The following is a 72089-nucleotide window of genomic DNA, read 5'->3' on the forward strand; positions in this document are numbered from 1 at the left end:
CAACTTTCTACGCTCATGCAAAATTGGAGAGGCGAAGCGGCGGAAAGCAACAGAGCATCACCAGGGACACTGATTTATCAATTAACGGAATCGCCAAGTGTCAAAAATCAATAAGTTAATTGGGGAATAATCGTTTTGGTGGTGGGGCGGCGGCTCGTCATTTACGCAGAGCAAAAGTGTAGACTTTTCAATATAATTGTCTATACTCATTTTTTAAAGGGTACAGGTGTGTCTTAGTTGAGCGGCGATATCGTTTTACACTAGTATCGTACATAACTATGAAGCAGGTAACGTATCAAAAGCACGTCAAGTAAAGATATTTGAAGTGTTAGTTACCTGTAGAATATATATGCAGAATATATATGCAATTACATCTTATAAATAAAGAAAACGAGCAATATTTGTCTCTCACATCACTCTTTCTTGTTTTTTTACCCCTTTTATAAATGGTTTATTTCTTTGATATGTTCTGACGATGATTGATGTCTGACGAGAAAAGACCATTAAATATGTTATAAGCCTCTAACAGCTTGATACAGTTGCACCGTTTTTATAAATGATAAGAATGTCTGCAGTTTGCAAGACAATGAAACGTTTTGAAAAAAAAAATCAGTGACTTTCAGCATTGCATAGAGCCTTCGGTAAAATTGGCACAAATAACGTCTTGATATAATTTGTTATATGGTATTTAAACTCAAGGAAATCGTGTCATTTACGGTGCAATTTGCAAAAATTTTAAACAGTCTGGTACGGGACACCCCTCCCATACCCAACCTGTCACTGTCTCACGCCGCTCCAATACCAGATGCCTCGCGACGCGCCTGGATTATGAATAAAACTCCGAAATTCAATTTATTATAAAGTTGCAAGAATATTTCTACAGTTCTAAGGCCTAAAAAAAATTCTTTGTTTCCGGTAACATGCTAAAAAAATTAGGGTAGGTAGGTCGGAAAAACTTTTTTTTTTTGGATTTTTTTTTTTTATTAAGTGAGACTTTTCGGAAATTATTTTTGTGTCAAAAAATGAATACAAATAGGGGGGTTATGCCTCTAGAGCATCAGTAACTTGATTTATAACATCACTGACCATGTTTAAAGCATAAAAAGTGCAGTTTTGCAACTTTTTGTCAAAAAGTTGAAAAAAATGTTCTCCAAGGCCATAAAAACATTTAGGATCGGGCCAAAAATTTAGGGTAGGTCGGGATACCGGAAACAAACAATTTTTTTTTTTTTTACGCCTAATGAAAACCGTTAAGAAGTTGTAGTTACTACTGTACTAACCTTATTGGCTACATTTGCGACTTGCATGAACTTAACAAAAGTAGCAAGGGTTAGGGTTAGGGTTAGGGTTGGTCTGGCTGTTCTGGTTGCTCTGGGTAAATTCCCACACATAAATTACTTGCATGATTTGCGACTGGGGTTTCGTCGGATTAGTAATAAAAATCTGCTTTTTTTCAGACTTAATTATTTCATTCATATTGTATCAAACGATGTCTTATATATTGTTCTAAATTTTCTGAAAAAAATATAGATCTATTCAGTTCTCTTTGGTAGTTTTAAACATATTGCGAAAAGGCTGCTGGTAGCGTCAGAAAGTTGTTAAGTGTGTAGCAAAAGGCAGTTGGCACCTGACCCAATTTAAACTCGTATTTAATGCAGAAAAAAAAATTTTGCCAACACTACCAGTGTCAAGCCGATGTTTATGATGTTGCCGATTTGTAAGAAATGAAACTGAAACCTTGTTCGCTTTTTCTTATTTCAAATGTATGACAACGGTACACGAGTTTATTAGTCAGCAGTTTTGGCAACAATAACAACAATCGCTACTACAACAACAACAAGGGTCAAAAGTCTCTCACGATGAATCGGCAGTGTTGTTGTTTAGGGGCTTTATTTGTAGTTGGATTTATACTAATAGCTGCTGGAGTGGCTTTTATACCCGGATCGAAAAAGATCATTCACGATGAAATAAGCAAGGTAACAACAATATTACGAGTTTCTTGAGTAGTTGCTGGCTAAAAAAAGATCCGGATAAATTTACTTTTATTGGTCAGAGAGATGGCCTGTTTGCAAACGAACCAGCCTGGTCCATTCGACACAAAACGAGACATGTACACATAGGCCCAATGTACCATACTTGTTTTAAATATCAAATTGTGTTGAAAGACTTGTAAAAATAGGTTCTTGTAAACATATTTGCAATTTTGTTTTGGCGTGTATGCTTACTTCTGAGCATGTTCTTCATGCCCAGGCAAGATATATAAGCTGCTTTGACTAGATTTTTGCTGCAGAAGAGTATAATTATGGAACAGATTTAGAACTGTCAGTATTTTTTGCTGGAGTTATTTGCGGTAATTTTCAACTTCTGTACGCTATTTTGCTGTGTTTAATTAGTTCACCGCCATTTTTTTCAATTTTCTCAGCTGTATTATGATCATGTAACTAAAAGTAGCCATTTGGTGCTGGCAAAATCAGGGAGATTAAATAGTACAAATGGAGAAAAATGTTGCCATATTTTAGTTACAGGTGCAGGGGGTTGCATCTCAAATCAGCAGAGGTCAGTAGGTTTTCTTCCTCCTTTATCTCTCAGATTTTACAAATGGCCAAAATAAAGATTTTACAATAGTTACAATATTTTACTTTTAAGAATTTTGTAAAATCTATGGTGACACATAAGTGTACAAAATAACGTACCTGTTTGCAAAGCGATTCGCAGATTGTTGTAATTTAAAGTGTCAAATTCATTGAAATGTAGTTGCATTGCATAAGGTTCAGTAAACCACACAATGATTGTTATTCCTCTTCTAAAACAAAAGAAAATGTATCTCATGATTTATGATTCCTTAGGCCTATGTATACATGTCTTATTATGGGTCAATTGAACTAGCCTGGTTCAAATGAACCAGCCAGGTTAAAAAAAGTCATAAATTTGTCTGACCTGTTTATTACTGAGTACTGTAGTGCTTAATGTAAATTTAAATAAGTAGATGATACTTTTGACAAAGGTTACTGTGTTTGGAAATATTCTCATCCATCAGAGGTTAGTCAAAATCCCTTGCTCCATTTAAAGTATACATGGGTAGACAAGCTTACTGTCGCTGAGCAACTGCTTTTTAATTTCTGACATTTGCAGCCGCCGCAAATTTTACAGTTTGACCTGTCACAATCACAATATAAAACAAACTGTATGTGGATTAGTTTGGCTATTCTAAGTACATGGGTTGCCAATTCTTCAGGGAGTGTATGAGAAACCCTTGGTTTAAAAAACTATCCTAACACTGGTTTCAATACACAGCGCACTGCCGATGATACGATATTACAGAAACAAAACATTAATATATATTAAAAAATGTTCTGAGGCAATTTTATGCTTTAATGTCAACATTAACTCATTATCAGGGATGTAATCATTACAAATACATCAATTGTACATGTATCAGAAAATGTTCCCAACAAATTTCATTGGGGATTTCATTACAAATATGCAGAATAAGTTTGGACATGACGGGACAGCGACAGTCAAAAGCTATCATACTGCCCCGAAACGTCCTATTATTTGGACTGGTGTCTACATTGTAGCTAGCTGTTTATGTTGGTAGACAACTGATTCCAATCACAGATGGTCTGCAGAAAGAAAGAAAGAAAGAAAGCCTGTACTCATAGATGTCGTTAGTGGCTCTGATCTGGTATTGTTTGATTATCATATTGTTGTATCAGGTTTTGCAGTACTTTGACTAGGTTGTTCTGGATCTTGAATAGCATAGTGTGGAGACTATGTAGCAACAGTGCTGTAGAGACCCTCAGCCAAATAGCTCTACCATGTTACCATGATGATGGTGATACAGCCTTGGGTGCAATGTTTGTACTCTCTGTGTATCAACCTTGCAGCTGTCCTTTGAACTTGATCAAGAGTGTATGTCTCATTTGAAGTAGACAGGTCCAATACAGAGGAGGCATATTCAAGGGAGAGGCATACAATAAGTGTATGCTGCAGTTTTGACATGCTTTATATATGATAAGTACAACATTGGCCCAGTTCGTGGTGTAAGAAGCCCAGTGACCTGTTTCCCTTTGTGGCAGAGTTGGTAACATGCTCTTTCAATGGCAGGTTGTTGCTAACAGTAACAACAATATACTTTCTACCTTCTGCTGTCTGCAGTGTGTTCATGGAGACTATAGGATGTTTCTAGTCTTTGTTTCTTGTTCTTGGAAATGCATTGCACAGCAACACTTCTAAGGATGGAATTTCATTTTCCAATTTTTTTCCCTCTTTTTCTATGGCTGGTAGGTCCTTTTATAGGCGTACAGCATCCTTTTTGTTCCTAATATATCTATCTATTGAGCTTTGTTTACTGCTTAACTACCCTTTTGGGTATTATTAGCAGATGCGCATTCAGTGCAAGAAAGATTTTTACAAAAGTATTGACAATGAGATGTCAAACTGAGGAAGTGAGACTGAAAAAAAAAGTGTTAGATGTACAGACAGTGTAGTAAAATCAGGTTAAAAATGCACTTTGCTATAAATAATTGCATGTATGTTAGCAAACTGTCTGCTTGAAAGATTCAAACATAGCAGGAGAACAATTTCAGATGGGTGGTTATTCCATTATATGACCAGAGTACTTGGAAAAAATGAATACTTTAAAAAATTGGAAACTGTATGGATTTGTCTATAGGCCAGGGTGTGTGTGTGACGAGTTTGTCTCCTTGGTCTCTCAAAATATGCTGGGGCAGAAATAGCTACTAGTGAATGGACAATTTTGTAAAACATAATTTTGCATCAGTTCGTCTGTTCTCCAAAGATCTTAAACGGAGAGAATTTTGCATATCTGAGATTTTTAACTGAAAAATTGATTTGGTTCAAACATGGTCAGTAATATATTTATGGTACATAAACCTTTGTTTTTGACAGTCAAAACATAGTGTACTTGTTAGTTCATTAAATATCTACAACCCAGTCTACCCACTTATCTGTATAGGGAAAGCACACATTTATGGATTGCTGGGTCATGAGCTCAATCCCCAGGCGAGACATAAGTTCTCTGTGACAATTGATAAAAGACATTTCATCTGAAAGCATTCATTCTCCACCTCTGATTCATGTTGGAAAGTTGGCAGTTACTTGTGGAGAACAGGTTTGTACTCGTACGGAATCCCGCTATTACATAACCAAAATAGTGTTGAAAATTGGTGCTAAACCCAAAGTAAACAAATGTCAGCCCCTGTATCACCCTCATGCACTGTTGGTCATGAGTTCAATTGTTTATTGTCTAGGATCTTAATTGATGTTCTATTTTAGTCCATGTTTTAATTGTGCATTTCCTTTCAAGCTCAAGTGTCAAGTGCATTAAAAGGCTATTGGCTGTTTCATAAACATGCTTGAAGTCTGTATTATTTTTTGTCCTGGTACAGTACCTCAAACATGAAAGTGTTGTATGCGCAGCTATATTTACATACAGTTACAATACTTTAGCAATGATCATTGATGTGACAAATTGCTGTTAATGATACATTTTGAGCGGATTATTTTTCTTGATTTCATGGTTGCCTCAGCAAACCTCAAGAAAAATTTGAATGTAATTGATCTTAAAAGTTTAAGTTTCAAATTACATAAGTTTACCCTAATGAAAGTTGTAAGGTGCAACAATGATAAAGTATAAAGTGACTTAGTCATATTTTGATTGTTGTTGTAATTATAATTATTTACTATAATATTTAAAATTTATGTTAAATACTGACAAAATTGACAATAAAGAGAATTACATGTATTAGTGCATATCAAAATTGTCATAATTTCCTTCTTAGTTTTTGCCTTCATAGATGTAGCATGTAAAGCTATTGGTATTTTGGCAGGTTCAGCTATAAACTTAGGCAGTAGGACAATCAAAACATAGAAAAAAGTGCACACAGCCCTACAGAATATATGGAAATTAGCAATATCCTTCAATGATACCTAACAGTTAGTCCAGATTAGATGTTTAGGACAGCCTTGTGATTTTTTTTTTGGATGGTCGTTGTCCTCCACATGGTAGACGGATGGCAACTATGAAATATGAGAAACTTGAAATAAACCACCCAGATAAGTCGAGTACCTACCTAATAGCTATTTTGTTTGACCTTACTGGCAGACGAGAGTCAAGTCATGTGATGTCAAGTGATACGGTCAAACCTGTACTAATTAAACAGATAGATAAGATAGGGGGCCATTGATTATCATGATTTTCAGGCAGAGTTTTCATAATAAAAGTTCATATTGATCAGCTTTTAAAGTCTGAAATTTAGGGTAAATTTTCATATTTTTTTTGCTCTGTCAGTGTTAAAATGGCACAAAATGCAATGAAGCAGACAGTTTGACAGAGTTTATAATTATGTTTAAGTTTATTTTTGTACTGTACTTACTTACTTTCCAAAAACATTTTAGATATTCCATTTTTAAACTTGTCAAGGTTGATATTTAAATATTAGTCAGGACCATTGTCAGAGATTTAAATTTGCAATGCAACAGTTATCGGACCTTAAAACTAGATACATTATGCTAGATGTTAACCCTTATCATGCTGAACACGACTGATTTTACCTTTGCGACCAGTGTAGATCATGATCAGCCTGCAGCTCCATGCAGTGTGATCATGATCTGCACTGTTCACCATTCAGTCAGTATCTTTTTAGTAAGCACCTCTTAACAGCTGATCGTACTGTCCAAATTGAAAGACAGACAAGTTCATTACAGAAATTTAGCAGGGTAAAAGTTAAGACAGCTGGTGTCAGATAATATGTCAGCTCTACCTGGAAGCCACAGGTTTATATCCCCGAGGGGTCTCTCAGTTCCACATAATAACACACTATAGTTTTCTAGAAAGGTAGCTCTGGTTTAATTTAGTAACTTTAAACTTCATCACAATGAGACATTAAATGAATGAGTGTAAATTGAACTAAGTAACCAATAAAAATAAACTGGATAATTCATGAACTATACTTTTAAACTTAAATTACATAACAGTCAAACTAAATCTAAACTATATACTGTAAAATTGGTTTATTTAACTGCAATCTTTGTTCATAAGACATGATTACAAAATCATTGTTTTTGGACCGTTTTTGGGGCTTCTTCAAAAAGTGCCATTTTTCCACCTATTTTGACAAAAATTTCAACCCAAACTCTTGATAGATGTACATAATTATGTAAACTGTATCGTTAAAAACATAAGGCGATGTGCGATAACGTAATTTTCTTATCATTTATTAAAAATAATGTTTTTTTACGATGTTATTTTCTCATGCTTTAGTGGTTATGGCATTCACTTCCTAATGGGCTCTGCCACCATTCCCCAGAACTGAAAAACAAGAACACTGAAAATAAAATTTGCAAATAAATAAATTATTAGAATAAATGTCAAATATGTCTTTGGTATCTGAGAATTGAGTTTTACTGCAGTGACATTTGTCAGTTATTTATTATTATATTCATTATACATAATATAGTTTGGAATAAATATTATATATAATTATTCATCTACAGCTATGAAATCTTAAATTTTCGTGGGGAATAATTTTCATTGATTGTGCTTTGATCAGCCCATGAAATTAAATCAGAATGAGCATATAACTATACAAGCATGTAATTCCCTTTATTTTATCTTTGAAATTTGATTGCCACAAGTTCAAAGTCCCCACTATAAAAAACATATTTTTGGCAAAACAACAGAATTTTATCCCAACCAAAATAAATGATTTTACAGTTTTAATTTGTGCGCAAAAAACAACACAGTCATACACTGAGCTACTTTCTGATCCCGTAACAAATAAGATAAAATGTTTTATCAGTATATCAAAAAGTCCCACATAATGATATAACCTTAACACTTTGTAGTTTAACCTTCAAGGAGAAAAAATGATCTCAGCTGAAAATTAAATCTCTGTTATCATTTACTGCAGTCATAATCATTACAAAAAAAAATACTTGCCAACATTTCTGTACATACGAAATGTCTCCTGTCGGCGGTTTGATGAAATATTCGCTTATGTGGTTAGAAAATATGAAATGCCATATCTGTTGTATACACGCAACATGTTTTATATATTTGCAGCAAATAAATCTAAAGGAGAAATCAACTAAAGACAACTGGGTGAAAAATCCAACTCCGATAAAGTTCCAGATATGGGTGTGGAATCTCACAAACCCCGATGAAGTTAAAAAAGGGGGTAAACCATCGCTGGTTCAGAGTGGACCATACACATACACGTAAGAACTTCTTTGATCTCAATCAAAGCATACAACCATATTTTAAACACCCCAAGGGATGAATCATTTTGCAAAAGGGGGCATTTATTTAGGGGCCATATTACATGCATTACCAGAATAACACTGAAATTCATTTATGACATAGCTGAAACAGTACATTTGTAGGGGTGTGTTAGAGGGGGATAGGGGTGTAAATGATGGTCTGGGCATTTATATGGGAGGGGGCGGGGTGTAATAAAGCATACCAAATTATTTTACCTTCATTTTGATGAAAGCTTCAGCTTTATTTGCATCACGTGGTTGACCCGTTCCAGAGAAGTCAGTTCTGGCAGCGTATGAAGAAGTGCAGTTGTGCAGTCAGTGAGGATTAAATCCAGAACCTCTGGGTTTAGCTGCATATCTCACCTTCACTTTTAACATATATTGTGTAGATAATTTTTCCATGGTTAAATATAGATAATCGAGCAAGAACATGAAGAAGAAACGTAACTTTTATGTAATTAACAAAAGTGACAGAATGTTTACTTTTGATTTTGTATGATGCTTGTATTGTACTTGCACAGTGAAAATCGACAGAAGGTGAACATAACATACCATGACAACAACAACACAGTGACATATCGGGAGAACAAATACTATACGTTCGACAGAGATAACTCTGTGGGACCGGAGACAAACAAGTTCACCACAGTCAACATACCTCTTATGGTAAGTTGATTGTTACACTGGAATTCTTTTCGTATCAATAACTGGCAAATACTTTGGCCTATAGGGTCAAATTTTATAAAATGATTGCCTGCTACCAGCACATGACCTTGATTGTCATTGTGGTCTTGGTCATAGTTCAAGGTCAGTATTTATTTGAGAGATTTTATTTCAGTGTGAAGTTGCACATTACATTACCTTTCATGAATAGTCTCAATCAGACTGAGTCTGCTGTTATACTGATTGGTTTCATTCTGTGCTTTCAGGTTCATTCTGTGCTTTCAAAGGATCTTATAGACTTTTTTTATTAAATGATATTCCAAATTAGCTTGCAACTTTAGTTGGTTTCATTCTGTGCTTCCAAAGGATCTTTTAGATTTTTTAAATGAAATTATATTCCAAATTAGCTTGCAACTTATCATTATCAAGGGCCTTTATGTTCTAAAACAGTCGTGTTTTATCTATAGAGAAAGTCTTTCAAAAAAAAAAAAAAATATATATATATATAAAGGGCCTTTAGTTGAATTTTTTTGACATTTTAATTTTTGCAAAATCATTTTTTTTAAGAGGAAACATTTTGAAATGGTATAGAAAATTAAAATTATACATTGCTTTGTATTGGTATTTGAAAAGGATTTTCACCTTTTTAGTTGTTTTTATTGTCAATATATACATTTTCACCCTTTTCTGAACAAATAAAGATATTCGAAATCTTATACTCCAACTGTGAAACAGGTAGCTTTCAAACATGAACCTCGTTAACGTGGTTTTGAAAGGTAAATTTTGCATAGGTTTTGAAATGAATTGCAATATTTTTTTTATTATTAAATCTATATTTATAGTTCTTTCCATTGGTCTAAATGTAGTCACATGATCAATGATAAAATTTGTATTGACTCAAAGGCAGAGCCAAAAACACATAATTATTGACCTCAGCTGTGACGTCTTCACAGTTTGACGTCAAAACAATGCAACATCGTACTTAATTTACTAGGAAAAATGGCCAAAGGCTGCAGATATTTGTATTTAATTTTTAGCTCGACTATTCGAAGAATGAATAGAGCTATCCTACTCACCACTGCGTCAGCGTCACACCTTGGTTAAGTTTTTCGTACCAGTCCACATTTTGACAAAGTCTTTTGAGATAAAGCTTTGAAACTTTCAACACTTGTTTACCATCACCATGGCCAGTTATAGGCAAGAGCACATAACTCCATCAAGGATTTTGGCTGAATTATGGCCCCTTTTGACTTAGAAATCATGGTTAAGTTTTTCGTACCAGTTCATATTTTGACAAAGTCTTTTAAGATAAAGCTTTGAAACTTTCAACACTTTCTTACTATCACCATGGCCAGTTATAGGCAAGAGTACATAACTGCATCAAGGATTTTGACTGAATTATGGCCCCTTTTGACTTAGAAATCCTGGTTAAGTTTTTCGTACCAGTTCATATTTTGACAAAGTCTTTTGAGATAAAGCTTTGAAACTTTTAACACTTGTTAGTTAACCATCACCATGTCCAGTTATAGGCAAGAGCACATAACTCCATCAAGGATTTTGGCTGAATTATGGCCCTTTTTGACTAAGAAATCTGGGTTAATATTTCGTACCAGTTCATATTTTGACAAAGTCTTTCGAGATAAAGCTTTGAAACTTTCAGCACCTGTTTACCATCACCATATCCAGTTATAGGCAAGAGTACATAACTCCATCAAGGATTTTGGCTGAATTATGGCCCCTTTTGACTTAGAAATCATGGTTAAGTTTTCCGTACCAGTTCATATTTTTTGTAAAGTGTTTGACATATGGCTTTGAAACTTTTATTACTTGTTTAGTATAATAGTGAGGCTATCTGTAGGAAAGAATACATAACTCTGTCATCTATTTTGGCTGAATTATGGCCCTTTCTGGACTTCGAAATTGATTCTGTTATCATACAAGTCCACGTTTTGTCAAAACTATTTGACATATTGCTTTTAAACTTTGAACACTTGTTTATCTTTATGATTTCCATCTGTAGGCAAGGGTACATAACTATTTTGACTGAATTATGGCCCTTTTTGGACTTTGAAATTGGTTCATACATTGCCATTTAGTGCAAGACTTATCGAAATCAAAGAAATACAGGAACATTGTTTGTCTAATCTATTTATTTCTTTTGTCTGAATATCTGTGGAAATATTTTGACCCCATTTTTTAATCAATTCTTCGAATAGTCGAGCGCGCTGTCATCAGACAGCTCTTGTTATACTTTTAAGTAGGCTGGATTTAATAATAAAACAATTGTTGTGTTTTAGAAGTGGTCGATATGTGGATTTATCGACCTGATACTGGTCGATATCGCTTTTATCAGATCGATAAATCCACATATCAACCTCACCAAAAGGCAATAATTGTATAGTGTCAGCTCATATCTCTTCTTTCTTTTTGTTGCAGTTGATAGCTAACATATTAAAACGTGAATTCAGCGCACTACAGATAATTGCTGCAGCGTTACTCGACTGGGCGAGTGAAGACTTGTTTGTTACATTGTCAATACACGATATCATCTGGGGCTATGACGAGCCCCTGATCAACAAAACCGTGTCTCTGATTAATGCCCTTGGTTTCCATTTAGAGCTTAATGATAAGTTTGGAATATTTGTTGGGGTGAGTCACGTAATTTTGAAAATAGAAGTTGAGTTTTCAGTCAGGGTGGCCATTGATTGTGGAAAATGGGGGAAATGTGAATAAAAATTCCATGCAGGGAAAAATCAGGGAATATCTGAAAAGTTTGGGAATTATCTAGGAATTTTACATAGTAAGGGGAAAGAAATTGTTGGTTTCTTGTAGTTTCACTTCCAGTCATTATAAAACCAACTCGAGTTTAAGAATTAAACAAATGATTTAGTAAAAGCAATATTAAATTTATGTAGCATGTCAAAAAGACAGTAAATAAAATGTTGGTTATTGGTAGTGAAGGTATGGCTATAAAGGGGAGTGTTGAGGCCGAACATATACACCTGTGTGATTTTTAAGTGGCACAAAATAGTGGTCTTACTAGAATTAATTATTATACTGCTTTAACCCTTACCCTAAATTTCTATAATGTACTTGTTCATCTTTCAATTTGGAGAGTACCATTAACTGTTGAAAGGGGTGATCACCAAAAGGATACTGACTGAATAGCGGACAGTGCAGATCATGATCAGACTGCACAAATGCAGGTCAATAGCTATACATAGCTAATGTTGTCTATATAAGTAATACCGACTTTAAATAAAATTTGTATCTTGTATCTTGAGGCTGAACATGATTTGCACTGGTCACAAAGGCAGAATCAGTCGTGTCTAGCATGATAAGGGTTAAAGGACGGACTTACTTAAGAAGATATGATTATACTGAATTATTTTGAAGATTTACTTTAGAAATTACAGAATTTTTTAAAGGAATTACTTTAGATAATACTGAATGTACACGTATTAAAGAAGATAGCAGTACCTTAAATATGCTGAATAGTTTAGAGGGCTTACTGTAGACAATATTGAATATATTAGAGGAGTTACTGTAGATTATAGGTCTTTATCACCGTGTGTTAAATAATATACTGAATTACTTTAAATTATACTGAATGTTTAAAGGACTTACCTTATGTAATATTGAATATATTAGAGGACTTACTGTAGATTAAACTGAATGGCTTAGAGTTCTTTATTATGTTTAGATTATACTGAATTACTTCAGAGTGTACTGAATATTTATATGACTAAATGCCTTATGTGATATTGACTATTTTAGAGGACTTACTGTAGATTATACTTAATGTTTTAGAGGACTTACTGTAGATTAAACTGAATGTTTTAGAGGAATTACTGTAGATTAAACTGAATGTTTTAGACAAATGGAACAGATGATGGTATTTACAACATCAAAACTGGCGAAGGGGACACCAGCCAGTTTGGTATGATCAAGACCTGGAACAATGCTTCGTAAGTCCTTTAATTGTTCCGTCTTTAAATGTACATTAAAGAATATACTTTTCTTATTCATCATGTTCCTTATTCAATGTCACCATATGAATTAAACTGTGATCATACTGATGATACAACTTAAAACCAGCATAAAAGCAATCAATGAATTTATTTAAGTGGGAATTTGTCTTTGGCAAGTTTTAGAATACATTATGTTTTGTATTACAGGTCACTTTCATTCTGGACTTCGAAGACATGTAACATGTTAAATGGCACAGGTATAGTGATTTAGTCGATCAGTTTCTTTCTTTCTTTGAAGGGGGCTCGTGCCCGAGTGGTTAAACACTTCCCCGATGTGGGTTTGACCATCACATGGGAGTGTAGAGATTTTCATATGAGGTAGCCATCCAGCTGACTTGAAGGTTGGTTGTTCTACTCAGGAACCTGCCCATTATGAAGTAATGCCAGGAGAGGCACCTGGGGTCTTCCTCCACCATGTAAAGCTGGAAAGTTGCCATTTGACCTAAAACGTTGTCAGTGTGAAATTAAACCCAATAAAAACAAAAATCAAAATTCATTCTTAGAGTTTGGCATTGTTTGACCAACTTCTTATGTTTCATTCAACAAAACTTCCTGCTAACCACAGGCCTAGAATGCATTAAAAGATGTAATATATTGAAAACTTATGAGTTTAGTTGCAATACACAAAAATAGAACTTACACTCAGTGTATCAAGGTTGTTAATTTTGATTTTTGTAGAAATTTTTTACAATGTTTAATTATTATATATACAGAAATGAGAAATGAATTTCAGATGGCACTATATTCCAGCCATTTACAAAGAAAACACATGTGCTGTATGTCATTTTTCAGATGGAACTATATTCCACCCATTTGCAGAGAAAACAGATGTACTGTACGTGTTTTCATCAGATTTATGCAGGTATGTGTTGGTATTGTGTACTTATAGAACACTTTAGGTTTAATAGTTGGCTGGTTTTAACTTTTGAGTTTAATCCACATTAATTAACACATCTGACTGCATTGTGCCCGCAATTCCATGCCAATCCCCCCCCCCCCCCCCCCCCCCACCAATGAGTGGAGAGGGCATATATATATTTGATCTTGTCCATCAGTCTGAAGTTCGTGATGTGCCTAGTTAAAAAAGTGTTGGATATAAATTGATGAAACTGCGTGTGTCATTATCTTGATATGAACTTGCGCACCTCCTATTTTTCATCTGGCTCCACCACCTATTACCAGAGTTATGGCCCCTGAAGTAGTCAAAAATTCACATTTTCACCTTGTGACATGCTTAGCTCAAAAAGCATTTAATATAGATTCATGAAACCTTGCATGAGTCTTAATTATGATATGAACTTGCGCATCTTCTATTTTTCATCTGGCTCAGCCCCCTTTTTCCACAGTTATGGCCCCTGAAATAGTAAAAAATACACATTTTCACCTTGTGATGCGCCTAGCTCGAAAAGTATTTAATATAAATTGATAAAACCTTGCAGGAGTCTTTATCATGATATGAACTTGTGCATCTCCTGTTTTTCATCCAGCTCCACCCTCTATTTCCAGAGTTATGGCCCCTGAAATAGTCAAAAATGTACATTTGCACATTGTGACATGCCTAACTCAAAAAGTATTTCATATAAATTGATAAAACCTTGCATGAGTCTATCATGATATCATGTGCACCTTCTATTTTTTTGTCTGCCTCTGCCCCCTATTTACAGAGTTATGGCCCCTGAAATAGTCAAAAATGCACATTTTCACCTTGTGATGCATCTAGCTCAAAAAGAATATGATATATTATTAATAAATGGATGAAAACTTGCATTAGTCTTTATCATGATATGAACTTGCAAACCTTTTATTTTTCCATCTGGCTGTACCCTCTATTTTAAAAATATGGCCCCTGAGGCCATCCTTAAAAAATTGTTTGTTTGCAGTAACGCGACCGACTCACGAAAATCGCCGCGACTCAAACAATTTTTTAACCCAAAACTCGGAAATTTTTTTTTTTCGGTGCCGTGTTTTTATTCTTTCCTGTTTCGTTATTTGTTTTGGGTAACTTTGTATCGCTAAGTTTTCCTAGGCAGTGTTCGTTGAGGTTCAACTACATGGAAGATCGATATGACCGATAAGAAACAAAATATGTGAATGTTACGCTAACTGTATACCGATAATTAACAAGTGACACAAATACGATAATAGGCTGCTCTTCTATGCATTGTTTATCAAATTAACTTTTACACATTGATCAATAAATACCTTTGGCAATGACTGACATTATTGTACCAAATACAAACCGCGAGAAGCTCACGTGTCAGTCGGCGCGTGGCATGATTGACATCTGCCAGAAGCTAATTAATATACCAAGCTCCGCCTACTGCCATACTTCCGCTTATAACAATATTGGAATTCACCGGGATTTTGATTGACAAGGGGCAGTACTTTCGAACTCGAGACGCATAAAAGAAAATTTCCTCGGGTCAAGCCGACGCACGGGACATTTTTTGTGCAGGTCAAATACGAGTTTTTCTCGATAAGTGCGAGTGAAAACCCAGAATAGAACCTCGGGTCTACTGAACGCCCTGCCGATTTCTTGATATACTACAAAAAATTCATGCAAAAAGTTGTTTAGAAAATTTCACATGGACAAATCGTGGTATATAGTGTTATCTGTGCAATACTGCAGACGTATTTAACCGAGTTTTAGATTTGTAAAATGATGATTTTTCTCGCACGTAAAACATCTGGGATAGATAAATTCTTGGATATTGTTCTATCATAATTTCTCAAAAAATTTTGCAAACAAATAATAATTTTAGTTTCGATCTTTTGTCGCTGCATAATCTTTTTAATCTGCCCCGAGGATAAAACTGCAGTGATACTGCACAAGTCACTTGGAAAGAGCACAATAAACGTCAAAAATACTAGACAAACAAAATATTCTTACCTGAAAATTTATTTATAAAAGTTAAACATCCTTTCAATGCAATGACTAAAACCAGCGAAAGAAATCCATAATGTTTACATTTCTAAATTTTCCTATTTAAGTGAAATTAAATTTCCATGAGTCCACTTTTTCCTATTTTTCAAAACCCGGACTTTAGAAACATATTATTATTACTGAAACTTTCTGTGACTTAAATAATGTAACTGAAATTCATGCAAATTTTTGACACCTGCCATCAGAAACTGGGTTTAACCTGTTTGACAACTGTTTCTTTTAATGTGTGCCGACAGTAGCAAATCAAAGAAGAGGTGTATTCTGTGTGATGTCATAGTGATGTCACTGCTATTGACATGTATTTAATTCAAGAAGTGACTGTGAAATGCTTTTATGGGTTTTTGTGTTATAACTTTGAGTGCATTAGCGCTGGGAGCTTGATTTATTTTTTTGCTGAATTAACCTGGCTTTTTTTAATTGTATTTATATTCAGATTAGGCTTTTCTTGGTTAAGGCAATCATTGCAAGAGTGAAAAAAAACTTTAATTTGCAGTTTAATCACATTAGATTCACAAGGATAAGAAATTAGGTTTACACTGAAGGTTAAGAAAACAGAACCACTGATATTTTCAGTGAATTTGTTATTTACTTTAAATCAATAGACTTAAACAAAGACAGGAAATAATAATAATAATAAAAAAAATAAGTATATTTAGTTCCATTTTCAACTTGCATGTCTTGGCGCTATTAAAAATCTTTCCACGTTTCCCTAAAATCACTCCACCTCTCCCTAAAATCTCTCGACTTCTCCATAATCTTAGCCGAGGAAGAAATGACTTCTCCCTAAAATATTAGCATAGCTTAAGCCCTGAGTAAACAATGTAAAACAATTAAGTATTGTCTAAAAATTACATGATACATAGGCTTTGAAGGAGTGACGTGTGGTGCTAGTAATCAGACTCAGGTCTACAGGGTAAAATATCAAAGATTTTGCTATGTACTTCAGTGCTGTCCATTGAAGTAGGAATCCTAAGGAATGTAATGTTTTTTTATTACCCCAGCCAGTGCAAGGACATTCAAAAGGTCTGGCCAATTATTTTTGTTTAATATATTGATAATCTTAAATTTTTAAGTTTCATATGGAGATAATAAGCTCTGTCTGTGACTGGTGTCAGGCTATCTGTTGTTTTTATTGTTATTAAAAAGGTGATATTAATATTAGTATTCATACTATGTGAAAACTACCACCCTTGCAGATATGTTACAATCAAATAAGCATTCTACATAGAAGTGTTAGTACCCAAAAGGTGTATAAACCAGAGGGTTAAAAAGAAAATACAGGTGTTGTACAATTAGCATACGAAAAAAAAAAAAAAAACCTACCTACCTACTCACACTAAAAATTCTGGGTCGCGTTACTGCAAACAAACAATTTTTTAAGGATGGCCTGAAATAGGCAAGAAAAGCACATTTTCACCTAATAATGTGCCTAGCTCAAAAAGTATTGATGTAAATTCATTAATCCTTGCTTGAGTCTTTATTATGATGTGACTTTGCACACTTGGTCTTATTCTTGAGAATCTTAGTGCTAATTAAAGAGTTATGGCCCTTGAAATAGCCAGAAAAGCAGAATTTTTGTTTGTGATGCTCATAGCTTAAAAAGTGTATGGTTTAGAATAACATATCCTTTTCATAAAATGTTTGTCGAGGCTATTATAGTATACCCCCTTTAGACTGCAAATATTTGAATTATTGCCCCTTATTTGTGACAAATGTACTAGTGGGGGCACACCCTGTGTCTTAGAGGCACATTCTAGTTTCGTTTAAGATTTACACACTTAACATCTCTTTTTTGTTAGGTAACATAGTAATGATTTTACTCGGAGTCAGGTACTAGGCCAGTATTCATCAGCATTAGGTTACAGTGTAATAATTTTACTCCGAGCCAGGTACTAGGCAAGTATTCATCAGCATTAGGTTACAGAGTAATAATTTTACTCGGAGCCAGGTACTAGGCCAGTATTCATCAGCATTAGGTAACATAGTAATGATTTTACTCGGAGCCAGGTACTAGGCAAGTATTTATCAGTATTAGGTTACAGAGTAATAATTTTACTTGGAGCCAGGAACTAGACCAGTATTCATCAGCATTTAAAGTCTGAAATTTAGATTTAGACTAGAAGTGCCAATCTGTTTTATTTGTCATAACATTATTTATGTAATGTCAAGGGGCCTCCATGGCTAAACAATTAAGGTTGCTGACTTTAAATGACTTGCCCCTCGCCAATGTGGGTACAAGCCTTACTTAAGGCTTTGAATTCTTCATGTGCAGAAGCAATCCAGCTGGCTTATGGAAGGTCGGTGGTTCCACCAAGGTGCCTGCTCCTGACGAAATAATACATGAAGGGGCATCTGGTGTCTTCCTCAACAATCAAAGCCGGAAATTTGCGATATCACCTATTATTGTGTAATTGCAACGTTAAACGCAACAAAAACAAACAAAACTAATGTAATGTCTGTTTTGTTGAAATTTTGCCATACTTTCTGTACAGTTACAGGCACATTCTGACATGGCAGTCCAATATTTGCTAATTTATCTATTATCAAGAAAAAGAAAGAAAAGTGTTTGCAGTGTTCACGTTTTCTGAGCCAGAAGCTTGAGAATGCATCTGTGTCATCACAAGTGCTTGCATTAGCAACAAAGTTGCAAAAAACAAGAACTTGAGGTGAGAAGAAGAAAAGTCGTCCTTACCTAAAATTGTGTACTCTAAACAGCAGATATTTTGTCTCGCGGGTCACGTGACGTCATCACACACGCTCGATTATGCTGAGGCCTTGCAAGGATTAATTGATTTTTATAGTGTCAGAATTGATGTGTGGAATCTTAAAATAAAAAGTCATTGAATATATGATTCTGTCCTTTCTTTTTTTCGAAATGAATATTAGATCTATTAGACTATAATTTCATTCAAATTTGCGCGACATGACTTAATCACAACCCTTAAACCGTCCAAGTAACTTAATGTCGTACTACTAGCAAACATCTATGCAACACTCATTATGGGCCTCGATCTATAAATAACTCTATGTATGGCTATAAATAGACACACAATCAAACTATTTTTAGCTGACCTGTCACAGAGTGACAAGGTGAGCTTTTGTGATGGCTTTTCGTCCGGCTTCCGTAAACTTTTACTTTAAACGACATCTCCTCATAAACCGCTTGGCCAATTTCATCCAAACTTCACAGGAATGATCCTTGGGTGGCCTCCTTTCAAAATTGTTCAAAGAATTGAATTCCATGCAGAACTCTGGTTGCCATGGCAACTGAAAGGAAAAACTTTAAAAATCTTCGTCCAAAACCACAGGGCCTAGAGCTTTGATATCTGGTGTGTAGCATCATCTAGTGGTCCTCTACCAAAATTGTTCAAATTATCCCCCTAGGATCAAATATGGCCCCGCCCCGGGGGTCACATGGTTTATATAGACTTATATAGGGAAAACTTTGAAAATCTCCTTGTACAAAACCTCGTGGCCCAGGGCTTTGATATTTGGTATGTAGCATCATGTAGTGGTCCTCTACCAAGATTGTTCAAATTATCCCCCTAGGTCAAATATGGCCCTGCCCCGGGGTTTTACATAGACTTATATAGGAAAAAAAGTTTAAAAATATTCTTGTCTGAAACCACAACACTTAGACCTTTGATATTTGGTTTGTAACATTGTCTTATGGTCCTCAACCCAAATTGTTCAAATTGTACCCCTTGGGTGCAAAGAGGCCCTGCCCTGGGGGTCCCAAGTTTTATATAGACTTATATAGGAAAAAACTTCTTGTCTGAAACCATACAACCTAGGCTTTTGATATTTAGTATGATGCATTGTCTAGTAGTCCTCTACCAGAATTGTTCAAATTATGTCCCTGGGGTTAAAAGGGGCCCTGCCCTGGGGTCACTTAGTTATTATGTGAGTTATATAGGAAAAATACTTAAAAAATCATCTGATCCTATTTCCAAGACTGTTAAATTATAATTACCTGATGACCCCAAGTAATATGATGTCACTTAACTGTGACCTTGACCTACTAACCTACTTTCTTGTTTTTTAAGATAGTCTTGAAATTTTGATGACATACACAGTTTTGCACACAAATCGTAAAACTGAATTTCATTGACCATGAATGTGACCTACTGACTTTCTTAATATTTTATCATCAGTTTGACATTTGAAACATGTAGCTCATATTACTCAGGTGAGCGATCCAGGGTCATCATGACCCTCTTGTTAGAACATTCGATCACTGCTTATGCAAAGGCTGCATATACTGTAAAATCATTTAATTTCGTGGGTATGAAATTTCGTCAAAATTTTTGGTCAAAATGGCAATTTCGTGGGGATATGAATTCGTGGATTTCAACTTTTGAGCATAAAATGAATTGGAATTTTACTTGTTCGTTGGGATTAAATTTCGTGAATTGACTCAACTACGAAATCCCGAAAATTAGCCCCCCACGAATATTAATGATTCCACAGTACGTAATAAACAGCAGCGTAGAAATTAAACTATTTTAGTATATGACGGTGCGAGAAGGAAGACAGGCACTTTGTATATGCAAACACTGGTTTGTTTCCAGTCTAAATTTCAGACTTTAAACACGGATAAATATGGATCCTGAACCCACCAGGGTGATCAATGAGACAGTTTTGCCGGGAGTTAAAAGGTGGTAATAAGCCATTGACAATAAAAAACAGCAATGTTTTACTTTAGGCATAGAATGTGTCAACTTGTAGGTAGAAAAATACACAGGCAGGATAAATAACTGAGGAGAGACTGTGATAAACGTAATTTACAGAAACTTTGTTTACAAAATTTTAAATGGAATATTGTGTTAGTGTTTATTACAGACATTTAAGTGTATTTTGTGGTTGCCGCAGTCCAGAAAAAATCACAAAGAACAGTTAAATTTCTAGTTCATTTTCTGTTAGTCTTAGACCGCAATGTCTAAACAAATTTACCTTTTAGCCTGAAACCATAAGTTAATGCCAATGGACTTAACCTTTACCCTACCAAATTTCTAAAATGGACTGGTCTGTCATTCAATTTGGCAGTACCACTTATTATTCAAAGGGGTGTTCACTGAAATTTACTGACTGAATGGCGAACAGTGCAGACAATGATCTTGGTCTGTTTAAACACTTGCCGCCAGCAGGCTTAAGTTTAAACAGTTTTACATAAGGTTGAATATCTGTCTTTCAGGTCTATTTATTTCACATATTTGAGAGACAACAAGCAGAAGGGTATAGATGTGTACAGGTTTACTACACCACCTGAAGTGTTTCAGGCAGTTGAACAAAACCCAGCAAATGATGGATTCTGTACCCCAAGTGATAACTGTTTAAAGTCTGGACTTTTAAATGTAGAAAACTGTCACTTCGGTATGTATTACTACTGGTGTGACCATTGAAGTTCTAAATGTTAAGCAATCAGTATGATTCGGGTTTTTTTGTTGTTGTTTTTTTTTTTTAAGTGAAATTAGGCCATGAGATTATTCTTGAAAGACATCGAGCATTTGTATGTCTCATTAAATGGTTAAATGATGTTTCAGTGAGAAGATTTCTCTGCAAGATATTAAAGTTGTTTTTAAAAAAGTATAATTTTATATACTATCTATATATGATAAAAAAGTGATGCTTACCTTTGAAGATATAGGAAAAATGATTTCATAAGGTGCTATATTCCAACTTAACAAAAACCGTTTTGACCAGCTTTCATTTTCGTTGTGTGGATATTGGAAATGAGTGGTTAACTTTTTATTTCATGTTTTATGTGTTTCACCATGTACAGTATACTCTCTATGGGCTAATCTGCATATTAAGCAATGTTAAGGTAGTGGACTGGAAATGATGCTCAGCATTTTCCGTTTGTGATGTTGGCATTTTCGAGGTTTGTCTTTTTTCACGGAAAGCAATGTGTGCAAGTAGTTGTATCTAAGTCGAAAGAATGCTGAATTGCTTGACAAGAATATGCAATCATAAGGAAACTGCTGACTCTCATTACAAGGGCACTTCCCTAATAAGATTATTCATGAGGTTTTGATCCACAGTATACAGAAGAATGTCAGATGATTGTTGGTAAAAAAAGACTGATGAATAGAAATACCTATCCATCAGTTATTGAGGGGCATTTATAATTGTCTGTAAGCCCTATTTCCTGAGCACAGATCCGTCATATGTTTCAGGTGCTCTCATAATTGTCTTCGAGCACCTTTTCCTGAACACTGATCTATCATTTATTTCAGGTGCCTTTAAAGTTGTCTCTGAGCAACATTTCCTGAACTCTGATCCATCAGTTATTTCAGGTGCTCTTATAATTGTCTGCCAGAACACTTCCTGAACACTGATCTATCAGTTATTTCAGATGCTCTTATAATTGTCAGCCAGAACATTTCCTGAACACTGATCTATCAGTTATTTCAGGTGCTGTGATAATTGTCTGCCAGAACACTTGCTGAACACTGATCTATCAGTTGTTTCAGGTGCTCTAATAATTGTCTGCCAGCACATTTCCTCAACACTGATCTATCAGTTGTTTCAGGTGCTCTAATAATTGTCTGCCAGCACATTTCCTGAACACTGATCTATCAGTTGTTTCAGGTGCTCTCATAATTGTCTGCCAGAACATTTCCTGAACACTGATCTATCAGTTGTTTCAGGTGCTCTAATAATTGTCTGCCAGAACATTTCCTGAACACTGATCTATCAGTTATTTCAGGTGCTCTAATAATTGTCTGCCAGTCACATTTCCTGAACTCTGATCCATCAGTTATTTCAGGTGCTCTTATAATAGTGTGCCAGCACATTTCCTGAACACTGATCTATCAGTTATTCCAGGTGCTCGAATAATTGTCTGCCAGTCACATTTCCTGAACTCTGATCCATCAGTTTTTTCAGGCGCTCTAATAATTGTGTGCCAGCACATTTCCTGAACACTGATCTATCAGTTATTTCAGGTGCTCTAATAATTTCCTCCAGCACATTACCTGAACATTGATCCATCAGTTATTTCAGGTGCTCTAATAATTTTCTTCCAGCCACATTTCCTGAACAATGATCCATCAGTTACCATATTTCAAGTGCTCTGATAGTTGTCTGCCAGTCTCATTTCCTGAACATTGATCTATCAGTTATTTTAGGTGCTGTAATAATTGTCTGCAAGCCACATTTCCTAAACATTGATACATCAGTTATTTCAGGTGTTCAAATAATGGTCCCTGAGTCACATTTCTTGAACACTGATCCATCAACTATTTCAGGTGCTCAAAATATTCCATCAATTATTTCATATGCTTCAATGATTTAGTTTCAGCCTTATTCCTGAGTGCTGATTTGTCAATTATTTCAGGTGCACCACTAATTTTCTCACAGCCCCATTTCCTGAATGCTGATCCATCCATTATACATGGTGTGAACGGAATGCATCCAAATCTGGAAGAACATGGCACATTCATTGATATTGAGCCTGTAAGTATGTTACATTGAGCCTGTAAGTATGTTACACGGGGATTTTAACGTTAATTACTATACAGTCAAATATGTCTGTAATTATCGAAGATCATGCTTTAAGGTAGTTCTGCACATTTGATAAACTGGAAGTAATGGCATAATGTCATTTATACAGAAAACATAGAATAAAGCCTAGACTCGGCGTACAGAGATGAAAATCATTTCATTAATTAATAGCAACCCGTGAGTAAATTTATTAAAACAACAGTGTTACTATCTTTCTAAAGATTAAATATGATATCAAAATGTTGTACACGTTAAATATTTCCAAAAAATATCTAAGAATTAGATTGAAAGAATCAAATTTCTTTAATCTTTAGCAAGAATCTCAAAAACTAGCACACGGACCTATACATTTTATTTTACCATTTTATAGACCACTTGTTTATTTACGACTGTGAGAAGTTTTATTAAATTCTACATTGTTGAAAAAAAAATCTATTTGTGAAAATGTTAACAAAATTGTGATTATCCCATAGACTCCCATTATGAAAACATGCGTGAGGTTCAGATTTTTCAAATCAATCTAGCAAAAAATGAAGCACACGACCCTATCTTTTTTATTTGCCAAATTTTCTAAGTATATTTTGCAGTTATTTTATTACTCAAAATAAAAACCAATTATCTCATACAACACTCTTTATTCATCAAGAATATGCATTGATACTTACAACGATAGTTAAACATACGCATGATACATTTTGTAATAATTTAATTAAATTCAGTAAAAGTACATTGACAATATTGGGAGTTGATCGGCCGCTCATGACTCAACAAGGGTCTCACCGTGTAGAGTCGTTAAAAGCACAGCAAAATCCGTCAACTGAGAGGAGAACAGACGCACAAACCCAAGGCTTGCAAAAACAATGCAACTGCGCAATCCATCGAACTTCGAATTGTGAATCCAACCCAGCCCAGGTGTCACCGGGATGCGGTGAAATGCACAACCCGAGCCAATGTAAAGCGAGGCAGTATAACACAACGGACCACAAGGCAAAGCAATGCAAGACACTTTGTACTTTGTAACAGGTATCACTCAAACAACGCAAAGTAACGCAAGACACTTTGTACTTTATAACAGGTATCATTCAAATGCAAACACACAACAATTTCAATTGAACGTCGAGCTACCATTCCACCCATTTCGGGTTTCACCGAGAATGAGTGAAACCGCAACACGAGTCAATGAAAGGCAAGGCAAGGCAAGGCAAAGTGACACCACTGAGAGCAACGCAACACACGCAACACTAGGAATTGCCAAGTACTAGGGCAAAACCTTTTACTATCCATTTAACACAAACTGGTAAACATATGATACCCCAAAGTACGCAAATTGAATGCAAACATACAGACACCGTATCCGCTCACCTCACAGCCGACAGAATTTTACCGCTAACGTATTATGAGCGACAATATCCATGAAGCCAGTATTATAAATAAACACCTTTTACTTATAGTATTATGACAAGATGAAGAAAACTAATATTAAGGTCTATCAAATGTCACAGTTAAAAAGCCAGTGTCCTACATAATAATTGTTACCACAAATAATAGCAGAATTTTCTTAGTGATATCCAACTGTGATCACAAAGTTTTTAAGTTCACATATAAATAATATTTACGACAGTCAATATTTCCTATAATTATTTTCCTGTCCTTGAATTTCATGTCAATACGACACATTTAACTTAAAAAGTGAAACTTATTCTAATAATGTGATTATTTCACTATTGTCTTCTTGTACATTTAGTTTTTATATTTTAATACTAGAAATACGTATATTAATATCAATCAACTGTCACGTGCCTTTTTAAAGAAGTATAAAATCATTCAAATTATACTGGAGAGTCTTATACAAATATAGTCACGCCCATGCTAAACCGTTTTCTTAAATAACAAAATTTATATACACTGCATCAAAATGTCTCAGTGTTTTCTTCATTACACTGTATGAACATCTCACATTTGGAAGTCCTTGGTCACGTAACAAGATGACATCTAGCCCCGTCATACATTTTGATGGCTGGGTGTGTTATCTCCTGCAGTGTTATTGCTCTCCGGTATATCACCCTCATCAATTTACTTTGGCACGGTTTTAACCCTGCAATTGTAAGTAAAAAGACTGCAGTACCTAACAACTCAGTCGTCAAGACCGGGTGGACAATAACAATTAACTTGAACAAGAACATCAACATTAGCTATTGTTAAATAGATGAACTTTATGCAAATTTCCTTAACAACTTTGAACCAATTTCATAAAACATTCCACAGATGATGCAAGATCAACATAAATAGATCAGTAAGTGTAGATAAAACACTGACAAAGTATTCTAGCAAGTTGTTAAAACTACAATACTAGCCCGAAATTAAAGATGCAAAACTCTCTGTTTCGAAAGTTTCCTATAAATACAGGGTGTGGCGGGCGGGTAGTTTTGACGTTACCGACGGTGTAGCTAGCAAAATGTGAGAGAACTGCACGAGATTATTGGTATTTATATTATATCGACTGGGTACCAGTATCAATAGGAACCAGTTCAGATCAGCCAAGTGTAACAATATTGATGACACGTTTATCTACGAAAACAGACGACAATTTAATAAACTAGCAGACGGCAATTAACGAGCAACAATTTGAGAAAAAATAAATTAAATTATTTTAATTCTAAAATAATTTCCATTATTTTGAAGTTTGAAAAATCAAGGTTTAATCAAATTCTACATTGTAGAATTTCTTTTTATTTTGCATATCACTTACTAAACAGTATACATTTGAATATTTAGGAACAGTTCAAAATGATTTTACTGAAAAATAACTAAACCATTATATTTTTGGTTTCATCACGGATCTTTTATCTAGACACCTCTATATTTTCATGATACATGGGTGCTTGGGAATTTCCATTGCCATGACAACACAAATGACATTTATGAAAGAATTGGTTTCCCTTAGATGTATTACAATTTACTTGTTTCTAGTTTCTGCATGAACATCAGAGTAACAACAATGATTTTCCATAATTTTAAACTACCACTTATTCAGGTTTTCTCATGGAATGGCCCATATAATTGATTTTTGGTTTTCTACCAATGCCATGATGTGTTAAGAGTGGGTTATAAATAGAAATGTTAAAAAAAGTTATGTGTACATTAATTTTTGGTTTCAATTATTTAACATGATAATATGCTGAGCACTGGTTACACCACTATTTTACATTCAAGTTATGTTCTTCAGTTTTTAATGCAGAAATGTAGACGAAAAGGCAGCTTCATGTTTATTTATACCTACATGTTGTGTTTTACAGTATACAGGGGCAGCTTTCTATGCAGCAAAGAAGCTACAAATTAACATTCTGCTGGAGAAAGTGGATCATATTAAGTAAGTAACAATCTCTTAGACCTACAGTTAGCTGAAAAGCCATGAACAACAACCTTAAAGTAATGCAACAATCTTTAAAAGGAAGTCTCATCCCATATTCATCAATATCATTAGCCTGAAATTTATACTTAGACTTGAAAAAAAAAACTACTAAATTTTCTTTCTGCTCTGTCATTCTTGAATTAGCACAGATAATAATAAAACTTTGCATGAAATGTGTATATTGCTGCTACAGACAACTCTTAAAAATTTCATGACTTCTAATATATTAAAAAGTTATAGCAACTTGAATATATGCCATTCTTAAGTTTAAGTCTAGGTTTTAGTCTTTAAACATAGATGTATATTGGTCCTACGTATAGAAAAAACAAGCTTTTAAGTCACTGTAAAGTTAATTGATTACCATTAAACAGTGCTTAATTGAGCACAAATAGAAATACTTATTTTATGTATGGCTATATTGGCAGACAGCATCATTTCGGTCAAACCCTTAACATTGCTATTGAATTACATTGTCATTTTAAAGAAATGCCAAAATTGTCAAAATTACTTTGTTCTTTTAAAGAAATGCCAACATTTTCAAAGGGAGGTGATTACATATTGATCAAAGGGGAGTAAATATTACTTTCTTGATAAAAGTATTAAGTTGTTGTAATTTTACTCAAATAATTATTTCATGTCATATATCATCACAAGATAAATCACATGATTATACAATAATGCATCATAAATGTTAAAGAATGAATGTTATATTGTTGTACTAGTACTAGTCTATAACTAGATTTTATTCACATATTTGTATATACCGGTATAGTGCAGTAAGTGCTTTCCTCAGAACAAATAATTAACCATCTGGCTAAATTACAGGATAATAGTAGGTTAGCAATATCTGCACTGGTTTTTAGCTTGACTTTTCAAAGAAAAAGAAGAGCTATTGCATTCGCCCTGGCATTGGCGTTTCTGTTGTTTAAAGTTTTTGATGAAGTCAAATATCTCTGTTAATATCAAAGCTATTGACTTGAAACTTAAAATAGCTATTTACTATCAAAGTCTACACCAGGAAAAACAATCCCCATAACTCTTATTTGAATTTTGACAGAGTTATGCCCCTTTTTAACTTAGAACTTTTTGTTAAAGTTTTTGATAAAGTCAAATATCTCTGTTATTATCAAAGCTTTTGACTTGAAACTTAAAATTGTTATTTACTATCAAATTCTACACCAGGAGAAACAATCCCCATAACTCTGTTTGAATTTTGACAGAGTTATGCCCCTATTAAATTTAGAATTTTTTGGTTAAATTTTTTGATAAAGTCAAATATCTCTTGTTACTATCAAAGCTTTTGACTTGAAACATAAAATAGTTATTTACTATTAAAGTCTACACCAGGAGAAACAATTCCTATAACTGATTTGAATTTTGACAGAGTTATGCCCACTTTAAATTTTGAGTTTTTTGGTTAAAGTTTTATATAATGTCCAGTATCTCTGTTACTTCCAAAGCTGTTGACATGAAACTTATAATGAATATTTACTATCAAAGGCTACAGCAGAAAAAACAATCCCCATAACTCTGGTTGAATTTTGACAGAGTTATGCCGCATTTACTGGCAAAGCTGTAATTCAGAGTCAAGCACTGAGAAGTCGAGTATGCTGTCTTACAGACAGCTCTTGTTATTTGGTGCTTTCCAAAGAGCTGATGGGTTTCATTTTGGTGGTAAAGCAGAAATGTGATAATTTAGGGCAACTTTGATAAAAAAACTTAAGAAACACCTCCATTTGGCATCACAGATATATTGAGCTGATTAGATTTTTCATTGCTGTAATTTTAAAGTGGAAATTGTGGAAATAAATACAATATTTTGTATTTACTTATATGAAATCTAGTAAGTGTTTGAAACTGAAATTCACCAAGTGGTTTATAAAATAATGATTTTGCTAAACAAAGAATTTCTTTCTTTCAGACAGACGGAGTCGTTGACCGGAACATTTTTGCCAGTTATTTGGTTAAATGAGGTAGTTATTATTGTTATTATTATACCAGATTTATATAGCGCCCATTTCATGATAAACACATTCAAAGGCGCTTTACATATAGCAAACGCAGCCACACACGGCGCACAATTCATCCTCTACTAGTACATACTCAGACACAGAGCAGTCTGACCAGAGGGACAGAGTGAGATAAAGCCCCCAGAACAGATAGAGATAAATCCTTTTTAGATACAGACTTGTCTGGTTAACTTAGCCTAGCTATTTGCAAATAGACAGTCTGGTTCTTTAACGTGCATGGAGTACAGCACCAATACAAGCGGGTAATGTAAAATGAGCCGTGCCATGAGAAAACCAACATATTGGGTTTGCGACCAGCATGGATCCAGACCAGCCTGCGCATCTGCGCAGTCTGGTCAGGATCCATGCTGTTCGCTTTTAAAGTCTACTGCAATTAGAGAAACCGTTAGCGAACAGCATGGATCCTGACCAGACTGCGCGGATGCGCAGGCTGGTCTGGATCCATGCTGGTCGCAAAGCCACTATGTTGGTTTTCTCATGGCGTGGCTCAAATATTTAAAGTGTTTATTTTCTTTGGAGGAGAATTAGTATATTGGTGACTCCTGTCAGTCACTCAGCGTCTGTCAGTCACTCAGCGTGCACTTTGACCTTTGGCCATCAATCATCAAAGCATGATTGCCTAAGTAATTGTGTTGTTTTTGTTCAGTAGGTCAAAAATCTAGGTCACAATGACCTGTAGAACTGAGAAAAGGTTACTTATCAAGTATTGCTGAACATCATAGGATGATTGCCTGATGATCCACATTGTTATGCAAATGTATGTGGGTGTTGGTGGGTGGGGTGCAGATTCAGTAGGTCAAAGTCACAGTGCTTTTGAGACTTAAAACATATCAGTAACTGGAGAATACTTGCATCTAGAGTCATCAAACTTGAAAACATAGAAGAATACTCTTCAGTTTTAAGGGGTCAATAAAAGAGATTCTGATCCCTTGATGACATTATTCTGTTTTGGGGCCATGTAGAAGAGATTCTTATCCCCTCGGTTTTGGGGTCTTTGACACTTTATGGTTTTATGGGATTTTAACTTTTGAATTATTATTTTAGAAATTTTATTTTTTTTTATTAAGATTTAATTTCTTAGATCGAAGCAGTCAGGAAATATGGAGAAAATAATGGAGATTGAAGTAGTTCTTCAAGGATATCAGTGAGTACAGTATGTCCATATAAACTGTTGCTTTATGTGTATGGTATGTGTAACTGCAAGATGCCTGCTATATTACATCTTAATTTTACAATGTGACTAATACTTCTGATAGTGTTTCTACATTTTCACAGATTAAACTAAGCATGTAAGTTTCACTGTTGTTAAATTTTCTGGTCCTTTGGGATCTTGGAGTCCATTCGACATATGTGTAATAGAATTCCGTTTAAGCCGGTGCTAGGGGGCATGAGAGGTGTCGCACATTTCATTACCTCTCATGAACAGACTCCATCAAACCGAGTCTGCTATTATTCTGCTTGGTTGCATTCTATGCTTCCAAAGGATCTTTTTGCAGATTTTTTATTTACTGTAAAAACATTTAATTTCATGGGCATGAAATTTCGTGGTTTGGGTCAAAACGGCAATTTCATGGGGATATGAATTCGTAGATTTTAACTTTGAACACAAAATGAATGGGAAATTCACTTGTTTGTTAGGATTAAATTTTGTGGATTGACTCAGCCACGAAATCCAAGAAAATTAGTCCCCTGGAATATTAATGATTTCACAGTATTATAAATAAAGGCTGCTTAGAATTATTTGAAGCAGCTTGTTTTTTTACTTGATATTCATAATTAGATCTGCTTACTAATGAAAGTTTCACTTTAAATATTTTGAAAAAAAATACCATAAATGTGGAGGCAAGGGCAATCCTTATTAAACACAACTATGTATTTTATGGCAAGCTCCTTTAAACAGAACTGTGTATTTCATGGCAGATTCCTTAAAGTGCAGCCACGTCTTTCATGGCAGATTCCTTAAACCGCAACCATGTATTTCATGGCAAGCTCCTTAAAACACAGGCAAGCTCCTTTAAACACAGCCATATATTTCATATCCAGATGGAGGTTACTCAAACCCTTACTCACATCTTAAATTCACAGTTTTTTCTCTCTTTTAATTGGTTCAATGATAATCTTTTAAACAAAATTTGTCAACTATTGGTGGTTGGTGGAATTCAACTTCTGCTTTCTATAGTAATATCCAGTAAAAGTATGTTTTTCATATGACAATTTGATGTTTGTTAGTTTTACATGTAATGGCCAATCAAACATGATGATTGTTTTAATAGTCCAACTTTGGGGTCAATACGTATCAAAACAAATGGAATGCAATGGCTGTATTTAGTTAATATTAATTTTAGTTTCATCTTAGAAGATGCAGAAAATATATTGTAATATGTTGTCTTAATCATTGTTCATTTTTAGCTCACCAGAGCATTAAGTGCTCAAGGTGAGCTTTTGTGATCGTCCGTCGTCCTCAATAATTTGACTGTTAATACTCTTAGAGGTCACAATTTTGGCCCAGTCTTAATGAAACTTGGTCAGAATGTTACCCTCAATAAAATCTTGGGACGAGTTTGATATTGGGTCATCTGGGGTCAAAACCTAGGTCACCAGGTCAAATCAAAGGAAAAGCTTGTTAACACTCTAGAAGTCACATTTATTACCCTATCTTCGTGAAACTTAGTCAGAATATTTACCTTGATGACGTCTAGGCCAAGTTCTAATCTGGGTCAGGTCAAATCAAAAGAAAAGCTTGTTAACACTCTAGAGGCCACATTTATGACCCTATCTTCATGAAACTTGGTCAGAATGTTTATCTTGATGATTCCTAGGCCAAGTTTGAATCTGGGTCATGTGGGATCAAAAACTAGGTCACTAGGCCAGATCAAAGGAAAATCTTGTTATCATTCTAGACCACATTTTAAGTTTGAAATTCATGAGAATTAGTCAGAATGTTTGCCTTGATGACCTCTAGGTCAGGTTCGAATCTGGGTCACGTGGGATCAGAACCTAGGTCACCCAGTCAAATTAAGGATGACCCTATCATCATGAAACTTTGTCAGAATGTTTATCTTGATGATCTTTAGGCCAGGTTTAAATCTAGGTCATGTCAGTTCAAAAACTAGGTCACTAGGCCAGATCAAAGGAAAATCTTGTTAACACTCTAGAGACCATACTTTAAGTTTAGAACTCATGAGAATTGCTCAGAATGTTTGTCTTTATGATTTCTAAGTCAGGTTTGAATCTGGGTCATGTTGTTTAAAAAACTAGGTCATCCAGTCCAATTAAAGGAAAAGCTTGTAAACACACTAGAGGCCACATTGATGACCCTGTCTTCATGAAACTTGGTCAGAATGTTTATCTTGATGACCTCTAGGCCAAGTTCGAAACTGGGTCATGTGGGATCAAAAACTAGGTCACCCGGTCAGATCACAGGAAAAGTTTGTTAACTTTCTAGGGGTCACATTTTTGATTCAAATTTCATTAAACTTGGTCAGAATGTTTGGTATCATGAAGTCCTGTATGATTTCGACTCTGGGCCATGTAGGGTCAAAAACTAGGTCACTTGGAAAAAGGAAAGGAAAAGCTTGTTTATACTCTAGAGGCCACTTTTTTGCTCCAGTCTCATTTGCCCCTCATCGATGTGGGTTCGAAACCTCATTTGGGGCGTAGAATTCTTCACGTGAGGAAGCCATCCAGCTGGCTTACGGAAGGTCGGTGGTTCTACCCAGGTGCCCGCTCGTGATGAAATAGTGCACGGAGGGGCACCTGGGGTCTTCCTCCACCATTAAAGCTGGAAAGTCGCCATATGACCTAAAATTGTGTCGGTGCGACGTTAAACCCAACAAAATAAATAAATAAATTGCTCCAGTCTTCACGAAACTTTGTCAGAATGTTTGTTTAAATGAAATCGTGGACGAGTTTTAATCTGGGTCTTGTGGGGTCAAAAACTAGGTCACTAGGTCAAATGAAAGAAAATGCTTGTTTACACTCGAGAGGCCACATTTTTTGCTCCAATCTTAATGAAAATTGGTCAGAATATTTGTCTCCATGAAATTTCGGACAGGTTAAAAATTAACTCCGGTTGGTAAAAAAGCTAGATTACTAGGCCAAATCGAAGAGAAAAAAAACACCGGAGGCCACATTTTTGCTCCAATCTTCATGAAACTTGGTCAGATTGTTTATCTCCTTGAAAACTCAGACAAGTTTGAAACTGGGTCATGTGGTGTAAAAAACTGGGTCACTAGGTCAAACATGTTTGTTATGGTGTTTTACTCTGGTGAGCGACCTAGGGCCATCATGGCCCTCTTGTTAGTAGCTTTCAGGTTTGGTCACATATTTGTGCCTGTAGTTGTGACATCTAATAATACCTTGATACCTTTCATTTCAGAGCTCCCAGATTACAGATTCGTTGGCAGATGAATTTAAGTCCCAGCTAGGGACACCACTAATGGCGATGCATGTTGGTATTTGGGTAGCAATAGGTGTGGGTATATTACTGGTTTTGGTGGCCATTGCTATTATCGTAGGACAAAAGTTGCGCTCTGGGGTGAGTTGTATTGATAAGGCATTTTTTAGATATGATGACTCCTCATATAGTTAGTATTGATATCCCCCACCAATGCTGAAGGGATATAGATTTGACGACGTCCGTCTAGGTGTTCGCACATGTGTCCGTTTGTCTGTCTGCACACAGTAGGGTAGTTATATGACTAGGAGAACACTAGACAACAGTTAATTCTATTCATAACACAGTGGCTATAACTCTTTTACGTGGCTAAAATTTTTGTACTTTGCTAAAGAGAACAATAGAGAACAAAGGAGTAGCCATTTAACTACTGTACTGTAAGAATTTATATCTCTCCGTACAAAATTGAAAATGCCTACATTTCAAAAAGTTTTAGCTAGAATTACTAAAACTCTCATAATTATTTATTGGCACATGACCTTTGCTCACATCTTATAGGCTTTAATGTATATCTCAATTAAATACAGAGAGCATATGGGCCACTGATGAACGAAATGGACAGTATGTAAATTTTCTAAGGTAGACTTGTATTTAGAATAAATTTAGATAAAATCTTGATTGCAGTGACTATTAATCAACACCTATCATACTTTAACATGTAAATAGCATACACTCACAATTTACACAGATTGGTACAAAAAAATTTCCACTTTGTTGTGTAGTTTGTTCTTTCTTTCATATTTACTAATTTATTTCATTCTAATTAAACCCATTTTCCCCTAAGTCTATGTAAAAGTAAGGTTACTTAGAAATGACAGCTTTTTATTTCATATTTTGTAATGAAGGTGGTGGTAGCAATGTGTATCATATGAGTTCCACTGGAATTTAATTCTCTTCGATTTTTAGCTCACCTGTCATAAAGTGACAAGGTGAGCTTTTGTGATCGCGCGGTGTCCGTCATCCGTCGTCCGTCCGTCCGTAAACTTTTGCTTGTGACCACTCTAGAGGTCACATTTTTCATGGGATCTTTATGAAAGTTGGTCAGAATGTTCATCTTGATGATATCTAGGCCATGTTCGAAACTGGGTCATGTGCCATCAAAAACTAGGTCAGTAGGTCTAAAAATAGAAAAACCTTGTGACCTCTCTAGAGGCCATATATTTCAAAAGATCTTCATGAAAATTGGTCAGAATGTTCATCTTGATGATATCTAGGTCAAGTTCGAAACTGGGTCACGTGCCATCAAAAACTAGGTCAGTAGGTCTAAAAATAGAAAAACCTTGTGACCTCTCTAGAGGCCATATATTTCACAAGATCTTCATGAAAATTGGTCAGAACATTCTCCTTGATGATATCTAGGTCAAGTTCGAAACTGGGTCATGTGCCGTCAAAAACTAGGTCAGTAGGTCTAAAAATAGAAAAACCTTGTGACCTCTCTAGAGGCCATATATTTCAAAAGATCTTCATGAAAATTGGTCAGAATGTTCATCTTGATGATATCTAGGTCAAGTTCGAAACTGGGTCACGTGCCATCAAAAACTAGGTCAGTAGGTCTAAAAATAGAAAAACCTTGTGACCTCTCTAGAGGCCATATATTTCACAAGATCTTCATGAAAATTGGTCAGAACATTCTCCTTGATGATATCTAGGATAAGTTCGAAACTGGGTCATGTGCCGTCAAAAACTAGGTCAGTAGCTCTAAAAATAGAAAAACCTTGTGACCTCTCTAGAGACCATATATTTCACAAGATCCTCATGAAAATTGGTCAGAACATTCTCCTTGATAATATCTATGCAAAGTTAGAAACTGGGTCACGTGTCATCAAAAACTAGGTCAGTAGGTCAAATAATAGAAAAACCTTGTGACCTCTCTAAAGGCCATATTTTTCATGGGATTTGTATGAAAGTTGGTCTGAATGTTCATCTTCATCATATCTAGGCCAAGTTCGAAACTGGGTCACGTGCGGTCAAAAACTAGGTCAGTAGGTCTAAAAATAGAAAAACCTTGTGACCTCTCTAAAGGCCATATTTCTCATGGTATCTGTATGGAAGTTAATCTGAATGTTCATCTTGATGATATCTAGGTCAAGTTCGAAAGTGGGTCATGTGCGGTCAAAAACTAGGTCAGTAGGTCTAAAAATAGAAAAACCTTGTGGCCTCTCTAGAGGCCATACTTGTGAATGGATCTCCATAAAAATTGGTCAGAATGTTCATCTGATGATTTCTAGATCAAGTTCGAAAGTGGGTCACATGCCAACAAAAAGTAGGTCAGATAATGAAAAAAACGTTGTGACCTCTCTAGAGGCCATGTTTTTCGTGGGATCTGTATGAAAGTTGGTCTGAACGTTTATCTTGATGATATATAGGTCAAGTTTGAAACTGGGTCAACTGCGATCAAAAACTAGGTCAGTAGGTCTTGAAATAGAAAAACGTTGTGACCTCTCTAAAGGCCATACCCTAGAATGGATCTTCATGAAAATTGGTCAGAATGTTCACCTTGATGATGTCTAGGTCAGGTTTGAAACTGGGTCACGTGCCTTAAAAAACTAGGTCAGTAGGTCAAATAATAAAAAAACCTTGTGACCTCTCTGGGGCCATACTTTTCATGGGATCTGTATGAAAGTTGGTCTGAATGTTCATCTTGATGATATCTAGGTCAAGTTTGAAACTGGGTCAACTGGGGTCAAAAACTAGGTCAGTAGGTCTAAAATTAGAAAAATCTTTTGACCTCTCTAGAGGCCATATTTTTCAATGGATCTTCATGAAAATTAATCTGAATGTTCACCTTGATGATATCTAGGTCAGTTTCGAAACTGGGTCATGTGCGGTCAAAAACTAGGCCAGTAGGTATAAAAATAGAAAAACCTTGTGACCTCTCTAGAGGCCATATTTTTCATGAGATCTTCATGAAAATTAGTGAGAATGTTCATCTTGATGATATCTAGGTAAAATTCAAAACAGGGTCACGTACCTTCGAAAACTAGGTCAATAGGTCAAATAATAGAAAAACCTTGTGACCTCTCTAGAGACCATATTTTTCAATGGATCTTCATGAAAATTGGTCAGAATTTTTATCTTGATAATATCTAGGTCAGGTTCAAAACTGGGTCACATTAGCTCAAAAACTAGGTCACTATGTCAAATAATAGAAAAAACGACGTCATACTCAAAAGTGGGTCATGTGGGAAGAGGTGAGCGATTCAGGACCATCATGGTCCTCTTGTTTTAGTTAGTGCCCTTCTAGTTACGTTATATATAGCTTTGTTGCCATCAATCTGCTGTCAGTCTGCCACCAGACCATTGTCTTTAGAGCAGTTAGTTAATTTGCCTTATGTATATAACTCCAAAGTTACTCTTTCTTCATTCCTTTGTAGTAAATCTTGAGTTTGGAAGCCAGTTTCAAAGTATCTAGTTTGGATACCAGTCTCAAAATCTTAAGTTTGGAGACCAGTTTGAAAATGTTCAGTTTGGATACCAGTCTGAAAATGTTGAGTTTGGAGACCTGTCTCAAAATAATGAGTTTGGATGCCAGTCTTAAAATCTTGAGTTTGGATACCAGTCTCAAACTCTTGAGTTTGGATACCAGTCTGAAAATCTTGAGTTTGGATACCAGTCTGAAAATGTTGAGTTTGGATGCCAGTCTCAGAATGTTGTGTTTGGAGACCAGTCTCACAATGTTGAGTTTGGAGACCAGTCTCAGAATCTTGCATTTGGAGACCAGTCTCAAGATGTGGAGCTTGGAGACCTGTCTCAGAATCTTGCGTTTTGAGACCTGTCTCAAAATGTTGAGTTTGGAGACCTGTCTCAGAATCTTGCGTTTGGAGACCAGTCTCAAAATGTTGAGTTTGGAGACCAGTCTCAGAATCTTGCATTTGGAGACCAGTCTCAAGATGTGGAGCTTGGAGACCTGTCTCAGAATCTTGCGTTTGGAGACCTGTCTCAAAATGTTGAGTTTGGAGACCTGTCTCAGAATCTTGCGTTTGGAGACCTGTCTCAATATGTTGAGTTTGGAGACCTGTCTTAGAATCTTGCATTTGAGGCCAGGCTCAGAATCTTGCATTTGGAGACCTGTCTCAAAATGTTAAGTTTGGAGACCAGCTTCAGAATCTTGCCTTTGGAGACCAGTCTCAAAATGTTGAGCTTGGAGACCTGTCTCAGAATCTTGCGTTTGGAGACCAGTCTCAAAATGTTGAGTTTGGAGACCTGTCTCAGAATCTTAAGACTGGAGACCAGTCACAAAATGTTGAGTTTGGAGACCTGTCTCAAAATGTTGAGTTTGGAGACCTGTCTTAGAATCTTTAGACTGGAAACCAGTCACAAAATGTTGAGTTTGGAGACCAGTCTCAAATTGTGGAGTTTGGAGACCTGTCTCAGAATTTTGCATTTAGAGACCAGTCTCAAAATGTTGAGTTTGGAGACCAGTCTGAAAATGTTCAGTTTGGATACCAGTCTGAAAATGTTGAGTTTGGAGACCTGTCTCAAAATGTTGAGTTTGGATGCCAGTCTCAAAACCTTGAGTTTGGATACCAGTCTGAAAATATTAAAAAACTGAAACTGAATAATTTGATTAAACGCCTATTTCTATACAGTGATAATTCAATGGCGTTGTACATAATAACAGTAATAAAAACTACAACAATCATTACAGTCTTATTCAAACAAAAAGTCATGACCTCACCATTCCCCCTGAGGTTATTTTACCCCTATTGTGAATACCAGTGCTTAATGCCTTACATGGTACGCCCAGACGGGCTGCATATAGAGGTTCAAACCCCCCAGTTAATGGTGCCATCACAGACTATTTGCAAAAAGAAAAAAAGAAATTCTACACACTACCCTACGCATTGAGCCTGTACCAACAATTACTTGTAATTAAACAAACCTTGAAAATACAAATATTGAAATATAAAACCTTTTTCAAAAATTTAAAAAATATCACCAGCTGCTGTCGCATATAAAATGACACGAAGTCTCTGAAATACAGTGTTTTAAGATTTTTTTTAATGTGTCAAGTGATTTACTGTTGCGTAATTCTAACGGCAGCTCATTCCACAGTTTTTGCCCAATAGTACAGAAACTTCTATCATTGAATGTTTTGCACTTGTTGTATGGAACAACATAACAACATTCAAAATTTTCTGACGATCTAAAACCTTGTCTCCTTGGAGTATACTTTGTAAGCAATTCTGTTAAATACATTGATGCTCTGCCAATGTGACAGCTATACATGAAAGAAAGTATCTTGAACTCAGTCCTTGCTTTCACCGGCAACCAATGTAGGTCATACAATGCTAGTTTAGAACTGTCAAATTTCCACCTGTTAAGAACAAGTTTTGCGCACAAGTTTTGAAAATGTTGCATCTTACGCACCTCACCTTTAGCTACACCATACAGTATGACATTGCAGTAATCCAGATGTGAAATAACTAGGGACAAAATTAAATTTCAGTGGCTGCTTTTGTTAAATATTTAGGTGTTCTAATTCGTAGGTATTCAACATGCTGTACGACATTGAGATTACATGATCTTAAAGTTCAAGTTTCGTCAGAAATGCACCAAGATTCTAATTGTGCTTACGTTTGATATCACACCAGCAATTTTAATCAAATTGTAAACATTGTTCATGAGTCTTATATAAATCAGTTTTTGAAGTGTTCATTTTCAGTTGTTTCTAACCAGTCATTGATTAAACTGTGCACCGTTAAGGCTCGATCACTTGTGATTCTCGGAAACAGATGTTAAGTTGGAGACCCCTCTGATCTTGGTTTGGACACCTGTCTGGAAATTTTCAGTTTGGAGACTTCTCATATCTGCATTTGGAGCCAGTCTCAATCTGCTTGAGACTCTCAAATGTGATTGGAGACCTGTCTCAGAACTTGCTTTGGAGACTGTCTCAGAATTTTGAATTTGAGACCAACTCAAAAGTAGTTTGAGACCTGTCTCAAATGTTGAGTTTGAGACTTCTCAGATCTTGGTTGGAGACCATCTAAAAATTTAAGTTTTGAGACCTGTTCAATGTTGAGTTTGGAGACCTTCCAGAATCTTGCATTTGGGACTGTCTCAAAATTGAGTTTCGAGCCTACTCAGAATCTTGCGTTTGAGACCTGTCTCAAAATGTTAAGTTTGGAGACCTGTCTCAAAATTTGAGTTAAGAGACCTGTCTCAGAATCTTGCATTTGGAGACCAGTCTCAGAATCTTGCGTTTGGAGACATCTCTCAAAATGTTAAGTTTGGAGACCTGTCTCAAATGTTGAGTTTGGAGACCTGTCTCAGAATCTTGCGTTTGGAGACCTGTCTCAAAATCTTGCGTTTGGAGACCTGTCTTAAAATGTAAATTTTGGAGACCTGTCTCAGAATCTTGCGTTTGCAGACCTGTCTCAGAATCTTGCGTTTGGAGACCTGTCTCAGAATCTAACGTTTGGAGACCTGTCTTAGAATGTTGCATTTGGAGACCTGTCTCAGAATCATGCGTTTTGAGACCTGTCTCAAAAGGTTAAGTTTGGAGACCTGTCTCAAAATGTCGAGTTTGAAGACCTGTCTCAGAATCTTGAGTTTGGAGACCAGTCTCAAAAGGTTAAGTAAGGAGACCTGTCTCAGAATCTTGCATTTGGAGACCAGTCTCAGAATCTTGCGTTTGGAGACATCTCTCAAAATGTTAAGTTTGGAGACCTGTCTCAAATGTTGAGTTTGGAGACCTGTCTCAGAATCTTGCGTTTGGAGACCTGTCTCAAAATCTTGCGTTTGGAGACCTGTCTTAAAATGTTAATTTTGGAGACCTGTCTCAGAATCTTGCGTTTGGAGACCTGTCTCAGAATCTTGCGTTTGGAGACCTGTCTCAGAATCTAACATTTGGAGACCTGTCTTAGAATGTTGCATTTGGAGACCTGTCTCAGAATCATGCGTTTTGAGACCTGTCTCAAAAGGTTAAGTTTGGAGACCTGTCTCAAATGTCGAGTTTGAAGACCTGTCTCAGAATCTTGAGTTTGGAGACCTGTCTCAAAAGGTTAAGTAAGGAGACCTGTCTCAAAATGTTGACTTTGGAGACCAGTCTCAGAATCTTGTGTTTGGAGACCTGTCTCAAAATGTTAAGTTTGGAGACCTGTCTCAAAATGTTGAGTTTGGAGACCTGTCTCAGAATCTTGCATTTGGAGACCAGTCTCAGAATCTTGCGTTTGGAGACCTGTCTCAAAATGTTAAGTTTGGAGACCTATTTCAAATTGTGAATCTTGCTTTTGGAGACCTGTCTCAGAATCTTGTGTTTGGAGACCTGTCTCAGAATCTTGCATTTGGAGACCTGTCTCAGAATCTTGCATTTGGAGACCAGTCTCAGAATCTTGCGTTTGGAGACCTCAAGTGTTGGGTTTTGAGACCTGTCTCAAAATCTTGCATTTGGAGACCTGTCTCAAAATGTTAATTTTGGAGACCTGTCTCAGAATCTAACGTTTGGAGACCTGTTTTAGAATGTTGCATTTGGAGACCTGTCTCAGAATCATGCGTTTTGAGACCTGTCTCAAAAGGTTAAGTTTGGAGACCTGTCTCAAAATGTTGAGTTTGAAGACCTGTCTCAGAATCTTGAGTTTGGAGACCTGTCTCAAAAGGTTAAGTAAGGAGACCTGTCTCAAAATGTTGAGTTTGGAGACCTGTCTCAGAATCTTGCGTTTGGAGACCTGTCTCAAAATGTTAAGTTTGGAGACCTGTCTCAAAATGTTGAGTTTAGAGACCTGTCTCAGAATCTTGCATTTGGAGACCAGTCTCAGAATCTTGCGTTTGGAGACCTGTCTCAAAATGTTAAGTTTGGAGACCTATTTCAAAATGTTGAATCTTGCTTTTGGAGATCTGTCTCAGAATCTTGTGTTTGGAGACCTGTCTCAGAATCTTGCATTTGGAGACCTGTCTCAAAATGTTGAGTTTGGAGACCTGTCTCAGAATGTTGAGTTTGGAGACCTGTCTCAGAATCTTGCATTTGGAGACTTGTCTCAGAATCTTAAGTTTGGATACCTGTCTCAGAATCTTAAGTTTTTAGACCAGTCTCGAAATGCAGCCTTACTTTTGGTCAGTTTCATAATTATACTTTTGAAAACATTCAGTCTGTTGCTAAAATGTTTAGACTGGTATTCAGTTTCAGCTTCTTGACCTTTCAGCCAGAATATGTGTTAGAGGTAAAACAAAATTCTTGTTACAGGTCTTACTTTCAGCTTTGTTACTGTCTTAATGATTGAGGTATTTTTTTTTAAAGTTAGCACTGTTTGGGCAGAAGATAAGCAGCAGATAAGGCTGGAGATGTTTATGGGATTGTCAGCTGGGGCTCATATATAGAAGTGGATCTAAGCCTTCAAGGTCACAGACTTCGCATCACTTGCCTCTCACCTCAATTGTTGCATAGAATTCTTTTATGTGAGGAAGCCGTCCAGTTGCCTTAAGGAAAGTTGGTTCTACTGAAATAATGCCCATATAGGGACCAAGGGTCATCACAACCTGGAAAGTTGCCATATGACCTAAAATTGTGCCTGTATGATGTTAAACCCAGTATAATTTGTTTCATTACAGGGCCATAAGATCCATAATTATTCATGGTTTTTCTTGTTAACAAATTAGTATGCCAATGTTGGTCATATCCAACACAAAAGCTTTGTAGAAGACAGCCAGAAAATCTGTAGTATTTTATATACATGTTTTATGTATTTTGTTCTTGTTCATTACAGGGGAGTAGAGAGATGCGAGATTTATCTGGGGACAGAAGACAGCTGGTTCATTCTATTGATTCCTAGACTTTAAACAGCTACACCCAGCATGCCTTCAAAGTACTCAGTAAACTGTGATATTACAACAAAAAAAGTGCTGTTTAATAATCATTAATGTTTAAACTGTTCATGTGTCTAATTCAGAGCAAAATTGTGAATTTGTATGTGTAATTTGATGTACACAGTATTTCCAAAAATCTTAAGAAAAGGACCCGGGAGTGTTTGTTTTTGACATAAATTACTGAGTGTGTATTTATACAATGAATGTTTTGTTATTTGAAAGTGGCTGATTTCTGTTGAGTGTTATCTATGAAGTCAAATCCAAACAAATTTCCACCAAAATAAAGAATCTTATAAGCTCATCTGAACAACTAAAGTGAACTATTACTGAAATTAAGGTATCATTAAAATCTTTCTATTCATTTGTGTCTCCACACCCTGTACAGGCCACATTTTTATGCCCCCAGCATCTACTGATGCGGGAGGCATATAGTGATTGGCCTGTCCATTCGTTCGTTTGTTTGTTTGTTCATTCGTTTGTCTGTCCGTCCATGCAAGGTTTACCAAATGGGACCGTTTCGTCTAGCATCAATACCCCTTACTAGAATGACTTGATACTAATGCAGATGTAACCTGTGACCATTCCTCATCTTCAGACATCACCTGACCTCAGGTTGACCTTGACCTCATTTTGGACTTAGGTTGATGTATATGGGCCATCTCTTGGTTAACCAAATGGGACCGTTTTGTCTAGCATCAATACCCTTACAAGAATGAATTGATACTAATACAGATGTTAGCTGTGACCATTCCTCATCTTCAAACATCACCTGACCTCAGTTTGACCTTGACCTTGTTTTGGGCTTAGGTGCAAAACCTATCGACAAGGATGCCACTGTGGGCATCAAGCGTTTATTGAACGCAGCTCCTTGTTCAGTTTTAAGTTGGTGCAAAATTTTTATAGCAACATTGCCGTGTTCATTGCACAGAATCCATCATGCTATTTCTTTGGTTACAAGATGTCAAAGGGCCTTTAATATTTTTTAGCCTGATTAATACAAAAATGAAGCATGCTATGCACAAATTTAAGAATTAAATGTTATTTTCTGTGCGTTTGTACAAGTATATATCACATTGGGACTTCTTACAAATCCACGAATCATGCTATCACCTTGTGATGAAAATACAGTTCCTGGTTTTTATTAGCTCGTCTGATTTAAAAAAAAAATCTATGATGTATTGTTGTCACTTGATCATCGGCATCGGCGTTGGTTAAAATTTTTGTTTAGGTCCACCTTTTCTCAAAAAACTTTGCACTTGTTTTTCATCATTAGGTGACTTAGCAGACCAAGAACTATAATTCTGATATGCATTTTGTCAAAATTATGGCCCTTTTTGTACTTAGAAAATTTGAGTTTCTTGGTTAAAATTTTTGTTTAGGTCCACCTTTTCTCAAACATTATAAGAGCTACAGCTTTGGAACTGTGCACATTTGTTTATTATCATTAGATGACTATGTAGGTCAATAACCATAACTCTAATATGCATTTTGTCAGAATTATGGCCCTTTTTGTACTTAGAAATTCTGAACTATAACTATTTTCTTACATACTGACGAGCACTTGCAGACAAGCAATGACACCTGTAGGCAGTGCTCTTGTTTAAAATAACATTATATAAATCCAATGAAAAAACATACTGTCATGTCGATTCAGTTTTGATCTTTACCATGAGAAGAATTAGTTATAGCTATAATTAACTGTTCTTTTTGAAATTTTAGTGTCCAATTTTGAAAAAGAATTTTTCGAATGATGCCATTTTGTTAATGTTTTTCTGTAAATGACATCAGATTGCGTGTGTAATCTAGAGGAAAGGGCCATCATTGATGTTGTTTATACGAAAATACACACTTTTTTCTTTCCATAAATATAGTGAATGTAGATACGTGTTTAATGAGACAAACATGTTATACTTGAGAAAAAAACACTGTATGTTAAAATTCAAAGGTTTTCTTTTTAGATTTGAAATCTGAAGTGATAATGAGAATATTTGCTCAGCAGCAATTATGATTATTTTTTTCAGATTGATACATTTTTAAATTGGTGCATATCAGCGAGCATTTTTGGTGTTTTAGTTTATTTATCTTTTCATTGATTTTGCTTGCTGCCAAATTTCATTTTACACACAGGAGTATTCATAATTTTAACATGTCCAAAACATTGCGGAATGATACTAATTTAACTTGGGTGATGAGTGCATTTTACTCGGACTTTATCATAGACTCACTGTGTAAAATCTCAAACTTTAAACTAAAATCAAAGTATTTAATCTGTATATTATTTCAATGAAACTTTAAAGTTTGTAGTTTGGAGCATCATCTTATTAATAATTTGATTTCTGAAATGATATGATTTTCATTTCTAATTTCACTATATGTTCATTGTAAAAATACTTCATTTTACCCAAGTGGAAACTGACAGGTACTTGAAAATGCAGCTCTCTGATTAGTCAGTTAGAACTCATGATGTCATGATAAAGTTAGAATAGGTTAACTCCTTTGCTGTTAATAATATGTATGAATCTTGTGTTGATTCATACGCAATTATCAAGAAATATAGTTCTAAAAAAAAATTATTTTTTTATTATTATTTATTTACCATTTGTAGAATATGTTATGCAAGAAGAAAAATCTTTTCACATGTTGTAGATGCAGATTGGAATGTCTAAATATTACCGTTGAACTTGGCACTATCCTCTGCATCTACAACTGAAAGATCCATCTTATATGTAAATAGTATGTTAATCAGAATAAATAGGCACTCCAGTGTAATTTTTGTTAAAGTGTGAATACAAAATATGTTTTTTACTTACCTACATGTCAGATTGATTTCTTTGACTTAACATTATTTTTTCTTGGGTATGTTTATACTGTTTGAATTGTCTGTGTCATTTCACATAACTTCATTCATCCTTCATGTTTGTGTGTGTGACCAGTCAATTATTGTATGTTGGGTTTGACATGACGTTGTGTATCTCAGATTCCATGTATTTTGGGTAAATGATACTGATGTACTTATAAATAAAATACCATGTCAACACATCATAAGTAAATGGTCAACAAGATTTTTAATTGTTGGTGACTGCTGATGTCAAATAATTCCCCCAACATGGTGTAATAGGCCTCAATTTCACCAAAAGCGTACATACAACCTGATAATGTAAGCTTTAAAAATGTCAAACGATAGAAATAAGGTGCATATTGACAAGTTATATAGTGACAGAAGTTCTCAAAAATTTCCTTTAGATTACCTCCCCTGATAATTTTGGTTTTTCATGAGTTATCTCCCCTGAAAACTAGAAAAAAATGATTTTCTCCTTTTCCCTACGGGGAATTTTAGATTTCTTTTTGATATTTGTATCAGAATCATATAATGCAGCTTTCTACCACAAAATTTTCACAAAACTCAAGTTCAGATTCTCATACTCAAAGAAATTATATATTTCCCATAGGCATCAATGTTAACTTCAATACCGATTATCTCCCCAAAAAATGATAAAATTTGAAAAATCTCTCGGTGAAAAGCTTTTAATTTTGAATGTCTTTAAAGTGACCAAATTTCATTTAAATATTACCATCCAGTTACAAGATATGAAATATGGCTATTACACCATGTTATCCTTAATTGGAAAGAATTTAAACAATTGACAATTCCTTTGCATTGTATAAAAAGTTGGTAAAATTACTAAAATTGTTATTTGCCAAAATATAAAGAAAGGTTTTTCATCTTACTTTACTCAGCATTAATGCATCAGATCATTTTTTCAGGAGTATTCAGTAATCATACACTTTTTATGCCCCCGAAGGGAGGCATATAGTTTTTGAACCGTCTGTCTGTCTGTCGGTCTGTCAGTCTGTCGGTCTGTCCAAAATTTTCGTGTCCGGTCCATATCTTTGTCATCGATTGATGGATTTTCAAATAACTTGGCATGAATGTGTACCACAGTAAGACGACGTGCAGTGCGCAAGACCCAGGTCCGTAGCTCAAAGGTCAAGGTCACACTTAGACGTTAAAGGATAGTGCATTTATGGGCTTGTCCGGTCCATATCTTTGTCATCGATGGATGGATTTTCAAATAACTTGGCTTGAATGTGTACCACAGTAAGACGACGTGCAGTGCGCAAGACCCAGGTCCGTAGCTCAAAGGTCAAGGTCACACTTAGACGTTAAAGGATAGTGCATTGATGGGCGTGTCCGGTCCATATCTTTGTCATCGATGGATGGATTTTCAAATAACTTGGCATGAATGTGTACCACAGTAAGACGACGTGCAGTGCGCAAGACCCAGGTCCGTAGCTCAAAGGTCAAGGTCACACTTAGACGTTAAAGGATAGTGCATTGATGGGCGTGTCCGGTCCATATCTTTGTCATCGATGGATGGATTTTCAAATTACTTGGCATGAATGTGTACCACAATAAGACGACGTGTCACACGCAAGACCCAGGTCCGTAGCTCAAAGGTCAAGGTCACACTTAGACGTTAAAGATCATTTTTCATGATAGTGCATTGATGGGCATGTCCGGTCCATATCTTTGTCATTCATGCATGGATTTTAAAATAATTATGCATGAATGTGTGACACAGTAAGACGATGTGTCGCGCGCAAGACCCATCTCTGTAGGTCAAAGGTCCTAAACTCTAACATCGGCCATAGCTATTCATTCAAAGTGCCATCGGGGCATGGGTCATCCTACGGAGACAGCTCTTGTTTTCATGATTAATTGAAGGTCAGGCGTTTTTTATGCTGATTAATTGGAGATACTGATTCATCAGTGATCAGGCATTCATACAGTATACTGATTAATCACCATGATCATTCTGACTGACTTCCTACTTTAGTAAAATAACAATTCACTATTTTGAGACATTTGTTACACCTGTCGTTGTAAATAGTGGCAAGTCAGACCTTTGGTTTGTAAGTTTTCATGTATTTGCCAAGAATCTTTTGTGTATTTGTCAGTTGTTTTATAGAACAAGAGATACTAAATAGTGTGTAACTAAAATGTATTATTGTATTAATTTTTGTATTTGATAAGTGTCATACCTGTATAGATAAATAACAAGTTACTTTAATGTATAATATTTTGTATGTGTTTTTTTTTTAGCTCACCTGTCACGAAGTGACAAGGTGAGCTTTTGTGACCGCTTGATTTCCGTCGTCCGTCGTGCGTAGTCTGTCGTCCATCAACAATTTCTAAAAAAATCTTCTTCTTGAAAACCACTGGGCGGAATTACACCAAACTTCACAGGAATGATCCTTGGGTGGCCCCCTTTCAAAATTGTTCAAAGAATTAAATTCCATGCAGAACTCTGGTTGCCATGGCAACCGAAAGGAAAAACTTTAAAAATCTTCTCAAAAACCAGAAGCCCTAGAGCTTAGATATTTAGTGTGAAGCATTGCCTAGTGGACCTCTACCAAATTTGTTCAAATCATGACCCCGGGGTCAAAATTGAACCCGCCCCAGGGGTCACTTGATTTTACATAGGAAAATCTTAAAAAATCTTCTTCTCAAAAACCAGAAGCCCTAGAGCTTAGATATTCGACATGTAGCATTGCCTAGTGGACCTCTACTAAAGTTGTTCAAAAATTGACCCCGCCCCCGGGGTCACTTGATTTTACATAGGAAAATCTTCAAAAATTTTCTAAAAATAAACCAGAAGGCCTAGAGCTTAGATATTTCACATGTAGCATTGCCTAGTGGACCTCTACAAAATTTGTTCAAATCATGACTCCTGGGATCAAAATTGACCTCGCCCCATGGGTCACTTTATTTTACATAGGAAAATCTTAAATTTTTTTCTAAAAATAAACCAGAAGGCCTAGAACTTTGATATTTCACATGTAGCATTGCCTAGTTGACCTCTACAAAATTGACCCTGCCCCATGGGGTTACTTGATTGTACATAGAAAAATCTTCAAAATTTTCTAAAAATAAACCAGAAGGCCTAGAGCTTAGATATTTCACATGTAGCATTGCCTAGTTGACCTCTACAAAATTTGTTCAAACCATGACCCCTGGGGTCAAAATTGACCCCACCCTAGGGGTCACTTGATTTTACATAGGAAAATCTTCAAAAAATTTTCTAAAAATAAACCAGAAGACCTAGAGCTTAGATATTTCACATGTAGCATTGCCTAGTGGACCTCTACAAATTTGTTTAAATCATGACACCTGGGGTCAAAATTGACTCCGCCCCAGGGGTCACTTGATTTTATTTTTCTTTTTGGTTAAATTTCTTCAACTTCTTGTCCTTAAGTGCAATGATAACAGGTGAGCGATATAGGGCCATTATGGCCCTCTTGTTTTGTATACAGTACTATTTACATAGATAGACTGTCATTCCTTAATGTGTGCCCACCCTCTTAGGTCAGTAAGGGGAGCACAGATGTACAAATCACAGAGTTGTGAGTTCCATTCTGTTCCCCATGAGGATTTGATAAAAGACATTGTGTTTGAAATCATTTGTTTTACTCCAGATTCTAGATTCATGCAGAGAAGTTGGCAATTACTTGCGGAGATCAGGTAATGAAATACTGGTGTAGAATCAAGGAACACTGATTAGGTCAGCTGACTGTTAAAAATCAAGCTAAACCCATAACAAACAAACATTCCTTAACCTAAACCTCTTTTTATTTTATTGTGAAGTACTTAATATATGTATATATGTATAATTATTCTCACAGTTGTGTAACATTTTAAGTTTGCATGACTTTGTTGGGTTTTTTTCTATGTTGTAAATTATTTCTTGTATTTTTCATTTGATTGTTAAGTATATGTTTCCTTGTTCAGTGAGTTCTAGAGAGATTTGTACAGCTATGCAGTCTATTACTTCAAGCCAGTTTACTCAGAATTAATAAATTTCTGGTTCATGTTTCACAAGTCATGATTATTAAAGGTCCATAATGCTTTAAAATTTTATTTTAAAAACAGATGAAACAGCTTTCTAAGTAGATGTTATGCATATTTACATGCTTAGAAAAAGTACTACTTTTAATATTGCACATGAACTGTTATAGTTAGAGCCATAAAGGGAGGTAATAAAAACAATAGAATCAATAAAACTTTCTAGTATATTCAGCAATATTCAACCCTTTGACAAAATATTAATGAAAGTTATTATCAGAAATAGGATTTAACAAGAAATTGATGTATTTAATGTTCGTAGCGGAAAATATGGCAGCCACATTTTAAACAAAGGCACACATTTATTTTGAGTTTACAACAACAGAAAGAGGGCAGAATCGCTTTCATCATCAGAACAAATATTTGTTTTCCCAGTAAAAACATATCAGAATCCACTTAAGAACCTAAAATAACCTAGCATTATTCTCGAGGAGTCACCTGAACTGTATGAACAACAATGGTGCAAATAAATTTAGCTACATCAAGGTTGAAAGATAATTGTATCACTGAATAGACACAGTGGCTTACTATGATGCATGTGCCTTTTTTTTGTTTCGTTATTACACGTACACTTTCTAAGGAATTTTTGCTGAGCTTTCCCGATGTGCCTATTTATATTAAAGCTGTTGAAATTGCTATGATTAAAATTTCATGAAAATTGTTTTAATTGGTTCGTCTTCTTTTAAACGTACTTTTTAATTCCCTGTGTCAGGCCATCCTTCTTTATGAATCAGTTTTCATGAAGGTTGATAGTTTGGATAGAAGAGTGGTATTTTCTAAAAATAAACACAATACCTGTAAAAAGTATGAACAATTTATAAAGCTTGTATGCATAATGTCAGACTTAAAGGATGATTGCCTGTAAGTCAACAAGTGATCTATAGTTCCGGCGGTCATTTAGTGGTTAGGATCACTGATCTTCAGAAAAATCGGTGTCTGCTGAATATAGAGAGGCTTGGGCCTGCCTAATAATTAAGATGATTCCCTATGATTTTGAAGGTCATTAGGACATGGTGGTATCCATACTGAAAACTGTTTCCCCTTGTAAATGGAGGAAGCTTGGGCCTGCAACGGTCAAACCTCATGGAATGAGAGCATGTTGTCAGTAGTTGAACCCTATATTTTGGAGGTGAGTAGGTCAAGAGTCAAGTTCAATAACTGGAGAAAACTAACCCACACTTGCCAAACTATTCAGGATGAGACCGCCATTCGTCAGAAGATGACCTCTGAGTTTAGGGATCAGTAAATCAAAGGTAAAGGTGACGGAAACATTCAGACTGAAAACGGTTTCCAGTCGATAACTAGCAAGGATCGGGTAAATTGGCTTAACTTCGATTGCCTGTGGTCAGTAGATGAACCTCATGATTTTAGAAGTCAAAAGGTTAAGACCGTAATGACCTCAAATCTGGAAAAGCGTTTCCTGTCAATAACTCGAGAAGGCATGGGCCTGCAGTGGCCAAACATCGGTCAAAATGCATAGGATGATTGCTTGTGAACAGCATTTTAGTTCAGAAGGTCAAACGGATGTTCACCATAGAGACTGAAAATAATTTACAATCACAAGCAGAGAAGGCTTGTGCGTATGGCTGTCTGATCAATTTAGTTTATACTAATTTATTTTACTCGATTATGACGAAAGCTTCAAGCTTATTGGAAGCACACTAGAGTCCGCTTCCTAGAAAAACCAGTACTGGTATCATATGAGAAGTCATGGTCATGACCCCAGTGGGACTCGAACCCACGAACCCTGGATTGAGCGGCCGACACCTTATCCACTAGACCACCTCTCCCCGTGGGTGATTGCCTGTGGTTGATTGATTATTGTTTTTCGCGGGAGTCAGTTTTTCAAAGTTCCAAGGTCAAAAATTAGAAATGGGCATGGATAAATTGCTCAACATCAATTACGAAATATGCTATATATTCGTCAAACTTCATATCGTTCTAATTCTGTACACGAAGAAACAAAACTTCCATCGGTGAACTGTTCACTTCTAAAATGCAACTTTCTGTACCCTCTGGTCCTAAAATTGGTTCAGTTCTCACACAAACAACATGTGTTATACCTTTCCGAATACGTTTAAAACAACATGCAGAAGTGAATAAAACGATACAATTGCCCAGAAAAAAGTCCCACTACCCGAAGGGGTATTTATAAAATGTGCTGCCATATGAACCACATCTTATATTGAAATTTAGTTGAAAAGCCTGCATATTCTCCACATAAACTACCACCTATAAGTCATGGATTAGTAAAAAATGTACTTTGAAAGTCTATCCACTTACGGTTGGACAGATGGACGAATAAAAGGACAAAATTAAATTATATGTCTGTTAGATATATTGCTTTCAGCTTTCAAGCTATGTCCCAGGTTTTATGGTAAAAACCTTTTTTATATTTAAAGCTATCGCAGAACCCGCTTATTTGCAACTAAAGGACGTTCATATTCTTCATATTGCCATCTATCCATGTACAAAGTTTCATGAAAATATCTTGCACTTTTAAAGTTATGGCAGGATGTCGCTCTGTGTGACTGACGGACAGACTGATGGACGAGAGATAGACTAGCTCCTAGAGTATGATACATCTTTTTTTTCACATTTCTATTTTTCAATGTAGTGGATTGAGTCTATATCCTATGTCCAATATTAATTGTTAATTTGAACATAATTCCTCGAAAAATATGTCTAGAATAGACTGGCTTTTGTTTTTATGAATGTAATAAGACAAAACATGAAAAACAACATCAAAAGGTAAAAATGTCTTTTTATCATTCTAGACGGTGGGTGTTTGTGTGTGTGTGTAGGGTGGTGGGGGGGGGGGGGGGGGGGGGGGTGCTCTCTGGTAAAATTCCGGTTTTGCGCTAATAGAAGTAGTAGTTCGACTTCTTAAGACAGTTGAAATTATTCAATGTATAAAGCATGTCTTCCAGGAAATATTTGTTTGTTCATTGTAGACTGCAAAGACCTATATTTAATTTAATTACCGGGTAAATTAATGTCTCATATGTTTGACTTATTAAGACAGGCATATTGTTAGAATGTACATGTTTATTTACAGGTATGTTTCACAAATTCTGTACCTTTTCGAAGACTGCAAAACTCTTTTGTGTGTGTACTGAAATGTTAATAAAAACTTCTCAAAATCGAAGAAAATGCGTTTGCAGCCATGTATGTTTATTTAGAAACATCAGGTGTTCCCGCTACAAACATTTTCAAATGAAACAGAAACAGATATGGTAATGTACTATGTTTATTTACTATGGAACGTGGCAGCTGTCTCATGTTGGGACATTTCACGTTGTCATATCAAGAGTGTGATGTTAACTTGTCACAACAGTAACATATTATGTTTAAAAACTGTATTGTCATATAAAAAGGGTCGTGTTAACTTGTCATAGTAGTGTCTAATTAAGTTATCTAGCCATGTTATCATGTTAAAGTGCAATGTGTACGTGTCAAAACAGTGTCTTATTATGTCAGAAAGCTATGTTATAATGTTATATTGTCAAAGTGTAGTGTTAACTTGTCAAACTGGTGCCTTATTATGTATGTGCCTTTAAGTGGTGTTAACTTGCTAAAGTTTTAAACTATAGTGTCTTATTGTGTTAAAAAGCTATATTATCGTGTCAAAGCACCATGTGAGCTGGTCTACAGAGCGTGTTTGACAAAATAACATGGCTGGTTACACATAATGAGACAACCATTGTTTTTTCAAGTTAACACCACACTCTGACATGATAATATGGAACGTCCCAACGTAAGACAGCTGCGGTATTCCATAATTTCCATTCTGCCTAAAAAGTATATTCTTGAAAATTTTAATTACTACATGAATTATATATTCATATTATACATGGTCTATACAATTTTCATTTAAATGAGTGGTGTACTTGAGGTAAGTCAGAAAATATTTCAGCAATTGATTCCAGTTTTGACGCTGTACAACATTATAATATGATCGAATGTGTATATTTTTTGATAACTGTTTCCTTGAGGAAAGGAAAGTATTTGCTGTCACAGGCATGATTATTGATACGAAAATTAATTATGCCTTTAAAGAACTCTTGAAAAAAGAGAAGCTTAGTACACGTACTATTTACGGCCGTAGTTCTGTTTCGCCAGCGGTTCTATTTTTGGCAGTTGTAATTAGAAACAACAGTAAACAAAAAACAACACACACACCACCTTAGCATCTAGCTAAATTGATGCACATTTTTTGGCCGTAAAATTTTCAAATTTTATTGATACTGTGTCTCATCTAATCAATCATTTATTTATAGTTACAGATAACTAATGGCGGATCAATCTGGAAAATGCTTGAGTACAGTTCGGGTGCAACTGGCGGTTGTCGGTGTCATTTATTTCCTGTTTAGAACTGGTGTTACCATGTTCGATACAATAGTAGGACCATATTTACTTCGTGTCGTGTGTGAAAAGCGATTTCTGGAAAACAGAACAGTTTGTGATCGTCTTGAACAACTTCCGGTAATTGAAAACGAGGTTCGAGAATACGCGAGCTTTTATTTCATACTCTACCGGGTGTTTTTAAATGTCCCTGTTTTATTTTCTGGACTGTATTGTGGAGCATGGAGTGACAGGAAAGGCCGAAAGATACCAATGCTATTTCCATGCGTAGGAACAATATTATCTGCAGTTGTTTTTATCCTGAGCTTGTATATGGGGCCCATCGCTGTTTGGGTTGCTCTGCTTGGAACTTTGATACAATCAGTGTTCGGAAATACTCCTGTTTTTGCAATGACTGTAAATTCATACATCGCCTCGGTATCAGATAATGAACAAAGAACAAAACAAATTTCAATTCTCTTTGCAATGAGTGCATTCGGACAGAGTTTTGGTGCATTTCTAGCAGGACTATTGAAATGGGAGTTGTTGCTGTCTTACGGAATAGTAATAGGAATTCAATGTTTGACTGTTTTCATAATTGTTGTGTTATTGCGAGAAACTGAGTATAGGAACAAAAACGAATATATTGAGCACACATCAGAAACGGAAACAAACGGCTTAACTTGCTCTAACCTGTCTAGCGGAATAAAATCGTATATAGCTTTGTTTAAGGAGAAGGGGACTAATTCGTTGCGACTACTTGTTATTGCTCAGATATGTCTTACGTTTATTTACGGCTGTGATATGAATGGCGTGGAAGACATTGTACTCATGTACGTAACAGCACGGCCTTTCAACTGGTCCAAATCTTGGTATTCTTATTATGTTGCCATACGAAATATTTCTACGGGATTTGTTTTTCTGGCTTTATTACCATTTTTGTCAAATGTGCTGAAATTGTCTGACTCTACACTGATAATTTTAGGATTGCTTTGCAACGTATCTCGGTATGTTGGAACAGGACTTAGCAACAGGTCCTGGATGATATACGCATTATTATCTGTATGGTCTGTATCATTACTAACCAGACCATGTATATGGTCAGTTCTGAGCAAAGCTGCGAACGAACAAGAGCAAGGAAAAATGTTTACACTTTACTCTATCTCCGACACAGTGGCAAAATCTGTAGGATCTTTAGTGTATGTGACTTTGTATGGTGCAACGGTTGCATTCTGTCCGAGCATTGTTTTCTACGTGATGGGGTTTGTAAATGTTGTTCTTTTACTTATTGCAATTGCAAGCAAATGTTTAAGAAAGTTAAATCAGGGCAACAAAGGCGCTGCTTAAATCATTCCGACTGAGAAAAGCAACCTAAACGGCACGTGTAATTCTAACAAGCTATAGTATGTAGCAGCTGGGACGGATTAAAGCCAAAGGTTGAATTATAACAAACAACGAGGAACCACAGCCACACATAGTCTGTCAGAACCACACACAATAAATCAGAGCCAGTGTTAGTTTCGTTTTGTCGCACTGGCTCACGCACTAAAACAACACACATATTTCGTTATGGCGCTATGGCGCGCGCGACAGGACGATTCAACCAAATGTGCGATATAAACTGCGCCCAGTTTAACAAAATGTCCTAAATCAGCCACCATACATATATGATAGATTTAGGGTAGAGAACACCAATTGTTTTCCCATAGACTTCCATTATAACATTATGGCGTGTACGGCCTTCCATATATCGAAACATGTATATCCAATCATATTTTTTTCAAGAACTATCTTAGTTCCACCAAAATATCGGACGAAAAACATATGAATAGTGATACTTTATTTAAGTAATTTTCGTGTGAATGAGATGACCCCCTGTTTACATCGTTGTCATGGCGGGAGAAATTCATTTGATGAAACTTTTTTTCAATACACATAAAATGTAGCAAATTTTGTCAAAATGTATAATGAAATACTGTAAATGCAGTAAAAATATTCCATTTTGAAAAAAATAATCACTTCTTGGGTTTGTTTACATGACTAACCAATCAGAACGCACAGATGCTACCTTATTCCCAGGTATACACTTACCTCATTCCCAGTAAGTTCCCTGTACTTTTTTGAATTGGTGGTCTCTGACCTATAGATGAATGTTTCGTTTCACTTTTTCCCATTTTACAGTTTTATTGTTAAGAACAGTCCAATACCAATTGTTTCACAAAGTTTCATCTTGAAATGTTCAGTTTTAAGAAAGATATAGACAGTTTACTAAGGTCACCCCCTGTCGATTTACAGGCCCAGATTCAGACACTGTCGTCATTTTATGCATTTTTTTCGCGAAAATTTAAGTTACTGGCATAGGATTTTGTTTGAAGCGAAATATGATTCTTCCGTAAGAAATAGAAATAAGTCTACAATTTTGATCATTCTCCGACATTACAGGCATAAAAATGAGCCTTTCTGGTCAAAAACTCAGATAAAAATGGGCACATCTGTCAAACAAAGAGGCCAAAATTAAAAAATATTCAAAATTCATGCTTACTTTGTACGAAAACTCTTCCTACATCATTGCAACAGATTGTGACATTAACATTACCTGTGATCGCTTTCGACGAAAGTCACGTTTAGCTCTAATATAGATGAATGTTTCGTTTCACTTTCCAATTACAGTTTTATGTTAAGAACGTCCAATACCAATGTTTACAAAGTTTCATCAAAAATGTTCAGTTTTAAGAAAAGTATAGACGTTTACTAAGGTCACCCCTGTCGATTTACAGGCCCGATTCAGCACTGTCGTCATTTTATTGCATTTTTCGCGAAATTAAGTTACTGGCATAGATTTGTTTGGAAGTGAAATATGATTCTCCGTAAGAAATAGAATAAAGTCTACATTTTGATATTCTCCGACATTACAGCATAAAAATGAGCCTTTCTGGTCCAAAACCTCAGTAAATGGGCACATTGTCAAACAAAGAGGCAAAATTTAAAAAATATTCAAATTCATGCTTACTTTTGTACGAAAACGTTTCTTCATCATCTGCAACAGATTTGTGACCATTACATTAACCTGTGATCGCTTTCGACGAAAGTCACGTTTTAGCTCTAAATAGATGAATGTTTGTTTCACTTTACCATTTTAACGTTTTATTGTTAAGAACAGTCCATACCAATTGTTTCACAAAGTTTCATCTTGAATGTTCAGTTTTAGAAGATATAGAAGTTTACTAAGTCATCCCCTGTCGATTTACAGGCCAGATTCAGACACTGTCGTCATTATTTTTCATTTTTTCGCGAAAATTTAAGTTAATGGCATAGGATTTTTTTGGAAGCTGAACTTGATTCATTCCGTAGAAATAGAAAAAGTTACCATTTTGATCATTCTCCGACATTTACAGGATTAAATGAGCCTTTCTGGTCCAAACCTCAAAAAATGGGCACATCTGTCAAACAAAAGAGGCAAAATTTAAAAATATGCAAAATTCATGCTTACTTTTGTAACGAAAACGTCTTCCTACATCATCTGCAACAGATTTGTGACCATTAACATTACCTGTGATCGCTTTCGACGAAAGTCACGTTTTAGCTCTAATATAGGTAGAGAACACCAGTTGTTTCCATAGACTTCCATTATAACATTTGCGTTGTACGGCCTTCCATATATCGAAACATTTATCAATCATATTTTTTTCAAGAACTATCTTAGTTCCACCAAAATATCGGACGAAAACATATGAATAGTGATACTTTATTTAAGTAATTTTCGTGTGAATGAGATACCCCCTGTTTACATTTGTCATGGGCTGGAAATTCATTTGATGAAACTTTTTTTCATACACATAAAATGTAGCAAATTTTGTCAAAATGTATAATGAAATACTGTAAATGCAGTAAAAAATATTCATTTAAAAATAATACTTTTGGGTTTTTACATGACTAACAATCAGAACGCACAGATGCTACTTATTCCCAGTATACACTTACCTCATCCAGTAAGTTCCTGTACTTTTTGAATTGGTGGTCTCTACCTATAGATGAATGTTCGTTCACTTTCCCATTTACGTATTGTAGAACATCAAACCAATTGTCACAAAGTTCATCTGAAATTTCAGTTTTAAAAAGATAAGCATTTACAAGGTCACCCCCTGTCGATTTACAGCCAGATTCAAACTGTCGCATTTATTGCATTTTTCGCGAAAATAGTTACTGCATAGGATTTTTTGAAGCGAAATAGATCATCCGTGAAAAGTAATCTACATTTGACATTCCCACTACAGGCTAAAATAGCCTTTCTGGTCCAACAAAAAAAGGCAACTGTCCAGAGCCAATTTAAATATTCAATTCTCTACTTTTGTAAATTTCAATATTGCAAAATTGTGCTTACTTTGTTGTTTCGACGAATCAGTTTTACTCAATAAGATGAATTTTGTTTCCTTTTATTTACATTTTATGTAAAAAGCAAAATTCACAAGTCTAAGAAATTTCAGTTTGAAAATATAGCAGTTACTAAGTACCCGTGATTACAGGCCAGATTGACAGTGTCATTATTGCATTTTTCGCGAATAAGTTACTGCAAATTTTGTTGGAAGCTGAAAAGATCTCGTAAGAAAAGAAATAAATCTACCATTTTGAATTCTCCACATTCAGGATAAATGAGCCTCTGTCAAAACCTAGAAAAAAGGCAACTGTCACAAAGGCAAATTTAAAAATTCAAATTCATGTATTTGACAAACGTTCTACATCATCTCACAATTTGTACATACATACCTGATCCTTTCGACGAAGTCGTCCAATTAGTGAATGTTTCGTTTCACTTTTCCCATTTACATTTATTGTTAAGAATCCAATACCAATTGTTCACAAAGTATCTGAAAGTTCATTAAGAGATAAGACTTTACTAGTCCCCCCTTCGATTTACGGCCAATCAGACACTGTCTCATTTTGCATTTTCGCGAAAATTTAATATGCATAGATTTGTGAGCGAAATTGATCTCCTAAAAAATAATCTACCATTTTGATCATTCTCCGACATTACAGGCATAAATGAGCCTTTCTGGCCAAAACCTCAGATAAAATGGGACATTGTCAAACAAGAGCCAAAATTTAAAAAATATTCAAAATTCATGCTTACTTTTGTACGAAAACGTCTTCCTACATCATCTGCAACAGATTGTGACCATTAACATTACCTGTGATCGCTTTCGACGAAAGTCACGTTTAGCTCTAATATAGGTAGAGAACACCAGTTTTCCCATAGACTTCCATTAAACATTATGGCGTGTACGGCCTTCCATATATCGAAACATGTATATCCAATCATATTTTTTTCAAGAATATCTTAGTTCCACCAAAATACGGACGAAAAACATATGAATAGTGATACTTATTTAAGTAATTTTCGTGTGAATGAGATGACCCCCTGTTTACATCTTGTCATGGCGGAGAAATTCATTTGATGAAACTTTTTTTCAATACACATAAAATGTAGCAAATTTTGTCAAAATGTATAATGAAATACTGTAAATGCAGTAAAAATATTCCATTTTAAAAAAATAATCACTTCTTGGGTTTGTTACATGACTAACCAATCAAACGCACAGATGCTACCTTATTCCCAGGTATACACTTACCTCATTCCCAGTAAGTTCCCTGTACTTTTTTGAATTGGTGGTCTCTGACCTATAAGTTTCTTTCATTTATCATTTAAGTTTGTTTAAACCAATAATTGTTCACAAGTTTCACCATAAAGTCAAGAATTAGAAGTTACAGGTCACCCCACAATTAACAGCCGATTAACACGTCTCATTAAAAGATGAAAATAAATTACGCAATGGAATAGATGGAACGAAATAAACCATTCGTAAAAAAGAATTAAGACACCATTTATCATTTCCGCATTAAGGATAAAATTCTCAGCCAAAAACTGATACATGCAATCTGTAAACAAGGCCAAAATTTAAAAAATATTCAAAATTCATGCTTACTTTTGTGACGAAAACGTTCCTACATCATCTGCAACAGATTTGTGACCATTAACATTACCTGTGATCGCTTCGACGAAAGTCACGTTTTTAGCTTAATATCTAGAGAATGTTTCGTTTTCACTACTTCCCATTATACAATTAGGCGTTAAGAACTCCATATCATTTTTCGAAAAGTATTATCAAAATGTTCATTTTCAAGATATCACGTTTCTTAGGTACCCTGCGATTTCAGGCCCAATTCAACACATTCGCATATATGCATATTTTGGAAATTAAGTTTAGATTTTGTTTGATGACTGTTTATATCGATTCATCGAAGAAATCAGAAATGAAACTTTTGATATTCTCACATTACAGGCATAAAATGAGGACCTTTTGTCCAAACTAGATAATGAAATGCAGTAATCTGCAAAAAAGTATTCCATTTTAAAAAAATTAAATCAGCTTACTTTTGTACGAAAACTACCATTCATAACTGCACAGATGTACCTTAACAGTATACCTTACGCTTCAGAGAAATACGTTTTAGTTCTAACTATAGAGAACGTTCGTTTCACTTTCCATTTACATTATGTGTGTTAAGACTTCCTATACCAATGTTTCACAAATTTCTCAAGAATGGTTCAAGATTAACGAAAGCATATAGACATTTACTAAGGTAATTCCTGTCGATTGTAAGGCCCATAGTTTCAGACATTGTCAATTTTATGACATTTTTGCGAAAATTAAGTTATGGCAAGATTTGTTTGTGAAGCTTGAATAGATTCCATTCCAGTAAGAAAATAGAAATAAAGCTACAATTTGCATTACCAAAATGACCTTCACCGGGACATTAAGTGCATAAATATGATTGGCGCGTCTTCTACTTGAGTTTCTTACATATACCTCAGAATATTTTAAATGGAGCACATTGTTTTCATTTCATAACAATTGAGGCAATACGAATTTAAAAATATTTTCAAATATTCAAATTGAAACTTTACTTTTTAGTATTTCTTGAAATGACTGTTCCTTGCTACAATCATTTGCTGCAAACATAATTAGATTTGTGGAACTAACATAAATATTCTTTTAACTTCTTTGTATGACATCGCATGTCCTTTTCCGTACGATAATTCTAGCGTATTTTGATGGTGGCTCTAATATAGATGAATGTTTCGTTCACTTTTCCCATTTACAGTTTTATTGTTAAGAACAGTCCAATACCAATTGTTTCACAAAGTTTCATACAAGAAATGTTCAGTTTTAAGAAAGATATAGACAGTTTACTAAGGTCACCCCATGTCGATTTACAGGCCAGATTCAGACACTGTCGTCATTTATTGCATTTTTTCGCGAAAATTTAAGTTACTGGCATAGGATTTTGTTTGGAAGCTGAAATATGATTCATTCCGTAAGAAATAGAAATAAAGTCTACCAATTTTGATCATTCTCCGACATTACAGGCATAAAAATGAGCCTTTCTGGTCCAAAACCTCAGATAAAAATGGGCACATCTGTCAAACAAAGAGGCCAAAATTTAAAAAATATTCAAAATTCATGCTTACTTTTGTACGAAAACGTCTTCCTACATCATCTGCAACAGATTTGTGACCATTAACATTACCTGTGATCGCTTTCGACGAAAGTCACGTTTTAGCTCTAATATAGATGAATGTTTCGTTTCACTTTTTCCCATTTTACAGTTTTATTGTTAAGAACAGTCCAATACCAATTGTTTCACAAAGTTTCATCAAGAAATGTTCAGTTTTAAGAAAGATATAGACAGTTTACTAAGGTCACCCCCTGTCGATTTACAGGCCCAGATTCAGACACTGTCGTCATTTTATTGCATTTTTTCGCGAAAATTTAAGTTACTGGCATAGGATTTTGTTTGGAAGCTGAAATATGATTCATTCCGTAAGAAATAGAAATAAAGTCTACCAATTTTGATCATTCTCCGACATTACAGGCATAAAAATGAGCCTTTCTGGTCCAAAACCTCAGATAAAAATGGGCACATCTGTCAAACAAAGAGGCCAAAATTTAAAAAATATTCAAAATTCATGCTTACTTTTGTACGAAAACGTCTTCCTACATCATCTGCAACAGATTTGTGACCATTAACATTACCTGTGATCGCTTCGACGAAAGTCACGTTTTAGCTCTAATATAGGTAGAGAACACCAATTGTTTTCCCATAGACTTCCATTATAACATTATGGGTGTACGGCCTTCCATATATCGAAACATGTATATCCAATCATATTTTTTCAAGAACTATCTTAGTTCCACCAAAATATCGGACGAAAAACATATGAATAGTGATACTTTATTTAAGTAATTTTCGTGTGAATGAGATGACCCCCTGTTTACATCGTTGTCATGGCGGGAGAAATTCATTTGATGAAACTTTTTTTCAATACACATAAAATGTAGCAAATTTTGTCAAAATGTATAATGAAATACTGTAAATGCAGTAAAAATATTCCATTTTGAAAAAAATAATCACTTCTTGGGTTTGTTTACATGACTGACCAATCAGAACGCACAGATGCTACCTTATTCCCAGGTATACACTTACCTCATTCCCAGTAAGTTCCCTGTACTTTTTTGAATTGGTGGTCTCTGACCTATAGATGAATTTTCGTATCAGCTTTTATCCAAAATTACAGTTTACTTTAAGAACAGTCAATACCAAGGTTCACAAAGGCTCCATCAGAAATGTTCAGTTTAAAAAGAATTATAAGTTTACTAATCACCCCTGTCGATTTAACAGGCACAGATTCAGACACTGTCGTCAATTATTGCATTTATTCGCGAAAATTTAAGTTACTGCATAGATTAGTTGTGGAAGCTGAAATATGATCATTCCTAAAAGTAGAAATAAAGTCTACCATTTTGATCATTCTCGACATTACAAGGCATAAAAATGAGCCTTTCTGGTCAAAACCTCAGATAAAAATGGCACATCTGTCAAACAAAGAGCCAAATTTAAAAAATATTCAAAATTCAAGCTACTTTTGGCCAGAAAACGTCTTTTCCTACATCATTGCAACAGATTGTGACCATTAACATTACCCGTGAACGCTTTCGACGAAGTCAGTTTTTGCTCTAATATAGATGAATGTTTCGTTCACTTTTTCAATATTTACAGGTTTTTGTTAAGAACAGTCCAATACCATGTTTCACAAGTTTCATCACAAAAGTCAGTTTAAGAAAATTAATATTTGAGTTTACTAAGGTCACCCCTGTCAATACAGGCCACGAGATTGCAACACTGTCGTCATTTTATTGCATTGTTACTGGCGAAAATTTAGTGTAATGCAAGGATTTGGGACTGAATAGATTCATTGTAAAATAAAATAAAGTCTCAATTCATTTCCACATTACAGGGAAAAGGTTTCTGGTCCAAAACCTCAGATAAAAATGGGCACATCTGTCAAAAAAAGAGGCCAAAATTTAAAAAATATTACCAAATCATGCTTACTTTTGTACGAAAACGTCTTCTACATCATCTCAAAGATTTGTGACCTTAACATTACCATGATCGCTTTCCGACGAAAGTCACGTTAGCTCTAATAGTGAGATGTTTCTTCCATATATCCCATTTACATTTCACTGTTAAGAACAGTGATATAATTTCAAGCGATACACCTGAAGAATCAACATTTCATTGTGCATAAACCGGTCATGATTTAAACAATGTTGACAGAGGTCCACTAGACAATGCTACATGCCAATTATTAAACCTCTGTGCATTGTGGTTCAAGACAAAAATATTTTTAAAGGTTTTCCCTACGTGAAACTAAGTTTGCTCCAGGATGGGGCAAATTTCAACCCTTACCCTTACCCTAAACTCTAACCCTAACCCTAGAGCGGAGTGTTTCCGAATATTTCGAATGTAAATATAAAGTTCATAATTATTCTAGAATCCATTGCTGCTTGCTTTTGTTGTTTAAAGCAGTAGTCTTCAGTTGCTCACACACTCACACAATACCAAGATAATAAAAATAAATTTGGGATTATTTTTTGATGTTTATGATGCGGTAACGTACAAATAGGAGGAAAACTCAACGACGCTAGGTTGAAACTTGGTAGTTGATTTTGAGCTATAGCCAGTTGCTATAGCAGTGGCTGAAAAGGGGATAACTTTGTGATAATGCAAACAGAGTTATGGGACCTGTAGATTGCATGTGATATCATCAAAATGAACGAGTGTTAATTCATTTTCACAAGAGCAAGAAGTTACTGAGATACCAAACTAACATTTATAATAAGTTACTCGAAAAAGGGCCATAACTTACGTAACGTAAAATAGAGTTATGAAACCTACACAGCGCTTCTTAGATTATCACAGTGACTATGTGTGTAAAGCTTCTATCTACTTCATTCTATTTCGTAGTGGATACTAAGATATACAAGCCCACATGTAAATTTAACCTAAGAATTTTTCGTTCAGTTGAATAGGGGGCATACGTTTCTACCAATATGAATAGAGTTATGGAAATTTGCACTGCATGTAAGATTATCACAAAAACCAAGTTTGTGAAGCTTCAGTCCATTCCCATTAATGTATATTGAAATACCAGCTTACATACAAAACTTACAAAACCAAAGTCGGGACGCCTAGGCAGATGCCGGCGCATGGGTGAGTGCAAATCAGTTTCGATTGTTGCTATCTGGAACGACTATACGCTTATTAGACCTTCCTGTTGCTATGTATATATGTATTTAATAATGAAATAAATTTGTTTATTCATTAGTAATTGATTAAATGATGTTGTTGCTTTAATTATTTATGGATTTTCTCCAAGTACATATTTTCCTAAAATTTCTTGAAATATAAAGAACATCCTGGCAGTTTCCATTTCTTCCATACATAGCTTGCAGTAACTTCCTTTTCAAATAAGGCACATGGTATGATATATGTATTAACCAGAGTTATAGGTGGGGACAAAAAGCGTCTACCATGCCCCTCCCACACTCCCCCTCCCACTCCCCACTCAGACTTCCTTTTCATAGGTACCAAATTGTTCGACAGGACCCACTCTTCAAAATAAAAAAAATGTTCCCATAAGAAAAACACTTTTGAACTACATAATTATGATTTCACTGTTTCCATTGCAACTCTTCATTTCTAGACAGGACAACCATATAGATGATAATCAGTCATATCATAGTCATTTTTTTGTGATAAAACAATACAAGTGTTATCAAAATTGGGTTAAGACATTGGCCTTTAGATAGAAGTTTTATTAAAAGGGCAACATTTGATTTCATTGGAAGTTTGCTTTTTTAGCAATTTTAAAGTGCCAGTTTATGTTAATGTTCCGTTGGTATAGGCCTAACATTTTCATGTTTATTGCATTGTGTAATAAGCATATGCTACGAAGTTATAACTTTCCGTTTGTATGATATTGTAAATTTGTGTTGCATTGATATTTATATATAAAGCAGTTTTACGCCCAAACATTTAATTTCATTATAATTTTCCTTAGTTTGTCATTTTAAAATGCTTTTGGATTGCGTAATGACTTTTTTGGGGGCACTCACCCGCCCCCAACCCCTCTCAAAAAAAAACAAAAACCATTTGAATTCTTTAAATTAAAATTTTGTTTTGTGTAATTATTACTATGTTATGGGCAGCACTGTGTTATGTAGTCACATTAAGATGGCAGTTTCCGCCGCAACATATGATTTCATTAAATTTTTGCTTAGTTTAGCAATTTTAAATTGTTTGTTTTTGTGTAATTAACACTATGTTATATAGTCACATAAAGATTATGCCATTTATTATTAAATGGTGTGGCAGTTTTACTGCCCCAACACTAGTATTTGATTTCATTAAAATTTTGCTTGGCTTAGCAATTTTAAAAAAGTGTTGTATTGTGTAGTTAGCACTGTGTTATGTAGTCACATAAAGATTGCAGTTTCCGCCGCAACATTTGATTTCATTAAAGTCTTGCTTTGTTTAGCAATTTTAAATTGATTATTTTTGTGTAGTTAGCACTATATAATGTAGTCACATAAAGATTCTGTCATTTATTATTAAATGGCGCGGCAGTTTTCCGCCCCAACATTTGATTTCATTAAAATTTGCTTAGTCTAGCAATCTTAAAATGCTTGTTGTGTATTGTGTAATTAGCACTATGTTATGTAGTCACATAAATATTCTGTCATTTATTATTAAATGGCCGCATTCATTCAAATTTGTGTTGTTTCTTTCTGTGAAGTCAAACGTAGAAAAACTTCCAATGAACTCAGTGTCAGACATAAAGCATTTTGTTTTTTGAATTTCAGAAACACGTGCATAAGGTATTGAGATTTTTATGCGCTCATTAATAAAATATTCACAGTTGTAAAGCAGCACTGAACAGATACTAAAATAGAAGATGAAATATTCTGGTAGTTTTATAAGTAATCTTTAGATTTAAACTCAGGAAATTGCAAAAAGCTGTCAAGAATGTGAACAATATTAAGTGGTTGAAAACAAAAATTGTTAAGAAAACAAAATCTTAATACTATTCAAAACTTCCAGGAAGATACTGAGTGCCTTTTGAATGACACTTGAGATTTGCTGAAAACAGTTTGCCATAGAAATGATCAGAGCCGTGCCATGAGAAAACCAACACAGCATCCGCGCAGACTGGTCAGGATCCATGCTGTTCGCTTTCAAAGCCTATTGGAATTAGAGGAACTGTTAGCGAACAGCATAGATCCTGACAAGACTGCGCGGATGCGCAGGCTGGTCTGGATCCATGCTGGTCGCAAACCCACTATGTTGGTTTTCTCATGGCACGGCTCATAATAACATCTTTAAGAAGATACTTCGGAAGCAAAGAATGCAACCAAGCAAATAAATAGCAGACAGTTGGATCAAGTCTGTTTATGAGAGGTAATGAAGGTTGAAACACCCTTTACATCTCCCTCCCCTCGCCTAGGCCACACCAAATTGATGTCTTGTTCTTCGGATATTTGGGGCGAGCGAGCGAAAAAAAATTTTTTTTTTTTTTTTCAAATCATCATTTATTGATGCGAGCGAAGAGCGATGAAATAAAAAAAAGAGTAAATAATCGCTTGTGTCATGTTTAACACCAAATAAAGTGTATTTCCACCTCTATTGTATGACAAGCCGAAACAATCTTAATTTTGGTTCAGCAAAAATGTGTACAAAATAACCTTATCGGCTGATGTTCAAACAATAGTTTCGGAGAAAAGACTCTTCACTGAGATGGGACTTGGACGTTGTAAGTTAGGAGTCCGAAAACACATTTATTACTGGATATGTCACTGTGTTCCTCAGTGTAAAAGGCATATGTGGCAATTAGTGTCTGAATGTTTGTCCCATACATACTTTCAATGGGTCTTCTTTATCAGTATACTTAAGTGGACATGAGAATATTGCCAGGAGTTTCATGTTTGATAATTATCTTTTGAGTTAGGGTACCTGGTTAGAACTTTAGTCAAACTAATTTGACTTGATCCTCGGAATATTGAGATAAGCTTTTCATATGCACAATATCTCCACTCGGTTAGGTTGCCCGACAGAAATATAAAACAAGCATTAATGTGACCGTCAAATTATTTGGACTTTTTTATCACGTGTTTGCATTTGCAGTTGACATCAATCATTATACATTGAAAATGCAGTTTGTTTTGAACATAATTACTAACAATTGTGATATTACTTATTGTTTTTTTTTTTCTCTGACCCTCAATACTTCAATGAAAAGACCCTCAATACTTCAAAGAAAAAAAAATGTTTTTACAAGCTTATACTTACTTTTGCTCTTCCATTTCGTCATTTCTTTGGTTTCTTTCCTTTTTATCAATTGTGGTATTTTTCTGGCAGTCCCACATGAATTTGATCGTTGTCCAATTATAATATACAGATCTTGAACATGTGATACGCCAGATTTTTCAACATCTGGACAACGTTGTTAGTGAACGTCATTTTTTGTAGTTTAGGTGATTATTCCCAATGTTGAGTTTTAGCTGCTGTAATTACTACTCGGCTCCAATTCATTTACAATACTTGTTATCACTACCAACATATTCAAAAGATTATTGTCTGTTAACTAGTATATTTTTCCTAATTTAATTTTACACAATTTCATTTATGCAGGCCGCCATTTTCATGCGTATGCTCACTTTGATGAAACAAAACCACTACCATACAGTAAAACTTGTATTGACAGTAGCAAATATGGACGGTCGGCGGGTAAAATGAAAATAAAAGCACGGAAAATGATTTTTTATTTTATTTCGTTTTGTTAAAAAATATGGTCGGCGCTCCCGTGAACTAGAAAATTAAAAAATGCTGGCCTAAATTACAAGCTAGGTGCGTTTAAACTTCGGAATTTCCACCTTTTTTTTTCGTTCCTACTGATTTCGACCAAGCGCAAAAATTACGCCAGGTGCGGGCGCTCATAAAAAAATTAAAATATTTTGTTTTCATTTCCCGTCAAATTGTTGCGGGAAATCCAACGAACATGTGGTCAATTTGGTGTGGCCAATAGCACCGGTTTAAGCGGAATTATGTTTTAGTAAACATGATCTAAAAGGACCAGAATATTTAACAACACTGAATCCGGGTAAGAGCCATCAAATGACAATGTTTATGTAATAGCAAATAAAAAAAATACGATGATCCTTTGGAAGCGTAAGAACACAACCAAACAAAATAATAGCCGACTTAATTTGATTGTGTCTTTCATTAGATGTAATGAAATGCGAAACAGCTTATTAAACAGTGTTCTGTTGTAGTTAAATTGAATGGATTAGTTAAAATCTGAATCAAAAATGATGATGAAATGTCTGAAAAATATCAACTGCACACAATTTAAGGCAGCAGTGATACAAGAATCACATTCTGCACGTCTTGATTAAGATGTGACTTACGATATTTTCACTTTAATGTTACATACTATAGCTATAATAAAACTGTTTGATACATGTAAATTACTTTTAAACTTAGAAAATGTTATTTCTTTAACATTTTTTTGTCCTTTTGTAACATTCTCATTAATATTCATAAACATGTAAATTAGTTAATTAACATAAAATACTACCAAAAAAGGCCAAGGTGACAGTCTAAGCTCTATTTTGAGACCACTTTTATTGTTTTATCCTAAAACTGACCAAGATATGATTGATTATCATCTTATATGGTTGTCCTTTTCAAAATGAACGGTTGCCATGGAAACAGTGAAATAAAATATAGTTCAAAAGAGTTTTTTTGGAACATTCTTTATTTTGAAAGTTGGTCATGTCGGATAATTTGGTATTTATGAAAAAAAGTCTACGAGGCCGGGATGCATGGTAGACATTTTAGCCCCCGTGCTATAAGGGAAATAAGATGATGCATGCTTTGAAGTTGCATGGTTACTTTTGGAGTTGAAATCTTTTGTTAAAGTTAAATTACACTTTAAAGTTTCTATAACAGGATTATAAACAGACTACTGAATTTAATTAATATATGTATACATTGAGGATTTTATTTGAAATTGTGGGAATTATGTTGACCGTGAATATTACTATTACCTGTTTTAGTTGATTAAATTTCCTTTACTATTTTAAAGCTACATTTTTTATCATATTATTTATATATTTAGGATATCATTCCACTTTGATATTACATTCTGTAAATTTCTTTGAACATATTTTGTTATTGATTTAACTTTATTGCGGCCTTCTCTTTCTAGCTATACCTGGCTCGTAATTGAAATTAGAGGCTCGTCCGGAAAATAAATAATTCTCGGTTGCAAATTAGGAAATTACATTTGATATTTTTGGTGCATAGCAGTCATCGCATTTGTTCATTTAAGTACACTATCTGGTTTCTGATTACTGTAGTGTACAGTAATCAATCTTCGTATGCTGATGATTGTCTGTGATCAGTAGATGAGTGATGAGTAAGTCAAAGGTGAAGGTCACGGTAACCTTCAGTCTGAAAATTGTTCTGCTGAGTATCTAGAGGAGGCATGGACACACAACTGTCAAAATAGAAGATTGATTGCCTGAAGTAGTTAGGTGACCCATTTTGTTTAAGGCTCAGTTTGTGAAAGGTCAATGTCGCTGACATCTAGACTGTAAACGGTTTCTGCTCAATATCTTGAAGGAGGCTTGACCCTAAAATTTGAAATCTGAAATTGTCAAACTTCATGAGATAATTTGCTATGATTTTGGGAGTCAGCAGGTCCAATGTCAATGTCAAAGTGACCTCCAGACTTATCAAGGGTTACCTTAGAAACTGTGATCAAACTTCATAGTATGTGTATTTTTTTCAGTAGATGACCCCTATATATATCTATGGTTAGTAAGTCAAAGGCCAAGCTCAAGCTCACTCTGACCTTGACACGGAAAAATGTTAACCTCGAGTTAACAATTTCCAGGCTTTAGCGGATAAAGTGCTTATTACTTTCAGACTAGTTTGGATGTAAATTAATTATCATTACTTTGCAAAAGACAGTATTTAACATTTCAAGGTCGGAGCGTTAAATGGTTACTGACAAATAGCTGGAAATTAATACTAGTTCACAAGGGGCTAACAATTACACACTCAGTAACCTCCGACAGGCCATCAATGGGGCATGTATCTTTGAAAAATAAGAGAAGAAACACATTTTCCGTTAGCAAACAATGAAACTGTCAATAGTCACATGCATAGCGCAGAAACATTAGTGACTTATGCAGTCCCTCCTCATCACCATGTTCTACATGTTTCATAATGTGTCTAAAGTACATCAGATGTAAAGAAAATGCATATAGTAGACTGACACCGTAAGACAGTTGAAACTATTCAATATAACTGTGGCCTTTCTGTGGTTAAAATCCGTGGGCTTTCTCAAAATATAAATATAGAACATATAAACAATTTCTTTTATTGCCGAGGTTTGTTTTATTTTTAGTAACAGCAGCATTTGCCTCCGCGGCGTAAACGCATGCACAAGGTATGTCTTAACGACTATATCGTCTGTTGAAAACCAGACCCTGGTATCTGACTTTTTGGAAATTTTTCAGGAACTTGAAAAAACTTCCTCAAACGTAAAAAAATGTTTATTTTTGTACCATTTCTAGTACTTTGGTGACAAATCACATTCTTTAGAAATTAGGAAATGTTTCTATCATTTGCTCTTAAACTTAGGACAAATTTGGACAATTTTGTTTTGGCATTATAACTTTGGAGTTTTATCAGCATTTTCTTACAGGCAAAACACCTCATTTTCAGATAATATGTTTTGGCTTTAAGCAGATATAACTTTCTTTCTGCGCCTCTCCAGCCAAAACATTTCAGCTAAGGATGCGTGTTTTTGGCATTCATGATTTCTGAAAATCTGATAAAGAATAATATGCCAGAACCTAGTATATGGCCATAACATACTATAGCTTTACATTTTTTGCGAATATTGTTTGCAAACTGCGGGCCAGTCTATTGCATATACCAAAGCCATAGTTTGGTTTTAATAAAAAGATGACATAACACGCCTTTCCATTGTGCTATATAATAGTATTTATGTATACACTGATATGGCAATGCAGTTTGTTTTTAAAAAAATCACAGATTATCGGACAGAACAGAGTAACTTGGCGTGCGGTGTTTTGGTTGTAATACATATTTATTTTGATTCAAAAAGTTTGATCTAAAACATAGTAACTTGAAAAAAAAAAAGACTTTGATGATACTTTATTTTGATCCTTCAAACAAATCTGTAAATATTTCACGATTGATTTCAGACCATTATACTTGAAATCATCATATTAGGTAAATATGCATTTTTACATTTTATTACGTGTCACAGAACTTAAATCTAACATAAAGTAACATACACGAGTAGTTTACGCCTATGGTATATACTGAAAATCTTATGGTATTCACCCAGTAAGTAGTAATTTAAAAGATATTATCGCATTAGTACATGATGCAGTCAGTAGTCATTATAAATTTCATTTATTATACTTCTTGCACTCTGTAGTCATTACACAGAAATATCTTTTATCATACTTGGTGCCATTACTAGTAATAATAAACATGTAGGTCTCGTCAAAAAGTAATATGAGTTACATAATAAATGGTAAGTAATATGATTTACATAATAAATGGCATCTATTGAATACCTTATTATTCACCCAGTAAGTAGTCATTTAAAAGACACTATTGCATTCGTACATTATGCAGTCAGTAGTCATTATAAATTTATATTGTATCATACTTCTTGCAAATCGTAGTCATTACACAAAAATATCTTTTATCATACTTGTTGCTATCGCCCGTTATTAAAAATGTAACCATGTAGAAAAACTGTAACATATACATCTCCTCTAAAGTAATACATGCTTCCTTTTCATAATTCATTAAAACACGGATGGCTCTGCACCCACAAAAATACTTCTGCTATAAAATATTTCTGTTATAAAAAGAGTTTGTAGCCGTTAATAGAACAAGGTAAGTATCTACAACACAAGAGCTATTGCTGTTTTGTAAATATTTTAAGACTGCACTGACATGAAGTACTGTGAAGTACCTTAGTGTATAAAGGTACTTGTGAAAGTATATTGTACTTGGTTCCAGTCATAGTATAAGCATATACTGTTCTTAATCCATGTCAATATCATCATCCGTTTCCTGTCTATCTGGTTCAAGCAGACGTTCCTTAACACCCTGGCTAGCAGATAATCCTTTGTAGTAATCATGGAATTCCATAGGAATTACACTTTGCTTGCACAAAGACATTAAGTCCTTTTTCTTTGC

The 72089-nt window shown here is 35.1% G+C and overlaps 1 protein-coding gene across 1 annotated transcript; it reads left to right on the forward strand.

Annotated features, from left to right (window-relative positions):
* The first annotated feature begins 1775 nt into the window (after window positions 1–1775).
* LOC123557503 (lysosome membrane protein 2-like) lies at window positions 1776–49694 on the forward strand. Its single transcript, XM_045348989.2, has 13 exons — window positions 1776–1976; window positions 8087–8241; window positions 8805–8949; window positions 11383–11595; window positions 12823–12914; window positions 13125–13174; window positions 13770–13839; window positions 21116–21294; window positions 23261–23379; window positions 26724–26797; window positions 28761–28812; window positions 33248–33406; window positions 42028–49694. The coding sequence occupies exons 1-13, from the start codon at window positions 1860–1862 to the stop codon at window positions 42091–42093; spliced, it is 1491 nt and encodes a 496-aa protein (XP_045204924.1). The 5' UTR covers window positions 1776–1859; the 3' UTR covers window positions 42094–49694.
* The last annotated feature ends 22395 nt before the right edge of the window (window positions 49695–72089 follow it).

This window comes from Mercenaria mercenaria, chromosome 5 (genome assembly GCF_021730395.1).
Source record: "Mercenaria mercenaria strain notata chromosome 5, MADL_Memer_1, whole genome shotgun sequence".
NCBI lineage: Eukaryota > Metazoa > Mollusca > Bivalvia > Venerida > Veneridae > Mercenaria > Mercenaria mercenaria.

What these genes read in the sequence shown, in the direction of transcription:
- LOC123557503 (XM_045348989.2), top strand. Translation starts at nt 1,860, where the DNA reads ATGAATCGGCAGTGTTGTTGTTTAGGGGCTTTATTTGTAGTTGGATTT. An exon ending in CATTCATTGATATTGAGCCT is followed by an intron (nt 23,380 to 26,723) that starts GTAAGTATGTTA and finishes TGTGTTTTACAG; the next exon opens with TATACAGGGGCAGCTTTCTA. An exon ending in GACAAAAGTTGCGCTCTGGG is followed by an intron (nt 33,407 to 42,027) that starts GTGAGTTGTATT and finishes TGTTCATTACAG; the next exon opens with GGGAGTAGAGAGATGCGAGA.